The following is a 56,350-nucleotide window of genomic DNA, read 5'->3' on the forward strand; positions in this document are numbered from 1 at the left end:
ATTCCAGTCTAGGGGCCGTGCTGTAGGATGTGGGAGCCTCTCGGTCCATGCACATAACATGGTCCCGATATATGCTAGTATTAAATGAATACTTGACCCAAAATCGTAACCGATTTCCGTCACTCAAAAACGTCACCCATTTCCGTAACATAAAATCGTCACTAATTTCGGTTGCTTAGAAACAGGCCCTTTTCGAGTTCGTGATTTTATATTATAGAGTAGATTTTACGAATATTAACCGTTTTATTGTAAAGCTGTATCTAGAGATATGTCAAAGTGTTATATTTTCTTCAGAAATAGTGTCTAAATTCTTTTGCTACTGGTATTTTCGTCATCGAGCAGGTACAACAAACTGAAAATTAAAAATATGTAGAAGTTATCTCCATATGCGGTATATGAGGGAATATTTTTCCGTAAATGAATACATATTCATTTAAGAAATAGAAAAAGAGACATTTTAACAACTTTTTTTTTCTTACATGATTTTTTTAATGCATATTTCGTATTTTAATAGCACATTTTGGTATTTTATGTGCTTATTTTTGCATTTTTAGTGCATACAATCCGGGCTCTATAATTAGTTTACTATGAGTAGAGATTTTTTTTTTCATCGAAGCACTCTAAATTCTCATGCTTACAATTTAGAGCGATCATAAGTCGTGTTTTAGGCCGCTATTACAATATAAAAGTTTGGTAAAAGTTCTTTTATAAAACTTGAAAAATGCTCCCAATAAGCGTAGGGACTGCATTTGAGCAAATGTAACCAATTGTCTTCTACTGGTTTTTTTTTTTTCAAGTTTTGTGAAAGATCTTTCATTAAACTGTTATAGTATATACAGGGCGATTATAAAAAAAATATCCCGACATATGGGCCCGTAACTATCATACCATTCACAGAAACTGAATGAGATTTTGGCATAAGGTATTTTGATGTATGCGCTCAAGAATGATATGGAAAACAACAGTGTCACTCTAACAGTTACGGTTACAGTGAGAAAATTTCGAAAATATCAAATGGCAACACCAAGTTTTTTGTATTGGAATGTGATCTCCATTGTGAGAAACCCTAAATAGCGTTCGAACGGCAACTGTAGCATGAAAATCACCGGCGGTAGATAGGCTAAAAGTGAGGACAACCAATAAGGACAGAGAAGCAGCATAAAATAAAGCATTTTATTGTTTTTCCACAAATTTTCCACATGACCTTGTGGAGGACTAATCAGGCCTTGTGGGATCTCAGCCGAAGAAACGGTGTGACGAATGAAACGAACATTAATGCTCTGGTGCACGGCAAAGTCCTTTTTAATTTTTCCTTACCTAGCTCCGGGGATTTTCGTGCTACAAGTGCCATTCCAACGCTATTTAGTGTTTTTCAGTATGGAGATCGCATTCCAATACAAAAAAATTGGTGTTGCCATTTGATATTTTCTCACTGTAACCGTAACTGTTAGAGTGACGCTGTTGTTTTCCATATCATTCTTGAGCGCATACCTCAAAATACCTTATGCCAAAATTTCATTCAGTTTCTGTGAATGGTATGATAGTTAGGGGCCCATATGTCGGGATAGTTTTTTTATAATCACCCCGTATATATATATAGTCCCGGCCTTACATATAGTATGTATTTTCACTCACATTTTATAGTTTTTTTTTTCAGTTTTAGTGAAAACACTCATTTTCATTTTTGAACCTCAGAAAGCAAATTCTGATGTTTCTAAGTCATTTGTTGATTATTTTAAAGGTCTCCAATGCTTATCCCGCTAGACACTGTGGTATACATATATACAGGGTTTTTAGTAAACTAAATCACTTCGCTACATTTCTACTAACGACCTGTTGATTCTAGAGGCATACTTTGAAGTTGAAAAACTATCGAAATAACGTTATCTCAGATACGTCATTCCATATTGCAATTGGGTGTAGAGTTATTAAAATACAAAAATCTATTTTTTATACGGAGTGTGTTCAAAACTCGATTAGAAAGATATTGGTCAATCTCCCGTGGCCAACCAAAAAAAAAACCCCAAGTTTCTAAGTGCAATATTCACTGAGATATTTGAATTTAAATAACTGAGAAAAATTGGGAAGAACAGAAAAACCAAGTAACAACGTTATATTTCCAGTATATATATTTTTTTATGTTCTTTCCCAATTTTTATCCAATTCTAAATTCAAATATCGCTGCGAATATATTTGGCAAAATTTTTTTTTTTTCGTTTTTTGCCTGAGAAGAGACAGGGTAATAACTTTCTGATAGAGTCTTTGAGGACAGGGTGTCCATATAAAACGTTACCTTTTGTATTTTAATGAACCACCCCTTGCAATATAAATGACATACTCGATGTAAACGCCTTATTTTGATACTTTTCTAATTGGAAGTATGCCTCTAGGATTCACGGCTCAACAATAAAATGTAGCCTATAGACTTTCCTTACTACCCTGTGTGCATAATTTTCAATATGCGATGAGTCACGTGAAAAAAATTACACTAAAATTCTCTCCAACCGCAAACAAAATTAGTGAAACGGGGTTCCAGTGGTTAGTAATAAACCCGAATCAAACCTCTCTCTCTCAGTAATGCTAAAATTAATTCTGTATCTTACTTCCTTATGTTATAGTTAACAGAAAAAGACGCCCAAGTAGTGAAGTAGTAAGATGTTCGCCTTCCACCACGAAGGTTACTGTCAGAGTTTGAACCGGAAAAAGAACAGAAAACTTCTTTACTTACTGACCACTAATAGATGGAGCTTTTATTTCCCATCCCACTCATGGCCATAAATTTCCGTATGGCGATATAACCGGAGTTAGTGCGGTAAATTATTAGTTAACAGATAAGGTTCTGAAGTACCCAAACTAAATCACATGATGACTCGATAGTAAAACAAACTTCGTGTAAAATTTATTAAAAAGTTTCAATTTAAAGTGGAAAGATCTAAAAATGTTTTACAAAGTTTGAGTAAAATATACAGCATAGAGAAAAGGAAAAAACCAATTTAATTGTCGTACAGCATCACTCGGATTTTGTCCAAGTAAAGCTTCTTTTCAATTTCGTCGGATCCAGAGGGAATGCGAGGGGTTCTAGGTTGTGGTAGCAGGATACCAGCCGCTCGAGAACCTGGTAAATTGTTGTTTTCCAGTGTCTGGAATCTTTTGAGAACCGCAGCAATGGATTCCTGTAACCGACCGTGTTTCGGTCTCTGAATATCAAAAATATCCTGTACGAGATCCGATTCTGTTACAGTTGGGATCAATTTGCGCTTTGCGAAACCAGATTCCGATACTGGTATCATTTGGCGTTGGTTGATCAACGATTGGCGCGAGTTGGTTTGCTTCAACATGTTTATGATTCTATCGAAACTGCTTGGGAAAACGTCAGCGGAAGACTGCGGTATCCGGATCGGTGGAGCTGGTACGTTGATACCAGATATCGCTTCCAGTGGAGGTTGGTCCCGTGAACGTCCATCTCCATCGGTGTTCGTTTCTTCATCATTTGCACCGACAATAGAGTACTCCGGAAACATTTCTTTATCCTCATTACCACCAAATTCTATTCCCGCATCGTCATATTCAGAGATGACCGATGACTTTTCACCGTCGTTCAAGTTCTCTACGAGTTCATCATCAGCCAGTGCAGTACGGAATACTGGCTGGGCAGATTGATCAGCACTACTTGTCCGTGTCGGTAATACTTCAGAAGCTATCGGATCTCTGAGAACTGGTGTGGGCTGGGTATTTTCCATTGATGCCTCTGAGATTGTACTAACCAAAGGTTTAGTCTCTATGGTTCTATGTACGAATGATAAACCGGCAGTTCCATTCATTTTGTGTTGCCGACCTGCTTGAGGTTCACCATCTTCAGATCTTGCTACATGATCTGCGCTTTCACGGATGTTCAATTCTACTAAATCACGTGAAATTGAGGATTTACTCTGGTGATCCGAACTGGCCATTGCTACTGTGTTAGGTTTCTGTAGTGGCCGACTACCCTCTAACGGCGTATCGATTCTAACTACAGGAACGACATCATCAGAAACCTGGAGTATTATCCGACAAGGAGTTCTCATTCCCGACTTTTCATTAATGTTATAATCGCATTCATTTGACTTCTGGTCATCTTCCTTATTCTGTACTTGCTGTGACTGGTCTGCAACGGTATCTGTGCTGTTGGGCTCGTCTATCACAGGATCTGATTCAAATCTCTCATCGATCCTTCGAATGATATTTTTTTCTGTTGTGACGGGTTCTAAATTAGGTTTCTCATTGCCAGGTTCCGTTGGTGTCGTTTTTGTTTCCGCAATATTTCCGGCAACGGAAATGTTGATTTCATTTCCACGTAAGTTATCCTCAACGGACGAATCCCCGACGTGGCTTCGGTACAAATTGTACTCTTCATTAGCGGAGGTTGGCGAAATTTTGTCTCTGTTATTTGGAGATTCAGTCGATGGTATATACTCTGGTTGTATGACGAGTTCATGTTGGCTTTCGACACGCTTTGGGGACTTAATGGTCTTATGCGGGATACCGTAATCTTTGAAAATTGGTCTTGCGACGTTGACATTCATGTCTTTCAATTGACCTGCCGCTCTCTCAGTGGTGAATACTTCCAGGTATACTATACCCCCGATAGCGGATAGGAGGCCAAACATGCAGACAAAAGCTATCAGCAACACGGTCAGGTAGCAGCAGCAGGTCGATTTCGATCGTCTCTTCTTCGCGATCGGGATCGGTTTCAGATGCATGTTTGGGAAACTTTCTGGAGAATCTTCCTCTCGAAATTTTTGTGCCTCTGGCAGACGCAAGGCAGGTGGCAGAATGAACGGCTGCTCGAAATCGCTCGCGGGAGACACCTCATTTGGTGTCGGAGGTGGTGGTGGCGGAGGCGCTGGAATTGACGGCGGGCTATCGACTGAATCCGTCAGTGAAGTCTCGAATGCTTCGTTGTAAGCACCTGTAAAATATCACGAAATATGGTTCATGAAAGTTTCAAAGCAAAAAAGTCATTCGCAATAGGCGTAAAATACCATGAAATAAATCAAACGTATAAATTTTGCTTTACCAACCAAAACCAGTCCAGGCTACGTCACCTATGGGTATTAAATTACCAAATTCAAATGAGAAAATGGGATGCCTGTACCATCCTTGGTAATGACATTCACCAAAGAAAATCCATCCCCACAAGTTTTTCTCAATCAAAGCAGAACAGCTGAAAAATGAACATATAGAAATCCGTCTCCCTTCGCCTATAATGGGTTTTTCCCTCCTTCAAGTTAGGTTTATTGCTTCGCCTGGAGCATGGCGGATGTTTTCTTTGGAAAATATTGTCTTTTTGAGAATAAGGATTTACCGGGCTGACTTACCTTGTCTTTTGTTACGTTTATTAGCTTTTCTGAAAGCTTTCACATAACCTTGTTGTGTTCTACCAAAGCTAAGGTTGCCAGATTCAGGAACAAAGGACGACTAGACACGCGCCCTTTGGTGTGTAAATCCCTTTTTTTAATTCCCACAACAGATGGCACCAATTTGCTGACTAATAAAACCAGCCACAGCAAAAAGTTTTAGCCAAATCAGAACCGCTAAAAAAGCGAAAACAAAAAAATTCTCAGAGTTTCGGCGGATTTTAGTCAACGTGTGTAGAAAACACTGATATCAATGAAGATTGCAAAAAAAAATTTTCCTAGAAAAAGAAAATCCGGAAACCCGAAAAGGAGGACAAAGGACGAATTTTCCGAAATAGACGGCATCAAAAAGGAGGACGTCTGGGAACCCTACCTATGGGTAAATATTTACATTCACCCTCATATTGGGCGAATGTTGCCGTACAGTGATAACAGAATATAAAAGACGATATTGGCTAGCGAACCATTCCAGATGAAAACTACGATAACGATGAAAGAGCGGACATTTTGAAACTGAATGATAGCAAAAGATATGGTGAATACTGTTAAGCACGAGATTCAATACATCCATTATCTGGGGCCGTAACTAGGCTGAGGCAACCGGGGTGCTTACCCGAGCTTAATGGAAGCCCCAGAAAAATATGCACTTGTTTTGTATGATGATACCACTTTCAGGGGGACACGGGCACGCTACGGCCCTGTCATTATCTCTACGGTGCTTTGACTGAAACATTCTTGCATACCGTAAACGGGTATAGAAGAACGACTTAGCATTCTTTACATTAACCAATACGATTTTATAATTTCTCCCATTTTTTCATATGGGGAATTCAGATTGGAGTTGCTAAAATCCTAACAATGCTAGAAACTTTAACACAATTTCGATTCCCGACAAGTGAAATCTCGGCAAACCCAACCCTAACAATCACTGAATTTAAACACTTGTAAGAATGCCAGTTTTTTTTATTCGGAAATGATTTTGCTCAGAATTACGATATCGTCAGCATTCTGGCTTGGCGGGATTTCAGGCAAGGGGTGGAATTTTCAGCATTTCTGACTTGGCGTCGTCAGTATTTCAACTTTTCGGAGGGGAGCCAGGACGAGAATTTGGCTTGGCAGGTCCTTGTACTGTCAGAATTCTGGATTGGCTGGTGACATCCTTGCACTCTCAGGATTCTGGCTTGGCTAGCATCTTTGCCATATTACGATTCTAGTATGGCTGACCAGTTTCTTCTGCGCATCCAATGGAAGTATACTATATATTCATCTATACTGCATTTCTATATTTTAAGAGAGTGCGGCGTCGAGAGAACCATGTTTGACCAACAATTTCTGTAGCAGAAAGCCTCCATGCGAAGCTCGTGACATCACTAAATGTCGGTCGTCCTTTTCACCTACAGCCATTGGATATACTGCAAAAAAAATTAGGTAAAAATATTGCATGCATCTTCTTGCTATATTCATTGGCTACACGTGAAATGGATGACTTCAGTGACGTCAAAGCTTCGCGCTGGAGCTTTTTACTGAGGTGGTGTTGGCTTGACGGTAGAATCTCTACAGCACCGTCAGGACTTCGGTTCGGCGGAGGAATATTTGCACGGTCGGAATTTTGACTTGGCAACACAGTATTAATATGCTGTCAAAATTTTGGCTTTTTGAGAGGAATTCCTTATACATGTGGTGGAAAACTTCAGAGAATGATAAAGGTTATATATCTCCCCCAAGGGAAATAAATAACCCCAGTGTCACCACTCTGGCTTGTCGTGATCTTGGGCAGGGTTTTTGACATTTGTCTTAGTGGAATTTTCAGAATTTTGGCTTGGAGGGGAAAGGGGGGGGCGAATTTCTGTAGTGTCAATATTTTGGTTTAGGGTAGTGTTTCCCAAAGTGGGTGATAGAATATGATGGAATGTTCCAGGGAGGCGAAAGAAGCTACGAGTACAACATAAGATCCTACGGGTTCGCTTTAGTCGGGGGTCGATGGAACAAAAAGTTTAGGAAACTATTGTTCAGCGAAAGAAATTGCTGCACTCTCTGGATTTTGGTTTGATGGGATCAGAGTATTTACTCCACCCAATTTCCACCCAAGCAATATCCCAAATAACGTATATCCCATTTAGCAGTACACATATAACAATAATTTCAAAAATACTACTTAAAAGACTTTCAGTTATTGAAAAATATGTTATATTTGTGTCTTCTTTTTTTCTTCTTCTCCCTTCTGTTTCACCAGGCGAATAACCTCATTTATGGCGCACGGCATCCGGTTCATCATCATAGTTCTTAATGCCGCAAAAACTGTTCCAACAAATGGCCAAGAAAGAAACGAGGAATTAACAGAACAATTTTCTTTCAGTCACCGAAAAAAAGAAAAAATGGTGCGGTTTAATTTTTCCCCCCCCCCCCTTACAATTCACTTGATTTGGTTTGACCTCCATGACTATCACAGCGTTACGTTTTTTGGCGTTCATTCCGTGGTTTTTCGAATCTAATGGGGAGGAGGAGGGGGGGGGGGGGAGAATGAAGTAAAAATGAATGTCTGGAAACGAGCTATGGAAATCATGTAAAGTGGGGGGGGGGGTGGTATGCAAGAGAGAGAATCAAAGCCGCGTGTGTTATATCCTCTGTCTGCCAAATTTCACCGAAAGCAAAAATCAGAGCGAAAAGAAAAACAAAATATTGAAAAATATTAGAAAAATGGAGAAATCTATTTTTCTCCGATAATCCTTGTGCGAAAAAAAAAAACGATATCAATAATGAATTCATCTTCGAATTTACTTAAGTGTGAAATTATGATTGGGGGGGGGGGGGAGAAGAGATTAAGTTCACGGGTAAAATGAGTGAAAACACTTCTCATCCCGATGGAAAGTGTATCAAGGTCAATAACGGCAGAGAGCCCCGGATTTACTCGGTATTTATTCAAATTATATATAACCCATGATTGAATACCTTCTATAAAAATGAGTTTTCATCAATTATGTAAGGTGATTGTTAGGTGGAATAAATCAGATTTACCATTTACTGAATTTCGTCGCACCAACTCCAGTCGTTCGTGGTGCGCTCCCATTTTCCCCCCTAACGAGCTTGAGGCGACCACCAATAGGTGGCACTTTCATGTCCAATTCGTTAACGGCAGTAAATTGTGTATAGCGATATGACGGGTATTGGTACATGGTGAAGTAGTCGTCCATGGTACGAGACGTGGCATTTTGGGAAATATTCGTATTGACGCTTTAAGCGGCGTTCACGAGATATATCGTCATATCAAAAGCCTCTTATTTGACCCTTTAGGTGGTTTTTAAAATTTTGTTGATCCGCATTATAACTACTACATTTGAAATTGCAAAACCTTCAGATTGCCACCTATTTTCAAGAGTTTTTTTTTTCGATTGCGAACTGATATAACTGCATTCCCCCTCCCCCAACAAGAAAATTTACTCCACTCATAGCTTTTATTTCCCCCTCACTGTTATACAAAAACACCTGCCATGGCATGTGGCTTTATAGAAAGAGGTACTTTTCGGTGAAAAAATCTTTTTATATCATTTGTACTGAGCGATATCTCTTCACAGTGCCCAAGGAAACTCCCCCCACCTGACCTTGAACGAGAGCTGACTCCACTCACTGGTAATTGATTGATTGGGGGTGGGGGGGGGGTGAAAAAAACATGTTTTATTGGCAAAAAAAACTTCAACGCGTTTTTAGAAGACGGGGTTATATTTCGGGGCGACTGAAATAAAGATGATCAATTTTGACGAGATATCTCGGAATTGTCGCTAAAAAGGTTAAACATTGAATTGAAAGCCCAGAAATTTTGCTGTCCTTTCAATGGACAACTTTTTTGAGAAATAGATCTGATAGGAAAGGGAATGGAGTGTTGATATACGTGAAATCCTGTTTGAAGGCTAGAGAGTAACGTGCAGAGAAGCGATATTGAAACCATATGGGTTGAACTTGAGAACAAAAGACGTCAAACTTATTATTGGGGTTTGTTACAATCCACCGAATAGGGATCAAAACTACATCGCCAAATTGCATGACGAAATTTCCTACATGTGTAAGCGAAAGAGGGTTCTCATACTAGGGGATTTCAATTACCCAGGTATTGATTGGGAGAACCTTTCATCTGGAAATCAGTATGGAAGAGACTTTCCTAAGTTGGTGCTCGAAAATTTTTTGTATCAGCATGTATCAAAAGCCACTAGGGGTACTGCTATTTTGGATTTAGTTCTTACTAGTTCTCAGGATCTAGTTGAACATGTTTCGGTAGGGGAAGAGTTTTCTTCCAGTGACCATCGTACAGTCAGATTTCACTGTAACTTTTCCTTGAGTAAGGTTGATAACAAAAGACTAGTTCCTTGTTTTCGGAGAACTAACTTTGATGTTTTGAGAAGAAGGTTAGCGGAAGTTTTGACCAGTTGGAATCAGTAGGGGCGGTAAGTCAATGGGAAGAATTTAATACGAAGCTGTCCTCTGGTTTGCACGACGTCGTACCCTTTGTTCGAAAAAAGCGTATTTGTACATCGCACCCTCTATGGTTCACGGATAGCGTGCGGAACCTTTATCTTGAAAAGAAAAGAGCATTCAGAGAGTATAAAAATGGACGCGGTGACCTATCATTGTTTACTGATAAAAGAAGACTGTTGAAGAAAGCGATGAGGGATAGTAAAAAGGAAGTTGAATCTAGGTTGGCAGATAACATTGGCTCTGACCCAAAATCATTTTTCCGGTACGTCAATAATGGATGTAAGGGGACAGTTGGCCCCCTCTCGATAGGAGGCTCTAGGATAGAGAGCAATGTAGGCATGGGTAGTGCTTTCAATGACTTTTTCGCGTCGGTTTTTAATGGAGATAATGATATTCGATATACCGGTGTTGCATGGGGGTAATAAAATCCTCAACGATATTCAAGTAGAAGACGTGGACGTCCTAAATCTTCTAAGAAATGTATGTGCAAGCAAAGCACCAGGACCAGATGAAATCGATCCCAGGGTCCTCAGGGAATGTGCTAATGAATTGTTGGGTCGAATCGCACAGATATACAGTAGTGGTGTTGCTGAGGGTATCGTCCCAAGAGATTGGAAACTTGCTAACGTTGTTCCGATATTTAAGAAGGGTAGTAGAGAAGCGGTGTCAAATTATCGTCCTGTGAGTTTGACGAGCTCCCTCTCGAAAATTTTGGAAATTATACTCAAAAGGCAGTTTGTGAAGTGGATAGACGAGAATAATCTATTGTCGGATAATCAGCATGGGTTCAGGAAGGGGAAGTCATGTGTAACTAACATCCTTTGCTTCTATGATTACGTGACTAAGGCTTTGGGTAAGAGCAAAAATGTCGACGTTGTTTACCTTGATTTCCAGAAGGCATTCGATCGGGTCCAACATGGCAAACTCTTGAAGCGTTTATACGAGATTGGAATGGGGGGCAACTTGCTGAATTGGGTAGAATTGTGGTTAAGAGATAGGTCGCAACGAGTTATGGTGAACGGTAAATTCTCTGGTTGGACAGACGTCACAAGTGGAGTTCCTCAGGGAAGTGTCCTTGGCCCCATACTTTTTTTCTTTTTTTATCGACAAACTCGATCACGGTATCGATGTGATTACTAGAAAATTCGTTGATGATGTGAAGCTAATGGGGGTAATCGGGAATGAAAGCGATAGGGAGTTGCTCCAGACCAACTTAAACAGGGTTGCAGCATGAGCAAATGAATGGAGCATGACGTTTAGTGTAGATAAGTGCATGGTCGCTCATTTTGGTTCGAACAACCCACGGTGGTCAAAAAATCGAATGGAATGCTTGGTCTCATTTTCAAGAGAACGGTCTCTTCGCGTTCTCCTAAAGTCATTCTTCCGCTTTTTCGAGGCTTAGTTCGTCCTGGACTGGAGTATGCTGTAAGGTTTTGGAGACCATACCTACAGAGGGACATAGACTTGGTTGAAGGGGTGCAGAGAAGAGCTACACGTATCCTTATTGCCACACAGGGCTTGAGTTATGAAGAGACTTCATTTTTTGAATATGTTTACATTGGATGAACGCAGGTGTCGAGGAGATATGATCGAAGTGTTCAAAATTTTCAATGGGATGGACCATGAACTTTTAGTACACCGCCAGTCGACTGCTTTTACAAGGGGACACCAGTATCGATTGGAGAGGGACAATGCCAGGTTATGGTGTCGCAGGGAATTTTTCTCCAATAGGGTTGTTAATAAATGGAATAGCTTACCCCCGGAGGTTGTAAATTGTAACACCATTGACACGTTTAAAAAGAAATACGATAAACATGTTGGGGTAAATCGAGAAGCTATCCATTCTTAGAATAAGACAACCATAAGTATTCTTTATGGGCGTTGTATAATATTTTATCATGTGTATATATTGTTTATAATTTGTGTTAATTGCATTTTTAATTGGGTTGCTGTTTTTTTAAATATATGACAACCATATGTTTATGGGCATCTTTTTATCAGCCACCTCGTTGGGCATTTTGTCTGTTGTGGCGTTGTATTTGTATTTAATGGGGTGCACTTTTCCCTATACTCCTTAGTGCGCACCTTCTGAAAATCGGAAAAAAGCCTACTTTGTTTTAAAAATATATTCAAAAGTCAGTTTATGTTTTGTGCTACGCCGTTCAAGAAAAAGGGTTCAACCTTCTTCCACCTGCGGACCGGGGAGTAATGAAAATAGTCGAGAAATTTCACACACCGGCGGAAATTAGAGGAATAACGAGCTCGCAGTCGAAAAAATGAGTATGGGATACGATTTGCGGACCGGCAGAAATTAAATGGAGCATTCTTCGGACCGACAAAAAAGAAATAGAAAAAATATTTTGTGAAATGACAAAAAATAAATAAGAAATAACTTGTGAACCGGCAAAAACAAAATTTGCGGACCAACAAAAAAAATGGGAAAAATAATTTGCGGACGGGCAGAAAATAAATAGCAAACAGTTTGGTAACCGACGGAAGATGTATAGGAGGAATTAAATTTCAGGACCATTAAAAAATAAATGGGAGAAATGATTTGCAGACCACCACAAATAACCACTAAAAATAATTTGCAGACCATCCTGACCAAAAAAAAAAAAATAATTAGGGGCAGTATTTTAATTTTTAGGCTTTTATAATACAGACCGGCAAAAAACAGACGGATGACAAAGTAGATAGACCGTCTTAAATAATTTGTTTGCCACTATCTGTAGATCTAATCCACGATTTGTCTATAGACAGTTGTGCGATTTCGTCTACGACGGTGGACGCACCTAGATTAACCCTTCATTTGCGGAACAGAAGAATCACCAACTCCCTCCCTCTTCAAAATGTCGTATATTTTTTAATGGAGTAGGGCTTCCTTTCGAAATAAACTAAGGGGTGTAGGGAAGAGCGTTCTGTGGAACAATCAACTTTACAAAATATCTGGATTTGTCAATGCTAAAATAAGGGGTTTTCAAGGAGGCGAGATATTTCGTCGATGTGTGCCACTCAAACGGTCAATTGTGTCTGATGGCATTCATCATTGGTGATCGAGTCCAAGACACTAAACAGAAGGTGGATGTAGCTTTCAACTTTTGGAGCAGAAAGCTGGTTTTACCACTCAACGTATCATAATCGTTGTAAAAAGCAGGATAGGGAATAGTGATCGGCTATAATTATAATACTGACGTCACTCAAAAATGGCGCATGATTCGGCCCATGGTTTCAGCAAGCCCAAATAGTAGCATTTCATTTGCACAAAAATGTTTGGTTCGGCTAAATTCACCTTCCATTCACCAGAATCTGAACCCAGAACCGATTCGATTCCTGTTGTGTGCCAAATATTTATTTTTACACCAAGCAACACACATCCCCTTCTCGCACACACTGTAAAAGCTACACCTGTGCATGTTCGTAAAATGAACCGTTATGCGGTAGCAATTATTAGGTCGCAACGAGATAGGTCGCAACGAGTTATGGTGAACGGGGAATTCTCTGGTTGGACAGACGTCACAAGTGGAGTTCCTCAGGGAAGTGTCCTTGGCCCCATACTTTTTTCACTTTTTATCGACAAACTCGATCAGGGTATCGATGGAATTACTAGCAAATTCGCAGATGATGTGAAGCTAATGGGGGTAATCGGGAATGAAAGCGATAGGGAGTTGCTCCAGACCAACTTAAACAAGATTGCAGCATGGGCAAATGAATGGAGCATGACGTTTAGCGTAGATAAGTGCATGGTCGCTCATTTTGGTTCGAACAACCCACGGTTCTCTTACGAGTTGAATGGTGTCACTATCCCGGATGCAACTAGAGTCACCGATTTGGGAATTCTCATTGACGAGCGACTTAAGTTTTCTGAACATTGTTCAGCGGTTGTCAAAAAAGCGAATAGAATGCTTGGTCTCATTTTCAAAAAGGTCTCTTCGCGTTCTCCTAAAGTCATTCTTCCGCTTTTTCGAGGCTTAGTTCGTCCTGGACTGGAGTATGCTGTAAGGTTTTGGAGACCATACCTACAGAGGGACATAGACTTGGTTGAAGGGGTGCAGAGAAGAGCTACGCGTGTCCTTATTGGCACACAGGGCTTGAGTTATGAAGAAAGATTTCATTTTTTGAATATGTTTACATTGGATGAACGCAGGTGTCGAGGAGATATGATCGAAGTGTTCAAAATTTTCAATGGGATGGATAGGATGGACCATGAACTTTTAGTACACCACCAATCGACTGCTTTTACAAGGGGACACCAGTATCGATTGGTGAGGGACAATGCAAGGTTATGGTGTCGCAGGGAATTTTTCTCCAATAGGGTTGTTAATAAATGGAATAGCTTACCCCCGGAGGTAGTAAATTGTAACACAATTGACACGTTTAAAAAGAAATACGATAAACATGTTGGGGTAAATCGAGAAGCTATCCATTCTTAGAATAAGACAACCATAAGTATTCTTTATGGGCATTGTATAATATTTTATCATGTGTATATATTGTTTGTAATTTGTGTTAATTGCATTTTTAATTGGGTTGCTGTATTTTTGAAACATATGACATCCATATTTTTATGGGCATCTTTTTATCAGCCACCTCGTTGGGCATTTTGCCTGTTGTGGCGTTGTATTTGTATTGTCATGAAAATGGGAAAAAAACTAAAAATGACACACGGAAAAAATGGATTTTATCGTCGGAAATAGAATTTATGGAATAAAATTTCAGAAATTGCTGGAAAATGTGACCGCCAGGAATACTGACCTCACACCTAGGACGTAACCAGCGAGCAGTGCACATTGGGAAAAAAAATTAGCAGGCATTTCTTTGATTTCAACGGCAGAAACAATCTAAATCACACATGCGCCTCGTCCGTATCCCCCTGCGGAACTTCTAACGAATGTGGGAATGTGAACCTGACGTGTTTTTGTTTCTGCGTAATGCTTGTTATGTGTAGCGCTGCCATCTGCCATCAATTATCGCCGGCAGAAACAGCACAATCCTGATAACAGGTGCTTCGTTAGAGTCCGTGGAGCCATCGTATGTGAGGCTCTAATACTGCCCAAAACGAAAATGTCCAGACAGGAGTGATCTAGAGTAATTGTTCCGGCCTATATTATAGATATGGGACGTAATGACAGCGCCGTGTAGAGGTTCACCGCTTGCGTTACTTCCGACCTTGAATTATGTTCCCTCCAAAATTTTGCCCACGAGTTCTGAAACTGTGTATAATTGCATTACGTGCGTGAAGATGTTCGAATACGTACTTTCAAAACTTTATTGCGGCAAATAATTTTACCAAATACTTTCAAAATTACGTTGAAAAAATAAAGTTTTGTTCACGCTATAATCAAGCGACACGACTCCTCGAGTTCTTTTAGAGTAGATGTATCCAAAACCATTCATGTCCCCGTACCATGTGTGATGTGACACGTTTCAACCCTCTCGCTGGCAAGAGCGAGATATCTCGCCTTGTATACATGGCTTGTATTTCAGCATTTACAAAACATCTCGCCTTTTTAAAAACCTACTATTTTAGCAATGCGAGCCCTGATATCGAGCTTTTTTCGCGAATGTGTTTCCCATAACCCTCTGCCCAACCTGTTAGATCAAATGCCAGTAGGCGGTGCCATTTCAAAGTCTCTCCACAGAGAGCAGACAGACCTTCAACACGGTACTTATATAACATGTAAATTCAGGCATGTACCATCTTCACTTCAAAATACAGAAGGTAGATGGCAGCACCAGCAAGAACGCGGAACAATCGCAGCTATGACAACATAAAAATACACAGTAGAACGGGATTAAACTATAAAAGTTCATTTATAAAACTTGGATAAGTTAACCAGTAAGATTATCGGTTATATTCGAGAAAATGCACCCGATAGCCTTACTCGTCGAATTTTTCAAGTTTTATAAATGAACATTTATGAAACTTTAATAGTGCAATACTAGCTTCAGAGCCACGCTTACTCTCAGAACACACATTTTAACACCAATTTAATTCCCAGAGTGTACGAGGTCCATGAACGATTAAGTAGTAGTACCTTCAGGTCTGAACGCCGGTGGCTGGCTGCACAGTGTTGGACGGTGGTAGTAGATTTTTTCCCACCGCGAATGTGAGCCGGTCTCCCACTTGAAAATACTCTCTGCTAAGAGCAGGCAGTCTTCAAACATGATACTGATGTAACACGGAAATTCAAGCATTCACCACCTTAATTCAAAATTATGGAAGACAGATGGCAGCGACAGCAAGAACACGTAAAAAGTGTAAATCTGACAACATAATTACGTTAGATTTACACATATACTTACAAGACTTTCCTGCATATACCGATTCATGGAATAAGCACTTCTTGCATGTATCAAATATTGTGTTGTATAGGCCAAACTACTCCGTACTAACTGCTTACTCAACCGTACATACACCTCGTGTATATTCGGTTAAGCAAGCAGTTAGTACGAAGTAGGTAGGCTTACAGCACGATACTTACCATAAACACGAAAAATCAGGCATCTACTTCCAATACAGCAGACAGATTGCAGCACTCGTTGAACACAAAACACGCATAACTCTCCCGTTAAACCTACGCGACACATCACAGAGCGTGTACCGCATGGGGATGTTTATGAAATACATATGATGGTAGTAAGTAACGGAGATATTGTACGATGGATAATTCTTCATTGAAAGTTTGTTTTCTTCACTTGATCATATGGTGGTAATTACCGTAAGCTTTTTCGTTTTGTCGAAATAGGCTGATTCCATAGAGCAGAGTTTCTAAACCTTTCTGGAAACAAGGACCAGTATAATATCTGAAACAATTTAACGGAGCGCTTGTGTCCCGTATTACGGGACATACCTGTAGTTTTCGTTGTTCCGATTTTATTTTATACATTTTCGCCGTTTTCTTTAACAGCACTTACAGAGATCAGTTTACCGTATTTTACTCAATGAAATGTGGCCTTCTAATTATTTGAATATTTTTTTCTTAAGATACTCTAATTTGTGTTAAGATTTGTAGGTAACTGCAATAGCAATTTTAGCAAATTGCATCCAAGTCTACCCGCAGACCACCAGTGCTATCGTCACGGACCACTTCTGGTTCGCAGACCATGGGTTGAGAAACAAAGGGCACAGCTCATGGTACCTGAAATCCAGGCCATCGTTGAAAGTACAACATCAGGTATGTAGTGATCGAGCAAAAATCAACACAAAAAAAGCCTATTGTGGCCCTTATATCAGTTAAAGTAAAAGAAAAGCAACTTGAATTCATTAGGTAACTATATTTACGACGGAGTTTATGCAACGAGAGCAATAAATAGCCATGACAACACAATGAACCTTCAAACGCAAGGAATTGATGAATAGGTACTGATTGTGATCACGTGATTAGATCTTTCACTGATTTCAGTTAGTTCAAAGACATGCATCGAGGTGAACAATTAAGAGGGCCAACACGCAATAGTTCTGACTTCGGAGATAATTTATTCATAAAGTCCCGCGTAAAATTGCAAACGAGAGCTATAAATTTACGCAAAATTTTGCCATGGTCAAGAAAAGTAGGGTTTTCGATTACTGTTGGCGAAGCAAGCATGAAAGTCTCTGCGCTGAACCTCAGAGTATAGGAGATACCCACGTATTAGAGGCAATCGGTGCTCACGTGAGCACTAAAGTTCGATCGAGCACTACCACAATTATGGGTACTGTGAACAAAGCCGCCGCCCCCAATTCACTCATACAAAAATTATAAACTTATTGACGTAGTGATTGTACGTGCTGCTGATCTACTGTGAATACCAGCCAGATATTGCCTACCATTACGATAGGACCACACTCGTGTCCAGCCTACGCCAATAATCGTTCTCAGATATTTGCGTCCAATGTTTGCCTCCCTCAGCTGTAACTGAGTACCAGCGGCATAGGCTGACTACACTGAACCAGCTTGACCCGGTGTTCCTTGGCGAATATCTGCTTTCGGAACAGTTTCAGTGTTGTGACTATGGGCGTTCTTCGACCAGTGTCATGCCAGATGAATTAGAAGATCGGAAAAAAGGCAACTGCTTTTACTAGGGCTGATGGCTGGAAGGTCCTTCTCCCCCCCTCCCCCACTAGATCATAGTCCGCCGCTGTGTATCAATGAAGAGATTTTGGCAGTTATAGCCGAGGTATAGGTCGAAAGCGACGAGCGATGCTGGAAGCTGTGGGTGTGCGTGTTGTGAACCTAACGAAGTTCGTTTCTGTGTAATGCTTGTTATAGTCCTTGTCTTCTGTCCTATCTATATTTGGATTGAGTCAAGTGTGATGTATATTGTGATGCAATATTTGTACCGTTGGAGGCATGTGACGAGACTTTTCAACGGAGAGATCGACTGGAAAGGCTTTCGTGGTGCTTTTTGATGCCTCGTTATCAGAGAATGATGACATATTTCTATCCTTGGGAAGAGACCATCGAGTGGAACATCTCCATGGAATAACACATTTGTACCATTAGGTAACTCCGTTGAGCCTCCTGGCGGTATGCACTATTGGCTGGCTCTCACAGCTGGAGAGATCGACTAGCATATGTACCTCGAAGTCGGGAAAAACTGCAAAAAACTCAACTTCAGCCGACCCACCACTGTAGCATCGATGGGGGTTTGAACCCCCCCCCCTTCCCCTCGATCATCACAGCGGTGTTTTCTTTGGCCAACCTTCCAGCCTCCGACATTTGTCAATCATCGTCAATGGTTCAGCAGCCAAACAACTGGGTTATGGCCAATTTTGGAACGTACTGGGCTAAGCTGGACACGAGCGTGGCCCTAGCTCTTAGTTAAAGTGTCTGTAGTTAACTCGGCGCAAATCTTTAGCCTAATGTGATATGTTGTACCCATCATTAAAGTAATTGTCTTCCAGGAGTTTTCATGCTCAAAGTATTCCCCTAGGTTTGACTAACCAAATGTCTGACTCCAGTTCCAAGGGAACCTAGGAGCAAGTTCTTTACCTACCGAACCTGGGGCGACCAACGATGGATGGAGCCTTCATTTCCCACCCAACTCCTCTGGTTGGAAATTGCCGTATGGCGATATATGACCGGAGTTGGTGTGTGGTAAAGCAGCAGTTCCAAGGAACACCAGTAATTTCTGCTTTGCCCATGGCGCCCGCCCTCACGCAGTCAAAATTCGGCTGATAAATTTAAGAAATTAAAAAAAAGAATTAAAGTTGATATCAAGGTACTAGTATAAGTTCTGACTTGTTTTTGACCCATTGTTCAACCACCCAGTACAATGATAAGAAGTATCAACCTGGCAATGACCCCGAACCATGTCTTTTGTTATCGGACTTTGGCCCCTTCGAGTACTTCGGGAACTTAGCTGGCCAAAGCCCAAAATTCAGGCATTGGCCGGATCAATTTATTACGAAATTCGTCAATTTCGGGCTTTGGCAATAACAGATACAAAGAACAAACGCATTAACAAAGTAAACATCCAGTCATGAAGTGACTGTTTGCGTATTAAACCTCGACATAAGACTATTGTCGAATCCCAATTGTTGAAACAGACAATAAACATTTTTTCGTGAACGCGCCCATTGCTACCATTATAAAAGCAGATGTCTTATCAGTGCGAAATAAGAAGCAAGAAGAGGACAAACAGGGGTAAGTAAAAAGTAAGTATGTAATATTTCATTAGGCATTTAATCGATTCTTTTCAAGTTTTGCTACAGTATCACAAAGAGTCTAGTAAATTTTAACAAGTGTAAGTATTCAAATACTTATCATCGAGATTATTTTCAGCCTAACTTAGCTTTATGGTAATATTGGATGCAATCAACTCACTGGGAAGGGAGGGTCGGGGCAACGATGAAATAGTATATAGTTTTCGGGTGTTGAACACCATTTTTTGGGATTGATAGATGTTTCTTAACTGATATATTGATTCGGGGGGCGGTAACTTACGGGATTAATTGCTTTTTTTGGGTTGTCGATAGTTTTTAAGATTAATTTCTGGAGGTCTTTTAGATATTTTTTGAGGAAGTGTATTATTTGAGGGGTAAAATATACTGATTTGAGAGTTTGTAGACGTTAGGGATGATTGTTTTAGAGTTGTGACGCACTGTCGTTTGAGTCGGACCTCTGAATGTGCTTCCGCATTCAATATTATAAATCTTTTAAATAAATGGTCAATAGAATATTATCACCATTTAGGTAATTATTAAGTTCTCATCATATAGGTTTATTACCAAAGAATATTCTTGATGTACACGCATTCTTTTATGAGCGTTGCATCGGTATTTCTTAAATATTTCTTCAGACTCGAGCATTCATTTTTTTAGAATTTTCAAAATGCTTTTGCATTTTTGAGCCTCAAAAGATACGCTAAGAACATAAATGTCGGCAAATCCTTATTTTTTTTTTAAATTTTGAATATTTTTTTAAATTATATTTGTGAAAGAATTCACTTCGTTCAGATACAGTCGGCCCCGCTTAAACGGGTATCAACGGTTCCAACACAATACAATATCCGATAGGGTGATCATTATGTGGGGAACACAATTGCTGTTTATCTTTGTTGTAGTTTTTACATTGAAAACTGATGAAGGGTCAATATTGAAGTTTCTGGGATGAATCAGACATCAAAATGAAATGAAAATTACTGTATATGGAATTACAGTGTGATCTGATCACAATACAAGATTAGTGCGATATTTCGAGGGCAGTCGCGGGACCCGGTGCGAAAATAATTTCAGAGCCAGGGACGTCAAAACAGTTTTGGTGGGAGGACATCGGCATCCAAAAATTCATACATTACAGAATGTAGATCTATAGGAATGCCGAAAAATACCTAATTTTGTTCTACATAAGAATTTAAATGTAAATTTCTAGAAAAAATTGATGAAAATTTTTAATTCATATAAATTCAGGAGGGAAGAAAATATTAAAGTAATGGAAAAAATAATTCAGAAACTAATGAAAATCATGGTCTAATGAAAGAAATAATCTGAAAACTAATAGAAAATTTAGGATTGATGAGATAAAAACAAGAAAATTGAGACTTCCCTAGGTTGTCATTCGGTTGCATTTGAGTGGAACTATGAAATTCTTTTTGATATTCATTTTTAGTTCTTTGTCCTTTTCGGTTCGATATTTTCCAAGCTCCGAGTAGAGGAAATAATTTTTGTAATTCGTCCTTGAAGTTTAGCTTATTTTTGAGTAGTTTTGAGCACAAAAAGTGAGTTATAAAATTTTTTTAACTCTGTTCAATCGTGGAATGTTTTTTCTGATGTTCTACATGTTGTTGGTGAACGTTTTGCATTATGCGTAGCCGCCCCCAGCCGCCCCTTTTTACGTAAGAAATTTTTGAAATGGCCTTATGTGTGACTCGTCTACAGTTGTTTTTGCGCTAATGGTGAGTTGAGCTTGCCTTTTAAAAAGTCTGCAGACCTGTTAATCCAATATATTGATGAAAAGTCAAAATTTGAACATAGCCTGGAAGTCAAGAGTAGTAAGTTTCGTTTGAAAATCAAATGTTTCATCAGTTTCTTATCAAAAAAAGTAGAGATCTAGTAACAAGACCTTGACACGTTTCCTCGACAAAAATTCAGCATGGTTACAAGGGAAAATAGCTTTTCCATCCAAAATAGTCCAGAAAAATCGGAGCAGACCTCAAAAGAATTTCGAAGATAGTGAGTGGCCCGAGGACCAAGAAGGCAAAAATAAAACATCTCTTGGAAGAACATAGAACCAGCGAGTTGTGCTGTGCAGCAAAAGCCAGTCTTACATCATCCGGCCAACGTACGGCCTCTAACATGAAATAGATGTCGAAAAATTTAGAGAGTTTGCAAACACTACTGCAAAGCTTTACGTGCAACTTTACAGTTGGTTTTACGTGCCAGTTACTGTTCACAAAGTTTTGGTTCATGGTGCAGATGTTATACAATATTTGCTACTTCCCGTTGGTCAGTTGACGGAGGAAGCACAAGAAGCCAGACATAAAGACTATAAGCAAGCCAGAGAATATAGATCAAGAAAAATTTCACGTCAAACAACTAATGAAGATTTTTATCTTCATTTTTATCTTCTGTATAAATTAATGAAGATTTGATGAACTATCTTCTTACATCATCAGATCATCTAGTATCTTCTATAAGAGAACTGCCCCCAAATAAAAAGAGCATTGCCAAAAGAGGTTTTGACTTTGCTGAAATTTAGCGAGACAGAAAAGGGAGAAAAAAGCACATCCTCAGAGTCTTACAGTGATTGACACTACGCACAAGGTGGATGCGTTTTAGGTAAATTTATATGCAAAATTACATAAACGTAAATTAATTCCGAGAATGAAATAATATATATTTTTAAGTGTTTGTAGAATTGCGAGTTTGGTTGATTTTTATGAAAAATTTCATTCCGATTTGAAATGTTCAATCGGTGGTGATCAAACCCCCAAATTATAGATTTTGTTTATTTTCACTGTTTATCTTTAGTGTTTTCGTGTTATAAAAGAATAATTTATTATTTTTTGAGTGAAAATCTTGATTTTTTTACATATTAAACTTCAATTAAGTGTTCCCCCCCCCCCCCAGTTTTCACGGCAATATTTTGTTCAGAATGTGCTTTGGTATTACTATTACTTTTTAAATATTATTCGTAATAAATATGAGTGATGCATTATTATTTTGGAGACAGTCAATCAGAAAAGTAGAAAACATCAGTAAAAGATGGAAAGATTAACTAGAAATAAGTAATTATTTCATTGAAATGGAAAGAATTGCAAAAATGTAGAAAACGTAGTAATCATGTTAAAGTAGTTTTAAAATTACCAAACGTTATTACTATTAAATTATACTTCTCAGCCTGTGCGGATGCCTATTTTTGATGTAAAGCAAAAAGAATTTTTCAAAAATATTCAGTAGTTTTCGAGAAAACATTTTTTTCCTCCTAAATTCGCTACATTGACCACTGTGCGGAGTCTTGATTTTTTGAGTTCGTATTTATCCTCGTTTGAGCCTAATTTTTCAAAACTTTGTAATTCAATACAGTCCCAAATGTCACATTAATTTTTTTTTTTTCAACCTTTGCGTTAATTTGTTTGCTTACTGCAATTAAAAAACTATATAAGGAAAAAATTGGCCATTTAATTTAGTTCAACATATGCCTCTCCTTTTTTTAGGGAAGTTTTCGGAATCTGTAACGGGTGAAACAGATTGGGGGAGTGGAGATGCCCGGAGGATTCGGGGGCTACGTGGAAAGGAACAAGAAGGGAAACTGCCACGTCCGGCAAAATTTAGAGGGCGGCAGTTTTAGCTGGGAACAATGGACACAGTTGCAAAATTATCGAATTTCAAAGTTGTGAGGGCAGCAAAATAATGTTTGCCTCCAGGCGGAAAAAAAATCCTAATTACGGCCCTGCTGGTGCTTTTACTAGGAGTTACCATTGTGATGTTGATGGGAAAAACATTATTGGTGAAGTGGTTTTACTACAGCCAATGCATCGTCGACTGAAGATTTCACGTACGCTTCTGCCGCAAAATATGGAAGGAAAGGTTATAGTTTCATCTTTATGTGATTTGCTTTCGTGCACCGTCCTCTATCGATAAAACTTTGAACTAAATTACCGAAAAAATAATCCCCCTCTTTCGTGAGATTGATTGTTCGCCTCCTAGGAGTCTGGGTCGTGTGGGAGAGCATTCTATTTATTCAACAAATGAAAAAATTATATACATTCTATGGAAACAATCCATCAGAAGACATTGAGGATACATACGATCAGGATTAAAATAGGAGAAAATGAAATGTACCAAAAAAAGATTACGCACACGCTAATTTACGAAAATTAGTTCAATGGATTTTTAAAATTTTTCCTTGCTCTCAATTCCGTGTATAAATTTTTCAACAAACTTCTCCAATTTGTAGATCGGAGAATTTAATTTTCCGTTTATCAGTTATGAAATCCAAGAATGAAAGGAAGAATTTGTCCACATTATTGTAGAAAACAATCTTTCGTTGGGCATCTACGCAACACGTATAAATCTTAAATATAACTTAATAATTAAGTTAACTAAATTAATTTTTTGAATGCATTTTTTAAAATTTCTATTGCAACCTCAGCGTTATGTAATCTGTAATCGGATTACACAAAGAAAACCACTGTCAAACTTTATTTTTAAATTTCCTAAAATTTTATTTTAAAATTCTTATCTGAAATTTTTGTTACATAAAATGTGTTTCGAGAAGTGAAAATCGAAGCTATCCTTTTTGTTTTCACTTAAAACGGGATGTATGGTCTGCGTTTATTTCGGATGTGGTTATCATTTGGTTATAGCAAAAAATCTTCAACCTTTCAGACGATTCGGGCAGAATTAAAACACCCACGAAGCCCACGGGTCACTAAGTCATACCGCGGTATTCAGAGTTATAGAAGAGGGTTCTCCAAATTTCTTGAACAGCGTTATTTGCTGTGAATTTATTTCTTCCATTGTATATATATTTTAATTTATTTTCAAATAACTTCCTTTCATTAATTAACTCGTTACAATTAATAAATCAATTTATGAATTCTTTTAAATGGATGAATTCTGTTTAATTGATCATTTCATTTATTAAATCTAAAATCCGCCGGAAAAAAAAAAAAACATGAAATTTTTTTCATTTATTTAAATTTTTATTAATTATAAAATTATTTCTCTAAAAAATTAATTCTTTTAGGAATTATTGCTTTCAACAAATCTCTCAATAATTCTGTGATTCCTTCTTTCAGTAATTCTGTCACTGTTTTTTTAATTATAGATTTTTCATAAAATATGAAATTTTTTCCACCAATGCTAAAATTACAGGTTTCAAAACTCATCTGATTTAAAACAACATCATAACTACAAATACAAGGCCACTACAGGCAAAATGCCTAACGAGGTGGCTGAGAAAAAGATGCTCGTAATAAATATGGGATGTCATATTTCAAAAATACAGTTACCCAATTAAAAAATTTTACAAACAATATATATACGTGATAAAATACTATACAATGCCCATCAAGAATACTTACGGTTGTCTTAGTCTAAGTATGGATAGCTTCTCGATTTACCCCAACATGTTTACCGTATTTCTTTTTAAACGTGTCAGTTGTGTTAGAATTTACTACTTCTGAGGGTAAGCTATTCCATTTATCAACAACCCTATTAGAAAAAAATTCCCTTCGACAACATAACCTGGAATTGTCCCTCACCAATCGATACTGGTGTCCCCTTGCAAAAGCAATCGATTGACGGTGTACTAATAATTCATGGTCCATCCTACCCCATTGCAAATTTTGAACACTTCGATCACGTCTCCCCGACACCTGCGTTCATACAATGTAATCATTCAAAAAATGAAGTCTCTCTTCATAAGGACACGCGTAGCTCTTCTCTGCACCCTCTCAACCAAGTCTATGTCCCTCTTTAGGCAGCCAAAACGCCTGCATTGGCCTCAAAAATTGTTTGGCTCCGGGTTACCTGAATTCGTTACGACCAGTGGCATCGGAGCCGTGGGTGCTCGCGCACCCACGGAAGTTTGTAGAACGGGTTCGAGCACCCACAGAATTGATTAAAAAATCGAAATTTCCTACATGAATCTCAAGACGGGCACCCACAGGTTCGAAACACTTCCGACGCCCCTGGTTACGACCGACGGCTCTTTTGATGTATCAAATGCGCAGCCTTACTATTGGAGTATGGAAAATATCTCAGTTCTAAATAAAGCCTACGGTATAATTATTCACTCATTGCACTTCACTCATAGTTCGAAACGTTGATGGCAGCACTACACATAGTAAGTGATACACAGAAACAAACTTCACCTTAGGTTCTCTCACACGTTCACGCAAATTCCAACATGTACCAATTTCGTTGGAAGTTCCTCAGATTTTCCACGAACGAGGTACAAGTGTGGTTTAGTAGTTCTAAATACAGCTTCAGTACAAATTTTCAGTGACCAGGGCTTTTAATTTTTTTTTTTTTTGGAATTTATACATAGCTAGCTATTTTTTAAAAGTGGTCGGAGTCCCACGGGTTGAAGACCCCTGGGTTACGGTATTCCGGTTATTCCGAGTTCAAATGTGACACAACAAATGTCGTGCACTGTATAATCAGAATTACCAACCGTCCTCCTTTTCGATGTCATTTCAAGGGTCCTCCTACGTTCCGGAAAATTCGCCCTTTTGTCCTCCTTTCCAGGTTTAAATAATTATTCTTTTTTTCTGGTGAAATTTTTTTTCTCCACTTTGAAACACACATTTCTTCGTTGATATGAAGTGTTTTTGTTGTATTTTGCCCTTACGCATTCCCCCAACAGTCGTCGAAATTCCCAGAACATCTAGTGTCGGGAAAATTTTGTTGTGCCCGGTTTTTTGGTTGCAATAGTGGCGTCATCTATCGCCGAAATTATAAGTGACGTAATTAAGAGCGGCGTCCTCCTCAGATTTCGAATCCGTTAACAGTATGTATGAATGAAAAAAAGAATCCTAATAACATTGTCGAAATAGGAACAAGATTTTAGTGGCGACATCTCTATTCGAAACTTCAATCTAAATATCCGAACAAATGAAAATGGTGCTGCCATCTATAATTATAATAAAGAGCCTTCAGAAAACACTCAAACCGACGCAAATATTCATTACGGAAATGAAAATTAAGAATCAGAGTGTGAAATAAAAATTGTCCATTTCTTTGTGTCGATCCCGATGCGAAATGATGTTAGGATCTGGGTCCAGGGTCAGTATTGGTCAGAATCGGCAAGGCTGTTGATGCGAAGTAAAATCCGCCCCAATAGAATTTTTATCGCTGATTCCCAACTTCCTAACACGGGACCGACACCCCACATGGGGGGGGGTGGGGTGGGGGTGTACGATTTTCATTAGGGCGATTTGACTTTTCAATGGAGCAATCATGACAAGAAAATTCATATTGAATGAAAAATTCATAATGAAATGAAAATTGATGAAAATCCAGATTGGATGAAAAAATAATTCCCAAATTAAAGAAATTCAATATCCAATGGAAAAAAATTTCACAATTGATGAAATGTCATATATAATGAGGAAATAATTTAAGCACCAGTGCAAATTCATGTTTAAATGAAAGCATGTTCTCAGAATAAGTAGAATTCTCCAACAATTTAAGGCGCCCTATTTGCCTCGAGTCCCCGGCCCCCGTTGGGTCTACCAGTTAAGACGGTACTGTCATATACAGCCCGTAACTGTCATATACAGTCAAACCTCGTTAGTGCGTCACCCGGTTAACACGTCACTCCGCTTAACGGGTCACGTTTTGGAAGTCCCAATTGTCCTCAGGCAGGAATTGGCACAGCTATGGCTTACTCCGTTTAACGAGTCACTCCGCTTACTAAGTCATATTTTTTGCTCCCAAAAGAGTGACTCATTAACGAGGTTTGACTGTATATAAAAGGTTGAAAACTCTTTAGACCATGTTATAAGGCTCTCCAAGTTTTGGGCTGCCTCCACGAGAATTCTAGATATGAGGAGGTTGAGCACACAAGAAAATTTAAGGTTTCATTCCAATTAAGGTTAAGGACAATTTAAGAAGCGCACATAAGAAGCACACAAATATCTTTATTCTGTGTTCTTCAACCGCTGGTCCGATGGCATTTCTTACCGCTCCACGAAAAATTTCGACCAATGTATATCAGCCAGGGGTTCTTAACTTTTTTCAGTCGTGACCCAAAATAAACAAGGATAGCTTTGTGACCTGTGGGAATGTTTGTTCTTCGAACTTAGTGAAACCAGTGAAGCAATAAGTGCATTTATAACAGGACTGTAAGTAGATTCGTACGACTCATCTAGAGAGAACCTGCGAATCAGAAGGAGCGGAACCCATAGGCCAAGAGCCCCTGGCTGTTAGTAGATTAGTGCGACTCGTCTCGAAATCCCGTGAATCAAATTTGGGTCGTGACCCATCGCTCATGAATCCCTGGTGTGCAAGTAGATTTTAACGTGCCATCTCGCAAGACCCCTCGAATCAAGTTTGGGCCATGACGCCTAGCTCTAAAACCCTTGTCTGTAAGTAGATTTGTACGACCCTTCCGGAAAGAGACTGCGAATCTGAAAGGGCAGGACCAATAGCTCAAGAGCCCCAGACTGTTTGTGGATTAGTAAGATTCATCTATGAAGCCCATACAGAATCAAGTTTGGGTCATGACCAGCATCGCCCTCAGAAATCCCTGGCTTTGAGCCTCATCTCGCTAGCCCCCCTGCGAATTAATTTGGATCGTTATCGAAAATCCGTACGATCCTTCTCGGAAGCCTCCTGCCGATCTACAGGGGCGGGACCCATAGGTCGAGATCCCCCGGCTGTTAGTGGATTTGAACGACCCACCTCAGAAGCCCCCCTCGCGATCCAAGTTTGGGTCGCGACCCATAGATATAACCGTTACGTGATATATTGCGAGTTCAATTACACGGTCCGTGAGATATATTTCCGTCTTGCCCGCCAGAAAATCTGCAAATTATCGCATATTTATACACTGACAAGTGATAATTTTTCGCAGATCCTCAAATTATATTTGATGTCCATTTTTGCCCCGGACTGGTCGTTTTTTCAGGTCTTCTAATTATTTGTATTCATTTCTTGCTGGTCTGCAAAGTTATTACTCTTGTTTGTTTCTTGGTTTCTTTGCCGGTCCGCAAATTCTCCCATTTCCACCGGTCTGTACAATTAATGAACTAGTTCTAGCGACGGAGAACACTATCTTAATTCACCCCATAGGTTTAGATGGCGCTGGACAACAATGGAATTGCGTCCCCGACATGAAAATGTGCACAATGCCGAATGATTTTGACGTGCTGAACACGAATATCCCCATGACAAGTTCCGTCAGCTTTTTATCGGAGATATTACCATGTGTAATGTTTCCCATTGTATTTCAACATATTTGTATTCTACTACATCATGTATATATGTAATAAATGTGCAACTAAAAAAAACCGGAGTCAATCCAACTTTTTCTCATGGTCAGATTCGCGTTCAGCACATCGAATTACATTTAGGACGTAGAAAATTTTTTAATACATATATATATTGTCTAGTGTAACGCTTACCTCCTTCGTGTTCCGTCTCGAACATTCCTTTACGTCTCTTGTAAAGCCAAGACGAAGCTAGGTCCGTGTCTGTTATGACCATCGCAGCACCAGCTGGTACTGGTAAGTTGCTGTTGGCCGATTGAATTTCCGTAGTCTCTGGAGTGTTGTGGTTGCTCGTGGACCTCTCAGATGAACTGACGACTGAATTCGTGGACGACGAACTTCGAGATTCGCTGCCACTGAAACTCTCCATACTCTTCCTCGTCCTCAGTGTCATCTCATGCCACTCGGGATTCGCTGGATCGACTGCCGTGTTGAGCAGGGTGTGTTGACGTTCAAGTCGCTTCAGTATCGGGATTTCCTTGGAAACAACAAAAAAAAAAAAAAGAATGCGTCAAACATGACTTACATTTCGAACAAATGTTCTGAATATGTTCTGAAGATCCAGCCAAAGGGATAATCATCGATGTTGTCCTGCTGAACATTTTATGATGATTACCAGGGTGTTCTTTCATAATTTGAAGGGAAAAGGATGAAAAATGGTAAATGGTCTCATCAAAGGAAAATTTAGAAAGCCCCAGGGCTGAACAAATCTATAGACCAAGCATGTATTTTTTTTCAGCCACATGCTCGACGCCGTCATATGAAAGAAAAAAATCTATCAAATCATGCCTTGTATGCCATCTATCAAGGAAAAACTGAACTATCGGTTATAACATTTTGAATAAAGTTAGTTGTGGGTTTCAGATTCCTACCACACGTAGTTCATTTGTATTATGCACATCGGTTAAAAACCACTTTATTTTGATATTTGTAACGGGATTATTGATTCAATAGGTGACAGCAGGAGTCCTAATTAACGCGGTTTCTTGTATTTATAAGTAAAAAGTATCAGATATAAGTCATGAGGTTAGGCATCTGCTCTGCCCCTCTGAATCCTAACGTATATTGGTGAAATCAGACGTATACGAGGGGGGGAGGGGGTTGAAATTTCGGAAGAAAATGCCTTCATACGTTATTATAATCAATTTGTTAATTTCAATGCTATTTGAATTCTATAAAGTACAAATTTATCTTTAATAAATTCATTTCGAGCCATATAATGATAAATCTCATAAAGGCCCGCGGACCGAATATGGCCCTGGGAATTATCTGATGCGGCCCGCCTTCCTCAAACTTAATTTTGTAAAAACCAACTAAGCGGCACATTTACATATCGCTTAAGTGTCCCGTGACACATTTAGAGATCTCTTGAGAGACATGTGGCATAGTTTTAGAGCACTTAAGCGGTCCCACATCACTCAAGTTACTCGCGGCACATGCTCAGATCATTTAAGTGATCCGCGGCGTATAATTACGGATCACTTGAGTGATGCGTGGCACAGTTCCATGAGCACTTGAGCGGCCCGAACACATTTCCAGATCACTCAGATCAGCGAAACATTTACAGATCATTGAAGTGGCTCTGTAGGGCACTTATCAATGGGGGGGGGGGGGGAATGTTACTTCAAGTGCTCACAAACTATCGAAAGGTTTTTCTCATTTTTGGCGTACCGAGTAAGATGCCATTAAAATTATTTCATATTTTCATAAAGGGTGGTTGATGACGTAAGCATTATGCAAACCCCCCTCCCCATCAAAAGTCAGCAAATCGGAAACACCCCCCCCCCCCCATCAATGACGACGTAACACTTGAACGGCCCCTTAGGAAGTTTCCCTCCAATTTTTTTTTTTTCACCGGTTCTCCAATTAATTTCTCCCATTTACGCCGGTTCGAGAATATCATGACTTAATTTCAATGGTCTACAATGAGAGAATAGTTGAACACTGAACTAAACAGTAGAATGGCCAGGCTTTTAGTGTCAATGTTATTGTCAATGTTTACTATATTCTAGCACTCCCCTTGAAAAGACCCAATGTGACAACAATAAAAAGGGCGAGATTTTGTGATATTAGCCGCATGCAATTATTGTTCCAGCCAATGTTAGGAAATTAATGTCAATGTTCACCATTTGTAGGATTTACTCTACGGGAAATACTACTATATTGTGCTTTTGTTACAATGGGTTTTCATCTGGTAAAATTTCTATGCTTGATATAAATTATAAATCAGGCATTTTGCCTGTTGTGCAGCCTTTGTATTTATATAGGTATAAAAAAGTGTGTTTGTACATCGCGCCCCTATGGTTCAGGGATAGCGTGCAATTTAACGTAGGTTGTAAAATTACACACATAGGCGCTTACCCAAAACCATTTTTAGATATATTATATTATTAGATATATTATCTATTGCCTTAAAATTCGGCACTTGCGTAATTCCTTCTGAAAATGGGGTTTTTTTTTTTCAAGATGTCCCGGTTTCTCAGTCACATGATTTGGCCACCCTATCTAAAGGCAGCGCCTATCCGGTTCCGCTCCGTAAATCGGCTATGATTCATCTATAAAGTCACAATTAGCGCATTCACTAAATTTAGACTTTTAATTATGTGAGCACATTAATTTTTTTGTCTTCACATTTGTTTCAAAATTCCGATTTAAAGAGAAATGTTATTTTTTGCAATTAAACATTTTTTGCAATTTTTGAATTGCAGTGATATTTTTCGGGCATGAAATGATAGATGCGCGAATCAATATTTTACAAGTTACATGCCCGGCCTAGCATGTGAACATTTTTTAGCTATGTCTTCCCCCCCCCCCCAGCACTGTAAGGTGCGAATTCTGATTTAAAATTAAGCATTCGTTCAATTCGATGTAATTTTATTGATCAAGCATAATATTACAGCATTAAACAATTTAGTAGTGCGTGCAGTTTCTCTGCAGCGATTCTGGAGCGTATAACATCTGTCGAATTTAAATATGCTTACTTCTAAGTAGTTGATCGTGCGGCCACCCCCCGACGGAGCTCGTAATCCCATGTCCATTGCCCTTGTTTTCCCCCATAGGTAGCAGCAGAGTTAGTTATTGATCGTAATCATGTGAATACAAAAAATATGCAATTTTTACACATCTTGAAAGTTTGATACTGGATTAAAGATTCGTCCACGAAACTACTCGTCAATGGACACATCTGGTTTTTTTGCTTGGACTCGTCCGGTTATATAGTCCACACTATTCCGATTGCCAGACAGGTTTAGGCTAGGAAGAACCCGATAGTGATGCATCGATCCTCAGTGAATTCGCATTAGGCTCGTGAATAACGAATGAGCACTTTTGAAAAACGCGACGACTTTGATAACGTGCTAAATGAATACTTAATACAGCGATCTATCGGACGTGAGGGATGAGTCTAATTTTATTCTATTCCGATCAGTATTCAGTCAATCAAAATTGGAATTTACGGAAAAATTACTCAGTTCTGCTGAAAGTAAATTTACAAAAAATTGGAGAGAAATCAACGGAAGATATAAACCAGGGAAAAAAACTACTATCAATCTTATCAATAAAAACTTCGGCCGATAAATATTTTCTTTGACGTGTTAAAAAATTCAATAAAAATTATTTTAAAAGTCCGTGAATGCTTTGCAACAAAATCATTTTCAAACCACAGATTTAAAATAACACATTACAATTTATAAAATTTTCATGCACAAGAATCAAGTATTCAATGAATTCGATCGGACAGTTAACGATCGATCAACTAATAAAACAGCATATTTTGGAAGTTCAAATTCACATGTTTAATATTCATTCGTTTCATACGTATTCAAAAATATACCTCTTGTGAAACCGCTCTACTGTATTTTGGAAGCTTTATGCTGTATCTCTTCATTACATCACTGTATTTTCTTGAATAAACATCGGATACAACTTGAATCTCTCTAAAACAATCTACGAGCCATTATACAAACTCGCACATTCAAAAATGCAATCCAGATGAAAGTGTTCACGCGTCACCAACGTGAAACGCCGACAGCCGTCACTTCTCTCAGTGAACCAGACGGCTTTGACCAATCGTTGTTATATTTTGATAACCTGGCATGTGATGGAGTAGTCTTCGTTCCCTAAATCCCAGGATAATTCAGTTACTGGTTAATTTATGTGATGTCAATCATTCACACAATACCAGTCAGTGTGTTGGTGTGTTTTTTAATTGAGAAACCATACTCAAAGGAACAGAAAGCAATATAGAGAATTTTAACATAACTGTATGACTGTTCTGAACACTTGTTTTGTTATCTGTATTTTCATTAGTTTTTCGTGCCACGAATTTGACAAATCTGCTTCAACACTCATTTTGATTTTTTAAAAAAACAATATTTCTGCATGATATTTCGAGAATATCCTAAACATAACTCGTTAACCTAACAATCCTAAATCAACTCCTAACTGGTTTCTAACAATATCCAAATTATCACGTATTTCTTTTCAACAACAAACTAAACGATGTATATCTTATAATATCCTATACAATGCACATTTTTAACAATATCCTAGACAACACAGATTTCTAACGATATCCCAGCTATTAGTAATATTAAGAATATCCAAAAAAAATTAGAAGTCCATAATATTAGAAATCCAATAATTTCTTGACAATAGAGATTTCTAAAAGTAACCGATGTAATGTGTTCAACGATATCCGAGATATCACAGATTTCTTTAACATCCTATACAGTACATATTCTTTTTAGGACAGTTGTTCCCAAATACTTTTAGTCATGGACCCCTCGCCCCCAGGAAATCGTTGTGTCTGTCCTGGACTCCCACTTTTAGCCGTTTTTTTACGGCCAAATAAAAATTGCATTTAATTTTAAAATTTGTTCAAAAACAACAGACGTTTTTTGTCTGAAAAGAAGGGATGTTATTTATATATTCGTGCAATAGTTTGTCAGTTATCAGAGTATCTTAATATGAATACCCACGCAAGAGCCGGATAGTGTACAGCGAAAGTAACTTCTAAAAGTACTGAATCTTATTCCCATATCAATTGGTATAACTGAATGGCTGATATCACTCGTACCATTAATCAACCAACCCGATCCACAGAGCCTAAATACCTTAAAAAATTCCAATTTAGTCTCAAAGATACAGGAAATAACTCATTGATATGGATAACAAAGCATTATAAAATTCTATTTAGGGGTCTAGGGCACTAAAGATAATGGCAGATTCAGACAGCGCTTCGACAGTACATTTCCAAAGATAATGATTAATTACTTGAATCTATCTAAAGAGTCTTGTTTCGCGAATATAACTAAAATATTAATTTAGATAATGTCAATATTTGTATGTACGTATAACACACATAAATACCCTGTTCAATAACAATAATTACACGAAGAAAACTTGAACCTCAATCATGAATTTATAATTGGATTTTTTGGGTTTGTTGATTATTTGTGTTTATTTTTTTCAACTTAGCATTAATTTATTTTATAATTCCACGAGATTGGGCAGTGGACCTTCCCTCCCAGTTAATAGATCGTAGTCCCTTGAGAGGGTCAAGGCTTCCCCATTTGAGAACCACTGCCTTAGAATAATCCGAAAAATAAGATTTCCGCCAGCATCCTAGATAGCACGGATTCCTGAGAATATCAAAAAATTAATCAGGTTCGTAACAATATCTTGGCAATAGAGATTTCTAACAATATCTTGACAATATAGATTTCTAACAATAACCTAAACAACGTTTAACAGTATCCTGTAAAAACACCAATTTCTCTTAAAATACCCAGACAACACCAATTTCTAAGAATGTTCTAAACATCTCTGATTTCTAACAATAATAAATATCTAACTCTCTATATCCTCAGCAACAAATATCTAACACTATCCTTAACAAAACATATCCACCAATATCCTAAACAATACAGATTTCTAATCATAGATTTAACAACGCATGTCTAATAATATCCCAAACAAAATACCGATTTTTCTCACCAATATTCTAACAATATATTTAACAATACATATTTAATAGCATCCTAAATAATACAGATTTCTAACAATATCATAGACAATACAAATTTCTAACAATATCATAGACAATACAAATTTCTAACAATATCATAGACAATACAAATTTCTAACAATATCATAGGCAATACAAATTTCTAACAATATCATAGACAATACAAATTTCTAACAATATCTTAAACAAAACACAGATTTCTCCAACAGTACTCATGATCAGCGTTCTTTAACCACTACAGTCCGTGGCCTGGTGATGGTTCGTGGGAATTTCCTGCCAGTCCGCGAAATATGTATCGTTAAAGTCTTAAATTTGTTTCCACGCGGTTGGAGGAGTTGCATTATTGCAGGGGGAAGAAGAATGCTTTTGAAATTTCTATTTATCTGGAAAAAAAAATGTATTGTATAGCGGTGTCAATAATGAAAACACAAGAGTGAAATCGAATGGAAGTTGATGCAGTGCAGAAACAAAGCTGAAGCTACCCTTGTATCGTAACACGGGACTATTTATTATTTATCGCCACCTTATACAGGGTTTCCTGTAAGTGCTAGCACGGCCTTTATCTCGTCAACCGTCCGTCGTAGAGGTATGACTCCAATTTGACACCTATCAAACGAAAACAAAACTATCTGTTATAATTTTAGATGCTGGTTCCAAACCGATATGAAGCATAAATACGAACAGAATATATAATTATATAATATATTATTTATTTTTATGCAGAGAGCGATACTGCTGATTTTAGATGCCAAAGAACCTTATATGTTTTCAAGTTTACCACAAAATATATCAGTTCTTGTAAACACTGAAAATGTATTAGCCGATATTCCGGGGCATAAAATTTACGCTTAAGTATGTAGTGTGAAAATAAACAATATATATATGGCATCATGCCACGTTGTTAATTTTCATGTTACACACCGGCAGTGTGTGATAATAAATGCCACTTCCAATAAGAGGTGTTACAACAGACAGTTTTGTTTTTATTTGATAGGTGGCAGCAGTTGAGTTGTTTCCTGCGTTGAGCTTTCTCTCTAGTGAAAAATAGTTGAGAATATCATTGCCACACTAAAACTCCTGCTGCCATTTACAAGAAATAAAAAAAAATTGCACCCTTCGTAGTTGCACCCCCAGTTGTCTGCCACAATATGTCCTACCACACGTTTGCTTCAAGAACCAACAACTTCAATTAAAAATCATTATAGATAGTTTAATTTATACAAAAATTGCCACGTTTTTAAGAAAAATAAATTCAATTGGTCGAATGGTCGACGCGTTTCGGCTCTTCAATGGAGAGCCGTCATCAGGACCTCGTGGTCAGAATTCACACGAATGAGTCGTCCGAAGAGTTCGCCTTTGTATTTGCTGCGTCCGAGTGGTCTTTGGATGCGAATTGGGGAGCCATCTGTTGCAAACTGTGTTGAAAGTCTCCTCCACGACTCATTCGTGTGAATTCTGACCACGAGGTCCTGATGACGGCTCTCCATTGAAGAGCCGAAACGCGTCGACCAATTGAATTTATTTGTCTTAAAAACGTGGCAATTTTTGTGTATAAATTAAAACCAGGCAAAGTTTCTCATTGATGTGATAATAGATAGTTTAATTTTTAGTCGATAGGTGGCAGGAAGAGTTTATGTAAGATATTTTTCTGGAGAAGAGAAATGAGTACGAATATTTTGTTTTTAATTTTCTAGAGTCAATAGCAGAATGTTTACCCTTTTCGTACACTTTATATACTGCACAATAAGGCCATATATATATAATAAATATTTTCAAAAACAAATTTTTACATATATTTAGGCAAACTAAGAAGTATCTTTTCTTCCTCTTGATTGCCATCAGGATATACTTTTAGCTATATAAATATATGCCATAACTAGAAGTAAGGTTTCTCTCTCTCCATTTCCAAAGAGAGCCAAATGAAGAGCCAAATTTTCATGAAGAGCCAAATTTTCATGAAGAGCCAAATTTTCATGAAGAGCCAAATTTGTGTATAAGTATAGAATTCCATTTTGAGCCCAGGTGCAGTATATCGGGCTGCTAAATATTAGGACCGGGAAAATACAGGGTGTGTCAAAAAGAATCATCCAATAAAATAAATCATAACTATTCATCTCAGCTTTTAATCCGTTTTGATCGAACGATGAATAGGTAGAAAGGGGGAAAATCTCGAGTTTCACGCAGTTGCCGACAGGTAGCGCTAACGCTCTTCCTTCGGCTGCCACTTCAGTGTTTGTCAAGATTGGTTTTCCCCACGGTTAGAAATCGATTCGAATGACTTCATTTTCCAGCAGGACGGGGCACCACCACACTGGAGCGTGAACGTTCGAGAACTTATGAACAATCGCATTCTTGAACGATGGGTCGGGTGTACGGGAACTGAATATTCAGCTAAACATGACTGGCCTCCAAGATCGCCGGACCTCACAGTGTGTGATTTCTTCTTGTAGGGGTTTATAAAAGACTACGTTTATGTGCCTCCCCTTCCAGCTACATTAGCCAAACTGAAGATACGCATAACCGCAGCAGTGGATGCAAACATGCTCGCAAAAGTTTGGGACGGATTTGACTACCGTATATATATGCCATGCATCACAAGGTGAACATATTGAGCACCTTTAATTTGGTTTGTAGAAAAACTTTATGGTTAGCCCTGTAATATAAAATCAATCTTAAATTGTTTATGTTCAATATTTTTCGCAATATACGCATTTCAAATTGGATGATTCTTTTTGAAACACCCCGTACATCAAAATACATGGACTAAATATTGGGGCTGCCTCCCAATACACCACATTCATGGCTGCCAAAGAAAGTATTTTCTGCGGAACTTCATGCTTGTGTGTTGGGATACTCATCATCGTCAATGAAAAAAATTGAACAAAGAAAAAAGTGCTTAATTTCTATTTTTTTTATGCGTCCGAGTTGGGCATGTTATTGAAAAAGTACATGCCCGGGAATATCGGGCAATAGCCCCCGATTTCTAGAAATGTATAAAGTTCACCCGTATGTGCCACTTACGGATACTACTTTACGTACGCGAGCGTTCCCGCGTTCGTAAAAAGTTACTTAACCTAAACCTGCACTCTGTTGGCGTTTATGAACCCATGGATATATCACTAATTAGTTAACATGAACGGTGTACATGTTTTTTTTCCTCGTCTGATCACCGAAAATATTATCATCTCATTAATGTGCTTGCTTATTAAGGAAAACCTGATATTTTCCTGTTGTGTGTTTGATGACGACTGATAATTCTCTAGATCTTCACAAAATAATAATAATAGCAAGACGCATGTTGTGTAAAATATTGGACTTTTATTAACGTGTACAAATAATTGTTACGACACGTGTTCAGTCCGTCATTTTTTTTTATATAGAAAATACATAGAACTTTAGAATTTTTTTTACGCTCTCTTTCAGTGATGCTTCTTGCCGTTTTTGATACTATTTCCATTGGCAACGTATGGCTCGGCTTTCTCTTTGAGGGCGTAAACGTCTTCCTGTTTCATGTAGGCATGGTAATAGAAATTGCAGAAAAGTATGAAGAAAAATCCACCGATAACCACGTTGAATCCAAACGACATGGCAGAGATCCGACAGCCGCTTAGTGGTCTCGTTATGAAGTAGCTCAGCACGAAGATGAACTGGATCTGAAAATTACGGATATCATAGTTACCAATCAGACAAAAGAATCGCATATGTATGAGGATACAAGTGATAAATCTTCAATCGGGTGCCCGCTAGCATCGAGTTGACTCGGCAACGTCCCCAAGAGTGCTCTGAGCTTAATTTAGTACTTACGAGGTATTTATTCAGGGTGCTTCAATGCATGACTCGCGGGGAACGAGTGGCCTTTAGAGCGTTTTAACGAGGCCCAGTGAACATTTTTAGGAAATTGCTAAAAAAAATTGAAAGACGATTGGATTAAATACTTATCTCGATAAAGCAGGACACCGCGAATTACAATTCGATATTTAGAACTCTATGGGATGATTTCTTGATTCATCAGTAAAGCCATGGCCACACTCGTGTCAAGGCTGGCCCAATATATTCCATGGGCAAGTAAGTGTGGCTACTCCACCATTGGCAATGATCGTCAAATGATGGAGGCTGGAAGGCTGGTCGAGTACCCTCAAAGAGTATAGCCTTCCTTCCCATCTTCCAATTCTTCTAGGCCGAAGAACGCCAACAGTCACAACACAAAGAGTGTTCTGGAAAAACCGGTTCTGTTGCTCTAGGCAAATAACCCCCAAAAATATTGGGCCAATCTGGGCCAGTGTGTAGCCAGCTTATGCCGCTGCATCTTCTTTGTATCGGGGGAAAGCAAATATTTGAGAATAAATATTGGGCCAGCTTCGACACGTGTGTGGCCTTGGCTTACCGCTGTGAATTTTGTATTTAACGAGGGATATCTTAACAAGTTAAGGAAATCTAGAATCCTTTATGAGGCTCCTGAATTCATACATTTCAGGAGGGAAAGGTCAGCATTTAAAAAAAAAAGATTCACGAAATTATGGAATCCACAAGAAATTCTGAAAACAACTGAAGGAAGGAAACGATTTCAGAATCACTAAAAAATTACTCAAAGAAATAATTTCAGAATGTCCCAATAGAAGAAATCGGAGCCCACATCGGTCCAACTACCAAGATATCACTGTGAATTGCAGTAAAGAACCTTATGAATCGGGATTTTATTTTGTAATTCTAAAAACAACAGCGTAAATTGACACGCGGGCATCGTGAAAAATTCCAATTTGGTCAGTCAATTGAAAGACTCCATAGAAATAGTATGCAAGGATTTTGGGGATGTATCAATATTAGAGTTGCCGTAAGGGCTGCTCTTCTGATTACTAGCAGATGTGGTGCCCACGAGTCGAGAAAGATTGAAAACACCCTGTTGAAGTTGGCTGCTGTATGTACAGGGTGTCCCAAAAACAGTTACACAACTTCAAAAGTGAATAACAAAAAAAAACAGTAGTTAGCAATTGAAATGCACTGTTGCTTCAGCCAGGGCTGTGACTATGATTTTAGTTGGTGGGGGGGGGGGGCAAACACAATTCTTCCACCCTCCCCGCCATCACTGTAAAACTCAATGACTTTGTAATGGTATTTTTGTCCGCTCCTGAGATTTAGATTTGTCGCGCAGACAGATGCCTCCTTTGCACCGAACTTTATTGCCGGCCCTGGCTTCAGTATTAAGGAGTCAATAAATTTTCATTGAAGAAATAGTTTAACTTTCACTGATAGACTTATTCAAAGCTGTAGTTTAGTTCCTTAAGCGTCATCTATCAGAATAATTTATAACTTTCTTTTTTTTGTTTTTGTTTTCCAAGACGGCTGAGCAATTACTAGCTTCTCAATCGAAACATCGTGCATTTTTACCTTTAAACGTTTTTTACCCTCACTGTCTAGCTGCGCATTCATTTTTAGGACACACTATATCACTACGATACAACGATTCACATATCATGAATAAATTTCAGTCACAATTTGGGTCATTGTACAGAATCGTAAACTGTAACTTTAGAAAATCCTTATTAATGGCTGTTAAATGATTAATTTCATCCATGTTAAAAGTAAGAGAATGTTCGTATATAACGCGGCCAAACTGAATATAGGGTACCCGAAAAAGCACTGATCCAAGGAGACCAAATTCATTAAAATTGAGAAAAAAAAATCACGATTCCCTCAACCGATGTCTAGAAAATAACCTATTGCAGTCCATATGAAACCTCACACAACGGTCGCTCGCCTTTAGCGGACACTTCCAGCTGACGGACACTTTGAAGCCCATGGAGCAAGGTTTCAAGGTATTTAGCTATTTGTTAACGGACTCCCGGCTAGATGACGAACATTTTAGTCCTATGAGTGTCCTTTATAGAAAGGTTCCACTGTATCAGCCCATAAAGAAGAGTAATTACCTAATTGGAATTATTTCATATATAATTAAGTAAAAAAATCATCAAAATTATCCTTGGAACGACCTTTTGCATTTCAACAAAAAACAGATACGCATGTGCAGGAAATTTTGAACGAAATTATAAATGAGAAATCAACGGGTCATTTATTTCGAATGGCATTAGCAAAAGGTTTTAAACTGATCCGAGAGAGTCACTGCCACTTACCATTTGTGTCATGGTGACGTACTTCTTGAACCACAGGTACTCCCTGATATCATCTCCGAACGCAGACAATGCATAGTACGCATACATGACGCAATGAACGAAAGCGTTTGCTTGAGGGAAGAACGTGTTGTAACCACCTGCAAAATAAAGTGAGAAACTATTACTATTTGATACACGTTGTACATTCTAGTAACGATGAAATAAGTACAGTGTGATACCCCCGACTTACGTCTCAGTATTTCTTTCCATCAATAACGACGTCGAGGTAAATTTTTCATTTGATTATATTGTGTAATGATAAGGCTACAAAGTTTTCAAATAATCTATTTTAATTAATGATCATAACTTATTTGGTCTATTTCTACCCACGCTGAATCATTACCGTGTCTTAAAAAAAATTGGGAGGGCCGAAATTAAGGGAAATTATAGGAATGTCCCGTAAAAGTACAGTGATATGGTCACTATGCTTCCTGATCTGTCTTTTCTCAATGCTACTTTCACGAAAAAAATATTTTCTTTCTAAAACACGTAACAGTAAAAGCCTTCAAGCTTTTCAGCTCGTCTTTTCTTCAAGTGTGTCTAATTAAAAATTAGTTTAAGCATCATTTAGATGACGTAAATGCGTAGTAAGTCTAAGTATATTGCTGTAAATAAATAAATAATGATTCTGAAGAATATGTCTTCGCAAACATAGATTTTCAATAATGCTTATTGGCAAAATATTCTCAATGATAACGTAACGAACACAGAGATTCTCAACAATTTCTCGGACAGATACTCAACAATACTTTGAACAACAAAGATTATCAACAATATTTTGAACTACAGAGATTCTCAACAATTTCTTGGACAGAGATTCTCTACAATATTCTGAACAGAAATTATCAACAATTCCTTGGACAGAGATTCTCAATGATTTCTTGGACAGAAATTCTCAACAATTCTTTGGACAGAGATTCTCTGCAATATTTTGAACAGATCTGCATAGGCAGAAGCTAACTAGCTCCCTAACCACTCAACAGCCAGGCGGCAAATAACAGAGATTCTTAGCAATATTTTGAACAACAGAGATTCTCAAAAATATCTTGAACATTATAGATTCTCAACAATTTCTTGAGCATTAGAGATTCTAAACAATTTTTGAACATAGATTCTTAACAATACCATAAACAGCACGGATTCTCAACAATTTATACAAATACAAATACAACGCCACAACAGGCAAAATGCCCAACGAGGTGGCGAAAAAAAGATGCCCATAATAAATATGGATGTCATATATTTCAAAAATAAAGCAACCCAATTAAAAATGTAATTAGAAACATTATAAACAATATATATACATGATAAAATATTATACAATGCCCATAAAGAAAACTTATGGTTGTCTAATTCTAAGTATGGATAGCTACTCGATTTACCCCAACATGTTTATCGTATTTCTTTTTAAACGTGCCGATTGTGTTAGAATTTACTACCTCCGGGGGTAAGCTATTCCATTTATTAGCAACCCTATTAGAGAAAATTCCCTGCGACACCATAACCTTGCATTGTCCCTCATCAATCGGTACTGGTGTCCACTTGTAAAAGCAGCCGATTGGCGGTGTACTAAAAGGTCATGGTCCATCCTATCCATCCCATTGAAAATTTTGGACACTTCGATCATATCTCCTCGACGCCTGCATTCATCCAATGTAAACATATTCAAAACATGAAGTCTCTCTTCATAACTCGAGCCCCGTGTGCCAATAAGGACACGCGTAGCTCTTCTCTGCACCCCTTCAACCAAGTCTGTGTCCCTCTGTAGGTACGGTCTCCAAAACCTTACAGCATACTCCAGTCCAGGACGAACTAAGCATCGAAAAAGCGGAAGAATGACTTTAGGAGAACGCGAAGAGACCTTTCTGAAAATGAGGCCAAGCATTCTATTCGATTTTTTGACCACCGCTGAACAATGTTCAGAAAACCTAAGCCGCTCGTCAATGAGAATTCCAAAATCGGCGACCCTAGTTGCATCCGGGATAGTGACACCATTCAACTCGTAAGAGAACCGTGGGTTGTTCGAACCAAAATGAGTGACCATGCACTTATCAACGCTAAACGTCATGCTCCATTCATTTGCCCATGCTGCAATTCTGTTTAAGTTGGTCTGGAGCAACTTTCTATGGCCTTGATTCCCGATTACCCTCATTAGCATTTCTTAAGCAATGTCCTCATAAACAGCGATTTTCAACCATGTCTTAGGTCGGTATAACACTGTAAAAGTTATTTACTAAAACTTAAAAAATGCAGCCAATATGCATATCGATTACATTCGAGCAAATGCAACTAATAAGATTATTGTTTGCATTTGTTAAGTTTTATACATATGGAAATTTTTTGTTATAAACCTTTTAAATACCGTCTTTACGCAAAGGGGATTCGCACCATTGTTCAAACCTGCAGAGATTCACACCATTGTCTACTCCTGCAGAGATTCGCACCATTGTCCAAACCTACAGGGATTTTCAACAATGTCGAACAATACAAATTTTCACTCATTGGCGTAGGCAAGGGATGAGTTTTGGGGGGATCGATCACTCCCCCACCTCAAGCCAGAGATTACAGTAATATTTTGCAGTAAAAACACGAAAATTCCCCCTTCGGAAGAAAAAGAAATGATGGGCCCCCTTCCCCCCCCCCCCTTCTTCCTTGAGAAAATCCAACTGTCTCGCAATGTTCTTAGGACAACAATGTCCTAAAAACATCGATTTTGAAAAATGTTCTGGAAAAAACGAAGATTTTTCCATTTAAAAAAATTCCAAAGAAAAAATTAACACATTAAAGTCCCAAAAGAAATACTCAAGAATGCCGTAAACAACAGAAATTTTGAAGAATGTTATCGGAAAGGGAGATTTTCAACCAATTTTCCAAGCAAAAAATATTCTCAACAATGTGCTACACAAAAAAATCCAACAATGTCGTGGGAAATTCTCATAGATGCCATGGACAACAAAAGATTCTCGTATACGTCTTGGAGAAATAAATAGCAAACACGTTGGTATAAAATAATGTTGCATATTACGAAGTATGTTAGGAAGGTTTTCAGTAGCTGGCTGATGCGAAGATAAACTTAGGAAAGAGAGAAAACTCAATTGCCCATGCGGGGGAATCGAACCCACGGCCTCTATCTTGCCGGGTAGACCACTAGACTACAAAGGAAACGCATCTCGATCTTCCCTTTGAGATCGTATGTGCTGAACGGGACCGTTCATGGACGGTCAAATCTAATGAACGGTTCCGTTCAGCGCACACGGGCTCTAAGGAAAGATTGGGAATCGTGGCCTATGCATTCAGGTGGTCTAGGGCGCTAACCCGACAAGTGAGAGGACGTGGGTTCGGTTACCCACAAGGGTATAGGCTATAGTTGAATTTTATCTCTTTCCTAAATTCATCTTCGCATATCAGTCATCTATTGAAATCCTTCGTAGGGATAGCGAAGAATGAACATCCTAATCGGATAATATGTTCGTACTTTCAATTTTACGAATTATTCATGTTATACGTAACGGTCCGTTTCAATTACGTCATGCTATCCGTAATGTCGGATTTAGTGACGTAATATTCATGTCGTCCGCAATGTCGGATATGGCGACATATTATCCATTCAAACATTTCATGTACACTGTAGCAAATATTACCCATTTTCTGCATCAGCAAACCAAATTAAAAAAGTAATAATTCAATGACCAATTGGTCGCTGTACGGGACACGAAGGTCACTATATCGAAACGATTCGTCCCGAGAGACGGGAGGGTAAAAAAACAACACGAGAGCTTCAAACGCACATTCGTTGTATAATAAATTACCCAATGGGCGAAATTTAGGACAAGAGCTCTTGCCCCGAGGGCAGTGGATAACGAGCCGCAGTAACAACAGGTCCGTTCAGTTAATGGTGACGAAATCATCTCTTACGTGGGTTTCTGTAATACACTTCACCAAGACGGCAGTCGGTCGCGTTTTCAGCTTTTAGGAATGCAAATTGGTCATGAAATTTAATGAATAAATTGAAACTGGAATTTTTTTTTGCTTTTTGTTTCTTACTCATATTTCGTTACGCATTGATTTAACATTTGACAAAGCTAGTTCTCAGCCTATAAAATCCAGTTGATTTCATAAAATGGCGTACAATGGTGATTGTTTTGTTCTAAATCAGTGGCTCTCAACCTGGGGGCCCATATGCCCATCCCCCTTGCGGTCCTTTGGATATTCTGATGGGGGGGCCACCGGGTGAAAATCAGCAGAAAGGGGAGCCACGACAAAAGGTGAAGGGAGCCACAGAGAGATCTGAAGAAATAAAGCTTTCAAGTGTGAAACGTGGTGTAAAAAAACACTACTACTTTCAGAATCCATCAGAGCCGTCCGTAGAACCTGGGTCCACGTGGGCATTAGATCTAGTGCTATGATTTTCAAATGCAAGCTGTTACTTCTAGCTATGTATGGGGGAACCCAGAATATTGTTTTGCCTCGTGACCCATGATATGGAAATGGTCATGCATAAAACATCCACAACTAGGAAACTCACTGTGAATTCTATAGTCCAGGGTGGGCGCGGACTCAGATTGATGTGATGGGAGGGTCAATTTATTGAGTAGATTTGTTAGATTGTTCCGTATTTTAAGCAGACATATTTTTACCATATAATCTTGCTCTTGGGAGGGATGATCACGCGCCTTTTGGATCCGTGCCTAGCCAGGAGTCCAGAGATTGATCTCATTTACAAAATTTTTGTTCATAATAAATTCAGTCTTGATTAGACTAAATTCGATAAATAGAAAGGGTCTCGCTCTTGGATGAGCGTAAGGGGCCCTGTATAGGATGGGGAGGGGGGGGGGGCACGAGAATAAAATATGGTAAATAAAGGGGGCCACGAGCTTAAAAAAGTTAAGAAACACTGTTCTAAATGACTTACCGGGTTCGAACCGAAGCAACGCCCATACAATAAGAGGTACTGATGTGTGGTGAATGAGATGCAGCTTCGACAATTGATTATCTTTCTTGCGCAGCACAAAGAATATCTGCAACGAACACCAAGACATTCAAGAAACATCGACACTGGCGTTGAACATGATTCAATTACAAGAGATTATTAATTTGGAAGAGCTTTTAATTCCACATGCAGCGTTAGAATTTAAAAATATAAGTCACTTGTCCCACGGACCAGTGAATATACGAGAACTTACTGGTCCGCTGTACGAAAAATCGAAAAATCCCTTCTGAATAATAATAATAATCAATTTTTTCTGAAAATATTGTCGTTTACAACAGTGATATACCACCAAGGGTTGCAATAAGCCATAAAAAAACAATTAGAACTTCAGTCAAACTTCATGAAAGCGCCAACTGTTGATTCTGTGGCTTTATCGATAAACAAGTGTGAAGGTTTGAAGAGGCATTCCTTTATAAATTGCATTTTCAGAAAACATTTTGCAAAAGATATTTACTGCTAAGAAAGTATAATATACTGAATAATTTTTTGGCTAGGGTGCAAAAGGCAACATTGATTACGAAACAACTGAAACAAAATATCTTCACATGAATGCACAATTGCACATGCTTTTTTTTTTTAGCAGATTCAGCAAAAAATGGGACTTTTTCAAGTGTCAAACTGAGTCGTTTTTACTAGTCCTGTGGAACCACCACAATTTTTTTTCTCGGTAGACGACTGTTTTAATCACTGGTCTCAGACCAGCGGACCACCAATGATTTCGAACGCTGACACGGGTACTTTCCGATTCGCTCCATGGAGCATGAGGATTTGCTAAAGATGACGATTCTACATTTTAGCGCGTTCGGAATTGCAATATCTTGGCATGATTAGACGTTAACGTATGCGTTTTAATACAAGACTGGGGAGATTGGATTTCGGGATGGCCGAATAGTTAGTTTGTTTGTGGTGGCGTAGAGAGATTCCCACGAGAGATTTTTGTCAGCTCTTTGATCGTCCAGGCTCACCCATTCTCCGGAGTTGTGCTTAGATAGCACAGAAAAGTGAAGCGGGCTGTGTCTGGTTCTCCATTATTAATATCGATTAATTTTTCTCGTCTAGTAATCATTCATCAGTGAACATTCCCTCCGATGAGTTTAACCTTCGATGAATTTCCTGTCAGTGAATTGTCATGTTGATGAATAGTTAATCAGGGAATTGTTTTTTCCTGTGGGTGAATTGTTTACCTGTGGATTAGACTGTCACTGAATTATATTTATCAGTGAATTTTCCCCTCAGTTAACTATATTTATCCGTGAATCTTCTAGTCAGTTAGTTATATTTGTCAGTGAATTTTCCATCCGTTAAAAGTTCGTTGATAAATATAATTCACCAACTGGAAAATTCAGCGAAGGATATATATCCATTGGCAGGCAAATTCACTGATAAATAACTAGAAAATTCATCGAATGGAAAATTCTCTGATAAATGACAAGAAAATTCATCGAATGGAAAATTCTCTGATAAATGGCAAGAAAATTCATCGAATGGAAAATTCTCTGATAAATGGCAAGAAAATTCATCGAATGGAAAATTCTCTGATAAATGGCAAGAAAATTCATCGAATGGAAAATTCCCTGATAAATGACAAGAAAATTCATCAAATGGAAAATTCTCTGATAAATGACAAGAAAATTCATCGAATGGAAAATTCTCTGATAAATGACAAGAAAATTCATCGAATGGAAAATTCTCTGATAAATGACAAAAAAATTCATCAAATGGAAAATTCACTGACAAATACGATTAACTGACTGGAAGATTCACTAATAAATATAATTAACTGAGGGAAAAATTAATCAGAAGGAAAATTCACTGTTAAATATAGTAGTTAATTATATTTTTATCCACTTATATCCATCAAACAGTGAATTATACTTATCTGTGAATTTTCCCTTCGATTAATTTTCCTGTCATGCAATGTTTATTTTTTAATGTTTATCGAATTTTTCTGTCGGTGAATTTTCCTTTCGATGATTTTTTCTGCAGAGAATAATATTTGTCAGCGAATTTACCTGCGTAAAGTAATATTTGTCAGTGAATTTGCCTGAGAAAATAATATTTATCAGTGAATTTGCCTGGCGGTGAACTATATTCATCGGTGAATTTTTTCTTGGATGGGTTTTTTTTTACCTTTCGGTGAATTTCTGGCAGTGAATGTTTCATGAATATGCTCAGATTACGTTCCCAATAAGAACGAATCCAAATTATTTAGTTTAGAATTATTCACCTAATTTCCACATCAAAGTCGTAATAGAAAATACTTATTAGCAACTCACAGTATCCGAGAGCTCAACATATTTCGTCAAGTAGAACCACCACGTGATTTCCGCCAACTGCAAACAAATAAGAAGGTTTCAGACCCGCGGGTATGTGTTTGCATATAAATAGTTTTCTTTATTTTCGAAATTTATATTTTCAACATATTATAAATAAACGATTTCTTACTCTAAATGATTCAGGGCTTTTCGATACTCGCAATGGAACGCACCCGACATCAGGAGGTCCGAACCATCTTATCTTCACGTACTTTTTGCAATGACAAAGAGAAAGATGCGTCATTAATAGCTGGTGAATAGTGGCATCTTGATGCCACACACACACACACACACACACAGTCAATATACAGGGTGATTATAAAATTAGAGTTCCCGTACGTTTGTTTTTCCTCAAAAACTACTCATCCGAACATAGTCAAATTTCCGGGATATCTTAACGAGAATATGGGAAGAGAGATTCGTGCAATAAAAAAAAATTGTTCAAATTTTCACCACCAGGTGAATAAGTGGCATTTTTTTATTGGATATTTTCCTTTTTTTTTATGGACAATATAGAGTATGTACCAATTTTCAATGGAATACGTCCTCCAGAACGGGCGCTATATAGGCCTGAGTCTGAGCAGTGCCAGTATACTGACGGGCGCTGCATAGGTTCGAGCAGTGTCTGTATACTGAAACTACTCAGACGTAGGTAGCGCCCGTTCTGTTCGACGTATTCCATTGAAAATTGGTACATACGCCGCTATATGGTCCATGAAAAAAAGAAGTCTATAAAAAATTCCACTTATTCACCTGGTGGTCAAAATTTAACTATTTTTTTTACTGCATTAATCTCTCCTCCCATTGTCTCGTCAAGACATCCTGAAAATTTGATTGTATTCGGAGTACGGGAACTTTTATTATAATCACCCTGTAGTTCCAAGCCAATCACTGGATCGATTTTTATATACAAAAAATAACTATGAAATGTGCTCACTTGCAAGAATATGTAGAAATTCACTAAGACCAGGGCCACGTTATAAGGGACCAATATTCTCCTTAGGTCGAAGGGTTCCCGGTTCTTCATGATCTTCGGACCGAGGTAAATGACAAAAAAGGCATAGCAGAAGATTATCAAAAAGTTCAGTAAATCGTTGTCCACCATTGGCCATGACAGGACCCGAGGATCTGTTCATGACGACCGCATCAAAAAGAACAAAAGAGAAAGTCAATAAATTTACATACCACAATGAATATTTCAAGTATAGACATTCATTAGGGCTAGGATTTTTTATGATCTAAAAACTGGTATATACAAGTTACTGCCAATGACCGAAGTGTGGCCACTTCTCGAATTGGACGAGTGTGGTCAAAGCCCGATTTTCAGGAATGATTCGGACTTTAGCCGGCCAATTCGCGAAGTGGTCGGAGATCCCTGGCGAAAGCTCGATGTGATGTTGTAAGACGGCAGGTGCCAAATTAATTTCTTTCCTCGCCAAATTGGCGAGTTCCTTATAAAGCACAAAAAAAGATCGAAAACACATTTACCTTTTCTCTCTCTCTTTATTTCTGTTAACATTAATCTCAGTAAAATAATTCGAGAATGAAGAATATTAATGGAATCTATGCTGTTAAAAAAACGATGTTGCTTAAACTGTAATTCTTCAGTTAACTATTTTTAGCAGCTCGGTACGAGCCCTTAAACAGGGCCGCTGTGGTGGTCGAGTGGTTATAGTGACGGACTCGCGATGCGAGGATCCGGGTTCGAACCCCACAGTGGTGGTCGGCTGAAGTTGGTTTTCTGTGGTTCCCAACTTCAAGGCGCAAATGCGAGCCGATCTCCCACAGAGAGCAACAGTCCTACAACGATAAATCATTCAATCATAACACTTCACTCATAGTTAGAAAAACAGATGGCAGCACTACACATAACAAGCATTACAGAGAAACAAAAAACTTCACGTCAGGTTTCACTACACGTACACGCACATTACCGCATGTACCGATTCGTTGGGGGGGGGATGTGGTGTAGCAGTAGTAGGTAGGGCCTCCAAAAAATTTCTCGGGGATCCATAATGTTCTTAAGTCAGCCACATCGTTGGGCAATTTGCCTGTTGTGGCGTTGTATTTGTAAGTGCTAATATGGCCTTTATCTCCTCAACCGTCCGTCGTAAAAGATATTTTCAGTTTAAAAAATGATCAAAAGCCGTTCAAAAATTACCTTGCACTAATTTTGAGAATGAAAATATAGTATGCATTTCACAAAACAAGAAATCTCAGTTTTTTAAACGGTCCCCTTTGCGTTCTAATTTCCAATCAAGTAGTTGCTGCCTTGTATCTCCCGAGGCCAACAGAAAAATATTCCAAGTTTTCAAGTGCAACATTCGCTAAGATAATTGAATTCAAAAATCGGAGACGAACAGCAAAAACAATAAACTAACGGACAACGCTCATTTCCCTCATTTATGCTGTCCTTTGACAGCGTTGCTCAGATTTTTAAATTGGAATATTTCAGCGAATATTGCACTTGGGAACTTGGATACTTTTTTTTTTTGGTTATCCTCAGGAGAGACAGGGAAACAACTTTCTAATTAGAAGTTGGAGGCCAGGAGGACCGTATAAAAATTTAGATTTTCTTTTCTATTTTGTGGCACACTGTATTTTCATTCTGAAAGCTGGCACCGGGTAGTTTTTGAACGCCTTTTGAACACTTTTGAAATTGAAACTATACCTCTACCAGTGACGGTTTATGAGACAAAGGCCACATTAGCACTTACAGAACACACTGTATACTGAAACTAAGCTGTTCCGTAAATCGGAAAAATTCACCTTCAGTCAAATTTGTTGCTCCTGATGGTATTTCACGGGAGAAAATATTTCTTAGTTTTCATAAAAACGCAAAAAATTAAAGTAGTATGGTGCCGTTCAAGTATACGTAAGCAAATTTTTAGCCATTTTTGACCCCCTTCCCCCCTTCTCAGCAAAAGTCGGCAAAACGCTGACACCCCCCCCCCTCTTGTCAGCAAAATTTCGTCATCAGCTCTGCCCCTCTGAATCCTAACTCATATTTCCATAAAGGGTAGTCGATGACGTAAGCATTATCCAAGCCCCCCCCCCCTTCCCCCTCGTCATCAAAAGTCAGCAAATCGGAACCCCCCCCCCCCATCGATGATGACGTAATACTTGAATGACCTGACTCCCTATATGGCCTTTTAATACTGGATGTGAAGCATCTGGAAGAGAGCGAAAAATTCAGCGGTTGATTCTGAAATTGTAGAAAATATTTTTGGATATTTTTCTCTTCTTCACAAAAATATCTGAAAAAATATCCATCATGAAAATATGGAGCATGTGCTGCCACCTATCAAATTCAAACTAAACTATCTGCTATACTTTTTTAAGTGAAGTTAGATATTGATTTCAACCCGGTATGCAGCATGAAACAAAAAAAAATGTTTTACGCGATACTATTATTTGTCCTTCACACGGGTGTAAATTTTAAGAGCCAAAATACCGGTTAGTATGTTTTAATGTTGGCCGCTTAGCGACATTTCGTAATTTAAAACAGGGGCACCTGTGTGCGAACTCCAAGGTACCCCCTCCCTTCACCGGCTAGGACCTCTTCGGCGAATACAGTTCGTTCACTAAAGATTTGTATTATTAGCATACACGGAAGGGCGAGGTGAACAACAAAGCCCCCGTTCCGAAGAGCCTGTATCCGCTTATGTATGGCCTTGTCCGAAAACAGTGAAGAATATGAAAGTATTGATGCTTTTTGTGTTTTAATTTAACGTAACCTGCCCGGAAGCGATTGGATGATGAATCGCTTCCAGGAATCAATTTACAGTCACACTCTTACTGAGAAGGTTAGAGCAGAGGTTCTTAACCTTTATCAACTCACGTGGCACCCTTTGAACCATATTTTCTTCTCGTGGTCCCCTGTGGTATCCAGTCCCCCCCCCACCCCAAATACATGAACGAGATTTTTTTTACTTATTGAATTGAATTTAGTCAAAAACTAATTCATAACGAAGAAAAATTTCACAAATAAGGTTGATCTGCATTCCTGGGTTAGAAACGGTACCAAGGGGGAAGGGGGCTGGGACGATCATCCTGTCCAGGAATTTAAATGGTGAAAATTGATCTGTTTCGTAAGATAACGGACCTAGACAATAAATCGCTCCCCCCCCCCGATATATCACCCCCGACGTGTGTCTACCCTGGACTTCAGTGAGGTCCTTTCTTGAGGGGGGGGGGGGGGGATTGAAAGTATATTCAAAGCCGTCTCGATATCAGAAGTCCCAGGGCAAAGTGATATTCTGGGACTCCATACATATAGCAGAAGTAGCAGTTAATATATTTTCATGCTTGCGAAGATCATAGCGCCATACCATATATCATTGTGTAGACCTTCTGTGATCATGAGGGCCCCACGGGTCATACGCGGATGGGCCCCATGCATTGACATAGTCCAAGTTCTATGAGACTCCCTGTTGGATTCTGAAAGTTACATTTTTCCCACACCGTCATTTGAAAATTTTATTTCTTCACAGCTGATTTTTTTCTCAGCTCTTTGTAGCACCCCTAACTACTTTTCATGGCCCCCTTCACCTAATTTTCACCCGTGTCTCCCTTAGAAGGGAGCCCTTCAGGGCCGTTAGGGGGGCCATATAACCCCAGGTTGAGTCAAGAATTGGACAATATGTGACTGGGTCACAGGCCATTGGGTGTGGCCTTGAGGAACCACCATACAACATTGAAGCCAAGACAAATAATGGATCTATACTTGAACGGAATCTCCAGCTTGAAATAACGGGAGAAGGAATCGATAATGTCACTATGGTGAACACAAATGTCCTGACTATCAAGATCCCCCCCCCCCCACCGTTATCTCAATCTTTTAAAAGGCCGCGCGCACACTGGGCCGATATAATCAACTTGCAATTCAATATGGATTGGTTAAAAACCCGAATCTCAGGTTTTTTTAGCCAATCCGTGTCGAGTTGCAGATTTTATCGCTCATTATATCAATTCCCAGTGTGCACACCGCCTCAGTCTGTCTCAGTAAGAGCATGGTTACAGTGAAAACAATTAATTGAAAATGCTGTAGAGAGAGTACACAAAATAATCCTAGAGAAATATGAAAATATGCCCCTGAAAGGACTAAAAACCATGAAAACAAGCTCTATCTCGTAGTGAAATATGCAGAATCATAGAAATTATAGCCCTGACGATAGTACTGGAAATCGTTGACCCTGTTGCTCGCGAGCAACGCACTACTCAATTGAACCACTTCGTGTGTGCTAGAAACCTTGCATCAGATTGTACCGATTAAGATTATGCTGATTCCACTTTGAGCATATGTCATTTGCAAAGTGAGCATTATAGCAGGCAGGAAACAATGGAATGCAATGGAATGCAGGAATGCATCCATGAATGTCTATGGGGAGTTCTATTTGCACTTTAGTTTGGATCATACTCACTTTAATAAAAACAATTTGCAATGGTAACAAATAATATGTAGCATAATAAAGAAAGTATCCGCTGCAATTAAATTTATATAACCAACATGAAATAAATATTTCAACATTGAACAAATATGATGCGTCACAAACATGGCCCCCACAAGGGTGGGGCTAACAGGGCTCTAGCCCTGGTGCCCAGGACGATCTCATCATTTTTTTTTTCACGCATAAATTCATCGTAAAGGGCCCATGAAAGTCTGTTCTGGAGCCCCGCAAAAGATCCTAGCCTGGGGGCCCTGCTCCAGGATGTGGGGGGGCCATGGCCACAAGATAAAATATCATCACTTATACAATAATAACTTTCCACTTATAAAACGAATACTTCCCGCTTTGAAAATACAGAATTTACATCCATGACTTTGTCAATAAATATTTACAGGTTGATTCCATAATTCCTCTTGCCGCATCTTACTGGAATCGTTGATCCTAGAGGCATGCTTCCAGTTAGGAAAATTATACAAATAGCATGTAGACCTCAGATAAGTCATTCATGCCGAAAGGAGTTGTATAGTTGTCAAAATATATAAAAATTAACTTTTTAACATACGCGGACACCCTGCCTTTTAAAAACCCATTGGAAAATAATTTTCCTGTCTCTCCTGAGGTTGCCCAGCAAAAGGTCCATGTTGTCAAGGGCAATATTTGCGGAAATATTTTAATTCAAAAATTGTGTGTGTGTGTGTGTGTAGAAGAAGTTAAGAAATGAACAGCATAAAAGGAAAAACTAATGGCAACGCTTTTTTTCTGTCGTTTTTATGCTATTTTTCTCATCTTTTCAAATATGCCTATGAATATTGCACTTTGCAACGTGGAATTTTATGTTTCCCTCAGAAGAGATAGGCAACAACTTCCTAATTGGATTTTTGAGCACAGGGTGTTTTCATCACCAAACGCAACTAGGGGTCACCGATTTGGGAATTCCCATTGACAAGTGGCTTAGGTTTCCTGAACACTGTTCGCGGTGGTCAAAAAAGCGTAGAATACTCGGTCGGTTTCATTTTCGAAAAGGTCTCTTCGCGTTCTCCTAAAGTCATTCTTCCGCTTTTCCGAGTCTTAGTTCGTCTTGGACTGGAGTATGCAGTAAGGTTTATATTGGTAGCATGCAGGTGTCGGGGGAATATGGCAGAAGAATTCAAAATTTTTCAACGAGATGAATAGGATGAACCATGAGATAATGGACCATACATCGCTTTGACAAGGGAACACCAGTTTTAGTTTACATAATTGCACTTTTAATTGGGGGTTGCTGTATTTTAAAAATATACGACATCCATTTTATGGACATCTTTTTCTAGAAACTTCGTTGGGCATTTTGCCTGTTGTGGCCTCGTATTTGTATAAAAAGTTTTATTTATTTATTTTTATTTTATAACTACACAACCCCTTGCAACATCAATGACTGACTTATCTGAGTTCTATTCGTTATTTGGGTATTTTTCCTAATTAGAGTTACGCTTCTCTAGGATCAACAGTTCGCCAGTAAAATGCAGCGAGGAAAATTAAGGAATCACCCCCCTGTATGTTAAAATCTTTCAAATTTTCGATAACAAAACAAACTTACCGCTGTTATTAAGATAATAACGGTACAAACTTCCAGCGTAGGAATACAATGCATGGATCGGCATTATGACAGCTTGGGTAAGTTTCACCTCCCGGTACGTTCGAACTATCTTGTAATTGATCCTCTTTTGAAGAGCATTAGATGACACACCACACTATAGTTTTCGGTCGGCTCTAGTTGTCGGCATCCATAGACAAGGAGCAAACAAATAATGGTTTTGTTTTGTTTTTTGTTTTTTTTCACGATATTTTCTGGTAGATTTTCGGGCCGACTTCCTGGGTGATTCTCATTACGTCCCGGTGCGCATTTTGTTTTTACTCAAAAATACTTATTACGATGATGCTGTTGTTGTTGTTGTTGAGTAGTTATGAGGGGATTGATGATGGCTCGATGAGGAAAATAATTGTATCGTTCATTTATATACACACATATGAATAGAGGAAGTAGAAATATATGTTCGAATATATTACGATGAAGTCATTGGCTAATTGATGAAGATATTACAGGCAAATTTTACGAAATGTCGGTAGATTGATTTCTAAGTATTTTATTAATGCTCGATCTCTTCCCGTAGTGAAATAGTTGGCAATTCCTATACTCGTGTAGCGTCGTCTTCCTGGAAGCTCAATCGATTATTAACACATATTCTTTAAAAAATAGGGTTTTTTTCTTTTTTGCATAGGTCGGGTCATTGCTCTTCTAGGCTTTTCACTTTCCTTACCTATAACCCTTCTTTAAACTCTCTGATGGTCTTACAATTTTGCATATCTATTGCACATTTTCAGCACAAGTGGTCTTTTTAATCGTCTCCAGACATTGTACACGTCGTTATAGCTACAAAATGCAGAACAATTCGTAAACACATTGATAAGTTAAATGAAATTATGGCCATTGTCGATGATATCAGATAAACAAATTTACATTCAAGGGGGAATTCTGCTACACCAGTACTGAGGGAATTCATTGTTTTCTCCTGGCATCAACGTTTGAACTCAGCTCTGCCTGCCTCCACGCTTTTTTTTTTTGCAAGGAAATGAACT

At 38.6% G+C, this 56,350-nt stretch overlaps 2 protein-coding genes across 2 annotated transcripts; both read right to left on the reverse strand.

Moving 5' to 3' along the window:
• Positions 1-2,876: 2,876 nt before the first annotated feature.
• Positions 2,877-32,815, reverse strand: LOC149083632 (uncharacterized). The gene is made up of 3 exons (XM_089234116.1): positions 32,617-32,815; positions 28,920-29,262; positions 2,877-4,948 (listed from the first exon to the last, which is right to left on the reverse strand). Exons 1-3 carry the CDS (start codon positions 32,668-32,670, stop codon positions 2,994-2,996), a joined length of 2,352 nt encoding a protein of 783 aa, XP_089090242.1. The 5' UTR covers positions 32,671-32,815; the 3' UTR covers positions 2,877-2,993.
• Positions 32,816-38,110: 5,295 nt separating this feature from the next.
• LOC149083633 (very long chain fatty acid elongase 1-like) lies at positions 38,111-55,704 on the reverse strand. The gene is made up of 7 exons (XM_089234117.1): positions 55,311-55,704; positions 49,222-49,412; positions 48,415-48,495; positions 48,246-48,302; positions 45,892-45,997; positions 40,941-41,077; positions 38,111-38,465 (listed from the first exon to the last, which is right to left on the reverse strand). Exons 1-7 carry the CDS (start codon positions 55,372-55,374, stop codon positions 38,232-38,234), a joined length of 870 nt encoding a protein of 289 aa, XP_089090243.1. The 5' UTR covers positions 55,375-55,704; the 3' UTR covers positions 38,111-38,231.
• Between the last annotated feature and the right edge of the window lie 646 nt (positions 55,705-56,350).

Source organism: Pholcus phalangioides, unplaced genomic scaffold (assembly GCF_987345545.1).
Source record: "Pholcus phalangioides strain wild (caught in Gottingen) unplaced genomic scaffold, Ppha-v1.0 ptg000008l_1, whole genome shotgun sequence".
In the NCBI taxonomy this organism is placed as follows: Eukaryota; Metazoa; Arthropoda; class Arachnida; order Araneae; family Pholcidae; genus Pholcus; species Pholcus phalangioides.

Bases quoted from the DNA above. Each gene is read 5' to 3' on its own strand.
- LOC149083632 (XM_089234116.1), bottom strand. From the start codon at position 32,670: ATGAAGAGATACAGCATAAAGCTTCCAAAATACAGTAGAGCGGTTTCA. The intron at 29,263-32,616 runs GTATATTTTTGA...GTTGTTTCCAAG, and splicing joins GTAGAGCGGTTTCACAAGAG to GAAATCCCGATACTGAAGCG. The intron at 4,949-28,919 runs GTAAGCGTTACA...GATATTTTACAG, and splicing joins CGAGACGGAACACGAAGGAG to GTGCTTACAACGAAGCATTC.
- LOC149083633 (XM_089234117.1), bottom strand. From the start codon at position 55,374: ATGCCGATCCATGCATTGTATTCCTACGCTGGAAGTTTGTACCGTTAT. The intron at 48,496-49,221 runs GTGAGCACATTT...CATTGCAAAAAG, and splicing joins ATTTCTACATATTCTTGCAA to TACGTGAAGATAAGATGGTT. The intron at 38,466-40,940 runs GTAAGTGGCAGT...CGTAATTTTCAG, and splicing joins ACGTCACCATGACACAAATG to ATCCAGTTCATCTTCGTGCT.